This window comes from Sabethes cyaneus, chromosome 1 (genome assembly GCF_943734655.1).
Source record: "Sabethes cyaneus chromosome 1, idSabCyanKW18_F2, whole genome shotgun sequence".
Taxonomy (NCBI): domain Eukaryota; kingdom Metazoa; phylum Arthropoda; class Insecta; order Diptera; family Culicidae; genus Sabethes; species Sabethes cyaneus.
The window spans coordinates 151,109,169-151,181,257 of record NC_071353.1 but is presented as its reverse complement, the minus strand read 5'-3'; the positions used below and the strand labels follow the sequence as shown (position 1 = coordinate 151,181,257).

General features: G+C 40.0%; 1 protein-coding gene across 1 annotated transcript; it reads left to right on the top strand.

Annotated features, from left to right (window-relative positions):
- The first annotated feature begins 30,641 nt into the window (after positions 1–30,641).
- Positions 30,642–54,778, top strand: LOC128746447 (nose resistant to fluoxetine protein 6-like). The gene is made up of 7 exons (XM_053843495.1): positions 30,642–31,044; positions 40,031–40,710; positions 42,106–42,269; positions 42,333–42,698; positions 42,762–42,887; positions 42,945–43,293; positions 54,542–54,778. Exons 1-7 carry the CDS (start codon positions 30,642–30,644, stop codon positions 54,776–54,778), a joined length of 2,325 nt encoding a protein of 774 aa, XP_053699470.1.
- Positions 54,779–72,089: the final 17,311 nt, after the last annotated feature.

Genomic DNA, 72,089 nt, shown 5'->3' with positions numbered 1-72,089 from the left:
ATAGTGTATTTAGTTATCACCTCCCAGTTGGCCTCGAGGTATGATGCTGGTCTAATAAGCCAGCCGTCATATGTTCGAATTCCGACTGGGAGAGGCTGTTAGAGTCAACAGGATCGTAGCAACTGGCCCTGCAATTGTCCTGCACTCTAACAGCTGGCTGCAAAGTCTGTCGTATAAAAAAACAGAAGGTCAAGTTTCGATAACGGAATGTAGCACCTAGGCTTTGTAATGCTTTGCTATTTAGTTATCAGCTACGGTCGTTGCTTACGCTCGTCATTGCAACCCAGTAGTTGATACCTATCATCGCTCGCATTGGCCCGCACACTTACCCGCCTGTGTAAGCGAGGGTGTAAAATGAAGAAGAAAAGTAAAATCCGTATCCATACATCCTAGTGTGCCGCTCGTGCTCACGACCTATGTACAGCTCGTGAGCTATGGATTCGCGGGCGGGATGTGTAGAAAGTTAATATGAGGCTGTACACTCGCGAGTGTGCAGGTAGCAGAATGTATATCGGAGACGAATGAATCTAATGATTTAAAGTCTTCGTCAACAAATAAAAAACGAACGAACGCAGAATGTATGCACACAGTGCCAGCAGTTGTTTGGCGTAGGCTTGCGTCAGTGGAGTACGCTTTGGATGCTATGCTTTTCACACACGCTCGCCTGTGATTTTTAACCTTAACGAAAACAAATGTACAAGTGGCTGAAAGACAAAAGAATGGTGGCCTCTGATGAAAGGGGAGGTGGGAACCACGGAAATCCCCGTCACGGGTAGAAAACTATTTAAACTTCTCATTCGGTAGTTCCACTCCATGATACTATGAAACACATATGATTTCATTACTTTGTCTACCATTCCCTCTGTTTATTGGAAAGTCTACCGTTTTTAATGTCTAATCCATTATAAAGTTCAAGTCAACAAACATGAGGTTAAGTTTATACATTCTCTTTTAGATTTGGACCACTCACACAACTTATAACGGTTTAAATGCAATATAATTACAGTCACTTTTACTTATTTGTACCTCCCGCTCCCATTTTCAGCGACCACCCCGCTTTTGTCAACCCCCTGTAATGATTTACTTATGTCAAGAAACATGTACGCTAAGTTTAATCAAGAACAGTCAAGGCCTTCCGGAGTTATGGCGCAACTCGTTTACTTTTATATACTTAAATATGTTAAAACCACACATATTCAAAGTTGATTTATTTGAGATAGAAAAAAATCCACTCTCCAATTTTTTGATATTATGCACAAAAAATCACGATCTTTCAAACGCAATCAACCGATCTTAATTCTGCTTGCACCTTTCTGTGATACTAACATTTGAAAACGGCCTATTTTTATCATAAAATTTAATATAAGTGTAGAAACAAAGTAGATAGCCAATTTCTTTTTTCACCAAAAGTTGCGTCTTATTGAGCCTCAAAAGTCATCTGAGGAAGTGTTTTGCGAGAAATGCAAAATAAAAAAGTTTTGGAGAAAAATCGCAAAATAACAGGGTCACCCTAACTTGACTCAGGAAAATCGCCCTAATATGGAAACGGTTCGAGATAGAAGGATTTCGTCTTCTACAATATTACTCAAAATATTTCAAGCTATGAAATTGCTGCAGTAAATATCGCTCTATCTTGTTTCGTTTTGAAGATAATTTCTGGATCTTGGTTAATTTAAGGGTCACCCTAAAATAGCTCATGCCAAAAAAAGCGCCATCCTAAATCAAGATTTTGTTGCTAAGACGTAAATAGTCTAAAATTAACGACTACTGAGTAAACAATTTTTTCCACCTAATTTGGCTTTCTGGACCATAGTGCACTGTAGGCTTATACAAATTTGAAAAAAAGCTTATGTTACCCCCCCCCCCTTCAAAAATTTTCGAAATTTGAAGAGGCGAAAAAATAAAGTGCAATAATGTTGCATTCTTTAATGGCAAGCAGATTTTTACTCCTGCAGGAGAGAGTTTTTACAGCCAGCTGAACAGCGTGGTTGAGAAAATCCCGAAAGGGGATATCCAAATCCACATGGGCGACTTCAACGCGAAGATTGGCTCAAACAACGCGGACCTTGAGCGCGTCATGGGACGCCATGGCCTAGGAGAGATGAGCGAAAACGGGGAGCTGTTTACAGAATTCTGTGGTAATAACGACATGGTCATTGGTGGATCGCTCTTCCCCCATAGACCAGTACATAAAGTCACGTGGGTTTCCCGCGACGGCCGAACAGAAAACCAAATCGACCACATCTGCATCAGCCGGAAATGGAGAAGGAGCCTTCTTGATGTACGCAACAAACGCAGCGCTGACATTGCATCCGACCATCATCTTGTTATCGCTGAGATACGTCTGCGCGTCGCACGTGTCCAACGACGGGAGGAGAAAGTTGGGTGCCTTGAATCTCGAGCCTCGGAGTTGCCACCTGGTGGAACCGTCGAAGAGCAATGGACCGGCATCAAGAACGTGATGAAACCCTCGGCAAAGCGCGCAGCGGGCGGAGGGAGTGGATTTCGGATGAAACTTGGAAGAAGATCGACGAGCGGAGAGAGGCGAAAGCTGGCATTGAGCGAGCGCGGACCAGATCGGCTAAGACAGCTGCCCGTCAACGATACGCCGAACTGGAGAGGGCTGTTAAACGTGCTTGTAGGCGGGACAAGAGAGCCTGGGCTAACTCCCTAGCCGAACAAGGAGAAACCGCCGCCGCCAATGGTGATATCCGTTTGTTGTACGATATTTCTCGCCACCTTAGTGGTGCCGGGTTGAATACAAAGATGCCGCTAAAGGACAGAGCTGGTCAGCTACTGACTGACCGTACAGAACAGCTTAAGCGATGCACTGAACATTTTGAACAGCTCTTCCGTGTTTTAAATGTCAGAGACCAACAAAACCAGCAGCGTATGACGCCTACAGTTCGTCGAATAAATCGCGTGAACTCGGAGGCACCATCGCTGAATGAAACTGAAGCAGCCATCAAGAGTACGAAATTCAATAGAGCGCCAGGGATAGACTGTATTTCAGCCGAAATGCTCAAAGCTGACCCATCTTTGTCAGCCCAGATGATGCATCAGTTTTCAGCAATATATGAGAAACCGCAACATTTCCGGTGGACTGGATGCACGGCATATTGGTCAAAGTCCCTAAGAAATGAGACCTAACTGAATGCGGTAACTGGCGTGGCATCACGTTGCTCTGTATTACTCTCAAGCTACTCTGCAAGGTAATCCTCAACTGAATCCAGGACTAGATCGACGCTACTCTCCGCGACTCCGGGACTTTCAGGACTCTCTTCGTGGAAAAGGCGTTCGACCGACTCCACCACGAAAACATCTGGATCGCACTTAGGCGTAGAGGAGTTCCAAATAAGCTAGTCCATCTCATCGAGGCTCAGTACGAGGCGTTCTTGTGCAAGGTTTTGCACAACGGCGTCTTGTCCGATCCAATAAGGGTTACTGCTGGCGTGAGACAGGGCTGCATTTTATCATCGCTTCTGCTTCTCATCATTATGGATGAGATATTAGTTGGAGCAATTGACAGTAGACCAAATCGAGGATTGCCTTGGAATCCTCTAACGATGGAGCAGCTAAATGACCTCGAGCTAGCCGACGACATAGTCTTGCTCGCACAACGCCGAAACGATATGCAGAGCAAGTTAGATGACCTCTCCGAGAATACTGACAATTCCACCAACTTCACAGTAGCGGGATAACAAGTTGAGCAGATAGACGCCTTTCAATATCTTGGCAGCCAAACAACGCCCGATGGTGGTACCAAGACTGATATAGCCACACGGATCAGGAAGGCCAGGGGTGCCTTTGCAGGTCTTCGAAACATTTGGCGCTCAAACCAGATCACTCTACGTACGAAAACCCGAATCTTTCATTCAAACGTTAAATCCGTACTGCTGTATGCCGAAACGTGGTGCATCTTAGCAGTGACAACGCAAAAACTGCAGGTATTCATTAACCGGTGCCTGCGATATATTATTCGTGCCTGGTGGCCTGATAATTGAATATCCAATGAGGAACTCCATCGTCGGTGTCATCAACGGCCGATAGCCACAGAAATTCGTGAGCGTAGGTGGAAGTGGATCGGACACACCTTGAGGAAAGGAGCGAACGAGGTTTGCAGAGCAGCACTCGACTGGAATCCACAAGGACAGCGTAGAAGAGGCAGACCCAGAGGCTCATGGCGACGGAGCTTAGCCAACGACATCCGGGCTGTAGATGAGAACCTGTCCTGGCGACAGGTAGAAGCCATAGCGGGTAACCGTCAGCAGTGGAGATCTCTGATTTCATCCCTTTGTTTTGGACATGGACACATAAGTAAGTAAGTAAGTAAGTTGTTTATGTACTAATCTTTTAAACTATTGATTTTCAGTATTTCAATTAATTTGAGATACTGAATGCGCCTCCCATGTACCCTCGATGTAAGACGCTGGTCCAAAAAGTATAAGGGTCCATGCCTAATGGCACGGGCGCAGGCTTGAAGTAGGACTACGAATGTAGCGCAATTCGTCTCCCAATGCTAAAGCCGGTGATTTTTGTATGAATTTCAGATATAGATGCTCAACTTGCGCATAAAAGAATTGTGTTCTTACATGTGAGAAATTCATAATTTCAACTCATCAGTTAATTTATATGGTGGACCTGAAAGGTCCGTTCATTAATCTCTAATTCTCAAATTTCTGACTCGTAGTGTCCATTGTCAACTTTCGTCCTTCAGATGGGCTTAGTGATGTCCGTTAATCGTTCGATTAATTCAACTAATCGAATAACACAAGGAATATTCGAATAATTTTTAATCGAATAATGCCAGCACGAGTAGTTGAATTAATCGAATAGTTCAATCAGTACGTATAATCCCCGAATAATGCTCGGTAATCGTTCATAATCGTTCGATTAATCGAATTAGGCAAAGAAATATGCGAATATTTCTAATCGAAGACCACTAGACCTTTCCAGTTATGTGTGTATTGGTGCTTGAAAATGAGGCAAACAACAACAGTAAACAAAAGAGATGCATTCCTTTGTCACCAAGGTACAGAATGAGTTACGTCTTCCGCTGGCTTAAATACCAGCAAATTTTCAAAATATGTGCTTGAATTTGGAACAGGATGAAAAATTTGACCGAAATATGTGCTCTGTAGTGTGGCAAACGGAGAAACACAACTAGTAATCGCTATTTTTCGGTTTGTTCCTCCAGCATCAGCTGTTCCCCAAAATGAGGTAAACATCATGTATATACACGCGTATTTCGTGTTCGCTAGTGTGGGTGCTTGAGCTGTCAGAAAGCTCTCTAGCACGAATAGTTGAATTAATCGATTAGTGCAGACAAGGCTCACCGATTAATCGGTAATCGAATAATTGAAAATTTCGGACATCACTATTCCTACCAATTTAAACCCTTTGCTTCCGCGACCAAACTTTGGGTTTTCTAGGATATTTAATATTCTATTATAGCAGCTTATTGTCAATTGCAAGTAAAATTGTACCATCCAAAGTGCGATATCGCTCATAAAGTGCTATTTTGCATTAAATCGTTTCGATCTTCGGCGCACTTTATCGTTATCTGCCAAGCAATAAGTGCGCCGAAGAGACCGAAACGATTTAAGCTAAAATAGTACTTTTATGAGCGATTGCGCACTTATTGATTGGACAATTTTCCTTGTAATTGACAATAATAGATCGATGTTTCGAATCCAACGCGGTCGGCGTAATTTCCACTCCACTAAACAATAATCGGCTGCTGCCGAGTTTTACCACCTTTGCCGCGTCCGGATCCGGACAGGGAGATAAAGTCGTAACTCTCATTATTATTTGTAACCCAAACAACGCGAAAATGATGCCGTTCGCAAAATCAATTCAACTGCTTCATATACTTATTCAGTAGTTCTTAAAAGAACTGATTGTTTTCTAGCAGCTGTTAATAATACAAATCGAAGAAATTTACTGCTTGGCCGCAGCTTTTTTCGGACCGCATTCTCCGTTAGAATCGCTTTTGGCTTTGGAGTTTTCGAAGCCTTTGCTACGGTCTTTATTGACTTAGTAATCTTGCTTCTCGCTAGCAAGTTTGGTAGGCGAACGAACCGGAAGCGCCAGTTCTTTGTTTGGACCAGCTTTCTCTTGTTGAAAACTAACTTCAAAGCCTTTTTCACGAATGTGTCCAACTTTGAAACGTATACGCGATATACTTCTAGACGGCTTGCAACGAAGATCCGTTGACTCTTCGGTTTATTGGCGTCTCGCTTAGTGAATTTGGATGTCTTCGTTGCCTTATTCCGGGGAAGTAGCAACAGCTGAAGCTCAACGATTTTCGAGCGGATTCTATAGAGCGTAAATTAAATACAATCAAACTTTGATTCAAAGGGAATTTAATCCACAGCTCTTCTCCTATATATTTCTGTCATCCGTGTTAGGGAAGCATTGGCGTGGGAAGGCAAAAATAAGATTAAAGCAACGTCATGAGTTAGAAGACCGCATGGTGAGTCACTACATATTTATCGTTTTATAGATCAAATCAGAAGAAATTCTTCATGATTTAAAGAATCAGCGACATTTGGAAATTTAAGTAAAGAAATTTAGTATGCAGAAAATTTTCATCTCTTCATAAACAAATTCGTTCGTCCTAAAAAGGACGTGTTGTGGTAAATTATGTGGTTGAAAATCCGGCCAGCAGAATGGCTTGAATGTTTGAAACAACACCTCCCAGGGCAATGGTGACAATGGTTACCGGACAGAGCATTTTCCATTGATTCAAGCTGTTCCGCTCCCGCTCCCAAATATTCTAATATAGCAGATAACAGATCGATGCTCCGGTACCAACGCGTTCGGCGCACTTTACACCAAACAATGATCCGCTGCTGCTGCTGCTGCCGCTACGCTGCGTTTTACCAGTTTGCCGAGTCCAGTGAGGGAGATATAACCGCAACTCTCTGCTGTCTGCTCTAGTGCTCTGTACCGTACCGATGCCAATGCCAATGCGAAAATGATGCCGTTCGCCGGCTTACTTCTGATTATATACAAGAGCAAACGGCAGCAAGTTGTAACAAAGGCGGATCAACGTAGGGTAGAGAATCATAGACACGAAAGAAAGGCGGTACAACGTACAACGAAACCGTACATTGTTTGAACAAAACCGGTGTCCGGTGCTTCCTTAATGAAGAGCTACCAGTTTCTGCAGAGCAACCTAATATGAAGCACCGTCTTCATGCCACCGAAAACCAGTGGAAAGGCCGCAAAGCGCGATAGGAAAAAGAAGAAGAAGCCACGCCACTAGGAGAGCAACGCTATTTTCTTTCATTTATTGCCGACAGGGATGGCACGGCAACGGGCATGGCAGACGTGCACTCACAGTTGTGTGTGGTTGTGCCGGGTAAGTTTGCCAAGCGCGCCGTCTCGGAAGGTCAGGCTTCTGTAACTATACAACAATTAGCCCTTCTTAGGGCCTAATATATAAATGAAGATGCAATTCGATTTTCTCACTAAACGCTTAGTCTCGAATTACGAAGTGGTGCAGTTTTCTTTCGCCAGATAATGTGGCTTACTCGTTTCATGCTTTTAGAAAGAATCTTAAATTCGTATTATTTTGCATGTGTAGGTATATGAACAATTTTGTTCAGAAATACTCTTCGGAAGGTTTGTCTTAATACAGTTTAAACATGTAATTTCTGACGGGCTCATACTTCGAACGCTCATACTAAACTGCCAACATCACTTTAAAATGTGAGAAAAATCAATTTAACTGCTTCGTATACTTTTATTCAGTAGTTCTTAAAAGAACTGATTGTTTTCTACCAGATATTAGTAATAATGCAAATCAAGGAAATTTACATCTAGGCAACAGTTTTTTTCGGGCACCTTCTCCGCTGGAACGACTTCGTTTGACTGGGGCTTTCGGTGCCTTTGCTACGGTTTTCATTGGCTTAGTAGATTTTTGTTCGGGGGCACCCGCATATTTACTCCAGCAGTACAGCTTTAATCGGAGCCGCCTTTGCAGCAGTTAGCAAAGATATTGTTTTCGTCCGTTTTATCAACCTTGAACAAATCGGAAGCGCCTGTTCTTTTTGTTTGGACCAGCTTTTCGACAGCTAATTTCAAAACCTTTTTCACGAATGTGTCCAACCTTGGAACGTCACAATTGTGGCTAGCGGCGATTTACTTCTAACGGCTTGCAGCGAGGATCCATTGATTTTACTGGGTATTGATAGCAGCAAAAACCATATCGTTCGCTGGCGGACGAGTCGGTGGCTTCTTCGGTTTGTTGGCGTCTTGCTTGGTGAATTTGAATGTCTTCGATGCCTTATTCCGAGCAAGCAGCACCCACTGAAGCTCAACATTTTTCGAGCGGATTCTATAGAGCGTAAATTAAATACAAATAAAACCCATAGCTCATCTCGTATATATTTCTGTCATCTGTGCTAGGGAAGCATTGGCGTGGGAAGGCAAAAACATGAAAATAATGAAATAATGAATATAGTCTAATATTTTCTCAATTATTAAACGTCTGTTTGGGAAACATGGAATCTATTGTATTGTTATGGATTTTTTGAAAAATTTCCAATCGATTGATACCAATATCTCTAGAATCTGTTGACGGATAACTGAGTTATAGGCGTGCAAACCATAACCACTTTTCGTTACATGTTCCCTTTTCGTTTTTCTAAAGTGCACCCCAATATAGAAATCAAAGAAGTAGTCCTACTTCAAAAGTCAGTCATCGTATGCTTGAATCTCGGCTGGGAGAGGTTGTTTGAGTCGATAGGATCGCGAAGCTGCTGTCCGATTCCACACAACATTCGCAGTCCGCCGTAGTACGTCGAGAATTTGTCATCGTTAACTGACTGGTACCTTAGTACACTCGTGACATGTGACAACGATGTAAGCCGCGAAGTGAAACGTCGAGTTGCAGCCGCGAATCGGGCTTTCTACGGACTACGTAGCCAGCTGAAGTCCCGTAGTTTGCAAATTCGCACAAAACTGGCGGTTTACAAAACACTAACCTTCCCGGTGGCCCTTTACGGACACGAATCATGGACGCTAAAGGAAGCTGATCGGCGAGTGCTTGCGGTTTTTGAGTGTAGAATTCCGCGATCTATACTTGGTGGCAAAATGGAAAATGGAGTGTGGCGCAGACGCATGAATCACGAACTGTACCAAGTATACAAATTTGCTGATATAGTGAAGGTAGTGCGATGTGGCAGGCTGTGGTGTGCTGGACACATGGCCCGAGTGCCCGATGAAAGAGTAGCCAAAACTATTTTCAGCAGAGAACCAGGAAGAGGCCGTAGACTCCGAGGCAGACCCCGCACCCGGTGGGTGTGTGCTGTCGAAGACGATACACGTTCAGCTGGTGTTCTTGGGGATTGGAGAACGGCATCCCAGGACCGACGGTACTGGAGGACCATAATTCGTTCGGCGCTAGCTCAGTAACGGATCGTTGCATCTAAAGTAAGTAAGTATTAATAATAATTTCATATGGTAACTATGGCGACAACTAAACGAATACCGTCAAACGGAGTAACTTGCAACAGTTCTCAACTCTGAGTGCTAGTGAAAACTTATCTGTAGTACATTTGTGGACATTTAATTAATGCAAAGTTATTAGGTCTAGGATAGAGCAATTTCACATATTGAGAAAAAATATGCGATCAATATTGGCTGTTGTAGAATTTTTGAAGTAGGACTACTTCTTTGATTTCTATATTGGGGTGTACTTCAGAAAAACGAAAAGGGAACATGTAACGAAAAGTGGTTATGGTTTACACGCTTATAACTCAGTCATCCCTCAATAGATTCTAGAGATATTGGTATCAATCGATTGGAAATTTTTCAAAAAATCCATTTCTACATAGTTTATTACATGTTTCCCTAACAGACATGTAATAATTAAGAAAATATTAGACGAACATTCATTAATTCAATATTTTCATTTTTTCCCTCCCCACGTCAATGCTTCCCAAGCACAGATGACAGAAATATATACGAGATGAGCTATGGTTTAAGCTTCCTTTGATTGTATTTAGTTTACGCCTTGTAATAGAATCCGTTCGAAAATTGTTAGGCTTTAGCTGTTGCTGCTTGCTGCTTCTCCGGAATAAGGCATCGAAGACATCCAAATTCACTGAGCGAGACGCCAACAAACCGAAGAAGCCATCGACTCGTCCGCCAGCGAACGATATGGTTTTCGCTGCTATCAATGCCCTGAATAATCAACGGATCTTCGCTGCAAGCCGTCTTCAAGTAAATCGCCGCCAGCCACAATTGTGACGTTTCAAGCTTGGTCACATTCGTGAAAATGGTTTTGAAATTAGGTAGCTGTCGAAAAGGTCGAAAAGCTGGTCCAAACAAAGAGAGCAAGCGCTTCCGATTCGTTCAAGGTTGATAAAACGGACGATAACAAATTAAATTTGCTAACTGCTGTAAAGGCGGCTCCGATTAAAGCTGTACTACTGGAGTAAATATGCGGCTGCCCCCGAACAAAAATCTACTAAGCCAATGGAATCCACAGCAAAGGCACCGAAAGCCGCCAAAAGAAGTCGTTCCAGCGGAGAAGGTGGCCCGAAAAAAGCTGCTGCCCAGATGTAAATTTCCTTGATTTGAATTACTAGTATCTGGTAGAAAACAATCAGTTCTTTTAAGAACTGCTGAGTAAGTAGACGAAGCAGTTAAATTGATTTTTCTCACATTTTTCCTCAATTTAAAATGAACATGACAAATTGGAAGTTTATCAACTATGCGCGTACGAGCCGCCAGTCATGTTTAAACTGTATTACATGACAAAATCTTCTGAAAAGCAAACTGCGCCATTTCGTAATTCGAGGCGAAGCGTTTAGTGAGAAAATCGAATTGCATCTTCATGTATATATTTGGCCCTAAAAAGGGCTAATTGTTGGATAGTTACAGAAACCTGACCAGATACATTTACTATGAGTATTTGTACTTTGGTGACTGTTTCGGTACGTTCCGAGACGGCGCGCGCATGGCAAACTCACCCGGCAGCCAGCCACACTCACTATAACTTGATATTATGCTTGACTGAGCGCTAGTCAACAAAGAACAAACGAAAGAAAATAGCGTAGCTCTCCTAGCGGCGTGGCTTCTTCTTCTTCCTATCGCTTTTTGCGGCCTTTCCACTGGTTGTCGGTGCCATGACATGAAGACGATGCTTGATTTCCAGAAACTGGAAGCTTCAAACAACGTACAAAGTCACGCCTTATTTTCTTCTCTGCCATTCCCTTTTCTACGTGGATCAGCCTTTGTTACAAATTGCTGCCGTTTGCTCTGATATATAACCAACGGTAATCCGTGGAACCACATCATTTTCGCATGGGCATCGGTACCGAGAATAACGATCCAAAGCCAAAAAAAGTCGTTCCAAGGAGAATGCGGTCCGAAAAAAGATGCTGCCAAGCAGTAAATTTCTTCGATTTGTATTAATAATATCTGGTAGAAAACAATCAGTTCTTTTAAGAACTACTGAATAAGTATATGAAGCAGTTGAATTGATTTTTCTCATGAATGATATTCCTCATTTAAAAATGCACATGACAAGTTGGCAGTTTATTTATCCAAGCTTTAACACGTACAGTATTTAGATGTTTAAACGACATTACGACAAATATTGCGAACTCATGTTAAAAGCATCAGGTTATTGTAACAAATGAACAAACAGATGCAAGCATTCACAGTTTCATTTTGTTTTAATAAGTTGCCTTCTTTCCAGCAACTTTCCCACAACAGATCCATTATGGAGTCGAAAAGACCATTATAGTATAGCCAAATTATTAAATATAAAAGTTCCACACCAATTTCCAACAGTTTCAATAAAAGCGCTCGTTAATGAGCAGAAAAAGTTATTGAATAATTGTCCTGTACTATAACATACTTACTGAATACAACTGATCATATACCTACCTACATATGCAAAATTATGCCATTTCGTGATTCTTTCTGGAAAGCATGAAACGGAAAAGCCACATTACCTGGCAAAATTCTTTGAAAAGAAAACTGCGCCACTTCGTAATTCGAGGCAAAGCGTTTAGTGAGAAAATCGAATTGCATCTTCATTTATATATTAGGCCCTAAAAAGGGCTAATTGTATAGTTACAGAAGCCTGACAAGACACATTTACTATAGGCCGGTATACTTTGGTACCTTCCGAGACGGCGCGCTTGGCAAACTCACCCGGCACAACCACAAACAACTGTGAGTGCACGTCTGCCATGCCCGTTGCCGTGCCATCCCTGTCGGCAATAAATGAAAGAAAATAGCGTTGCTCTCCTAGTGGCGTGGCTTCTTCTTCTTTTTCCTATCGCGCTTTGCGGCCTTTCCACTGGTTTTCGGTGGCATGAAGACGATGCTTCATATTAGGTTGCTCTGCAGAAACGGGTAGCTCTTCATTAAGGAAGCACCGGACACCGGTTTTGTTCAAACAATGTACGGAGTACGGTTTCGTTGTACCGCCTTTCTTTCGTGTCTATGATTCTCTGCCCTACGTTGATCCGCCTTTGTTACAACTTGCTGCCGTTTGCTCTGGTATATAATCAGAAGTAAGTCGGCGAACGGCATCATTTTTGCATTGGCATTGGTACGGTGCAGAAGCAGAACAGACGGCAGAGAGTTGCGATTTCCCTCACTGGACTCGGCAAACTGGTAAAACGCAGCGCAGCGGCAGCAGCAGCAGCGGATCATTGTTCGGTGGAGAGTGCGTCGAACGCGTTGGTACAGGAGCATTGGTCTATTATCAGCTGTATGAGAATATTTGGTTGCGGGAGCGGAAGAGCTTGAATCAATGGAAAATGCTCTGTTCGGTAACCATTGTCACCATTACCCTGGGAGGTGTTGTTTCAAACATTCAAGCCATTCTGCTGGCCGGATTTTCAACCACATAATTTACCACAACCCGTCCTTTTTAGGACGAACGAATTTGTTTATGAAGAGATGAAAATTTTCTGTATACTAAATTTCTTTAATTAAATTTCCAAATATCGCTGATTCTTTAAATCATGAAGAATTTCTTCTGATTTGATCTATAAAACGTTAAATATGTGGTGACTCACCATGCGATCTTCTAACTCATGACGTTGCTTTAATTTTATTTTTGCCTTCCCACGCCAATGCTTCCCTAACACGGATGAAAGAAATATATAGGAGAAGAGCTATGGAATAAATTCCCTTTGAATCAAAGGGATCAAAGTTTGATTTTATTTAATTTACGCTCTATAGAATCCGCTCGAAAATCGTTGAGCTTCAGCTGTTGCTACTTCCCCGGAATAAGGCAACGAAGACATCCAAATTCACTAAGCGAGACGCCAATAAACCGAAGAGTCAACGGATCCTCGTTGCAAGCCGTCTAGAAGTATATCGCCGCCAGCTACAATTGTGACGTTTCAAGGTTGGACACATTCGTGAAAAAGGCTTTGAAGTTAGTTTTCAACAAGAGAAAGCTGGTCCAAACAAAGAACTGGCGCTTCCGGTTCCTTCGTCTACCAAACTTGCTAGCGAGAAGCAAGATTACTAAGTCAAAGAAGACCATAACAAAGGCACCGAAAACTCCAAAGCCAAAAGAAGTTGTTTTAACGGAGAATGCGGTTCGAAAAAAGCTGCTGCCAAGCAGTAAATTTCTTCGATTTGTATTATTAACAGCTGGTGGTATTAACTACTGAATAAGTATATGAAGCAGTTGAATTGATTTTGTGAACGGCATCATTTTCGCGTTGTTTAGGTTACAAATAATAATGAGAGTTACGATTTTATCTCCCTGTCCGGATCCGGACGCGGCAAAGGTGGTAAAACTCGGCAGCAGCCAATTATTGTTTGGTGTGGAGTGGAAATTACGCCGACCGTGTTGGATTCGAAACATCGATCTATTATTGTCAATTGCAAGGAAAATTGTCCAATCAATAAGTACGCAATCGTTCATAAAAGTGCTATTTTAGCTTAAATCGTTTCGGTCTCTTCGGCGCACTTATTGCTTGGCAGATAACGATAAAGTGCGCCGAAGATCGAAACGATTTAATGCAAAATAGAACTTTATGAGCGATATATCGCACTTTGGGTGGTACAATTTTACTTGCAATTGACAATAAGCTGCTATAATAGAATATTAAATTAGCTAGAAAACCCAAATTTTGGTCGCGGAAGCAGAAGGGTTTAAATGGGTGGGAATAGTGATGTCCGAAATTTTCAATTATTCGATTACCGATTAATCGGTTAGCCTTGTCTGCACTAATCGATTAATTAAACTATTCGATTAATTCAACTACTCGTGCTGGCATTATTCGATTAAAAATTATTCTAATATTCCTTGTGTTATTCGATTAGTTGAATTAATCGAACGATTAACGGACATCACTAAGCCCATCTGAAGGACGAAAGTTGACAATGGACACTACGAGTCAGAAATTTGAGAATTAGAGATTAACAAACGGACCTTTTCAGGTCCACCATAAAAATTAGCTGAAGAGTTGAAATTATGAATTTCTCACATGTAAGAACACAATTTTTTAATGCGCAACTTGAGCATCTATATATGAAATTCATACAAAAATCACCGGCTTTAGCATTGGGAGACGAATTGCGCTACATTCGTAGTCCTACTTCAAGCCTGCGCCCGTGCCACTAGGCATGGACCTTTGTACTTTTTAACTAATTTGTTACTAGTATACCCTTAAACGGGGTAACTTGCAACAAGCAATATTTTTCGGAAATTGAACGAATTTAAAGATTTGTATGAGTTTCTTTTGACTTGAATATGCAAATGATAATCCGACTTGCGATTTTTAATGCTTTTGCTATGAATCTATACCTATAAAGAAGGATTTCTGTCTGTCTGTCTGTCTGTCTGTCTGTCTGTCTGTCTGTCTGTCCGTATGTTCCTTATAGAATCGAAAACTACTGAACCAATCGGCATGAAAATATGCATGTAGAGGTTTTTTGGGGCCAGGAAAGGTTTTAGCGATGGTTAGAAACCCCTCCCCCCACTAAGAGGGGGGGCTCCCATACAAATGAAACACAAATTTCTGCATAACTCGACAACTAATCAAGCAAATAGAACAAAATTTGGCATGTGGGTGTTTTCGGTGACAAGAATTTATTCTATGGTAAATTGAGACCCCTCCCCTCTTTATAAGGGGAATTATAACTCCTCTCCTCTTTAAAAGGGGGGGCTTCCATACAAATTTCCTCATAACTCGAGAACTAATCAAGCAAATGGAACCAAATTTGGCATGTGAAGGTTTTCGAGGGCAAGAATATTTTCTATAGTAAATTAGCACCCCTCCCCACTTTAAGAGGGGGGGGGCTCCTGTACCAAAGAAACACAATTTTCCTCATAACTCGAGAAGTAATTAAGCAAATGGAACCAAATTTAGCATGTGGTTGTTTTTGGAGACAAAATTTTTTTCTATGATGAATTGGGACCCCTCCCCGTTTTAGGAGGGGGGGATCCTATACACATGAAATACAAATTTCCTCATAACTGAAGAACTAATCCAGCAAATGGAACAAAATTTGGCATGTGAAAGTTTTCGAGGGCAAGAATATTTTCTATGGTGAATAAGGACCCCTCCCCACTTTAAGAGGGGGGGCTCCTATACAAACGAAATACAAATTTCCTCATAACTCGAGAACTAATCAAGCAAATGGAACAAAATTTGGCATGTGGGTGTTTTTGGAGACAAAATTTTTTTCTATGATGAATTGGGACCCCTCTCCACTTTAGGAAGGGGGGCTCCTATACAAATGAAATGCAAATTTCCTCATAACTCGAGAATTAATCAAGCAAATGGAACCAAATTTGGCATGTGAAAGTTTTCTAGGGCATGAATATTTTCTATGGTGAATTAGAACCCCTCCCCACTTTAAGAGGGGGGGCTCCTATACAAACGAAATACAAATTTCCTCATAACTCGAGAACTAATCAAGCAAATGGAACCAAATTTGACACGTGGGTGTTTTTGGAGACAAAATTTTTTTCTATGATGAACTGGGACCCCTCCTCACTTTGGGAGGGGGGGCTCCTATACAAATGAAATACAAATTTCCTCATAACTCGAGAGCTAATCAAACAAATAGAACCAAATTTGGCATGTGAAAGTTTTCGAGGGCAAGAATATTTTCTATGGTGAATTAGGACCCCTCCCAACTTTAAGAGGGGGGGCTCCTATACAAACGAAATACAAATTTCCTCATAACTCGAGAACTAATCAAGCAAATGGAACCAAATTTGGCACGTGGGTGTTTTTGGAGACAAAAATTTTTTCTATGATGAATTGGGACCCCTACCCACTTTAGGAGGGGGGCTCCTATACAAATGAAATTCAAATTTCCTCATAACTCGAGAACTAATCAAGCAAATAGAACCAAGTTTGGCATGTGGAGGTTTCTGGTGGCAAAAATATTTTCTGTGGTGAATTAGGACCCCTCCCAACTTTAAGAGGGGGTGCTTCTACACAAATGAAATACAAATTTCCTCATAATTCGAGAACTAATCAAGCAAATGGAACCATATTTGGCATGTGGGTGTTTTTGGAGGCAACCATTTTTTCTATGATGAATTGGGACCCCTTACCTTTTTAAGAGGGGGGGCTCTCATACAAACGAAATACAAATTTCCTCATAACTCTAGAACTAATCAAGCAAATGGAACCAAATTTATCATGTGGGTGTTTTTGTAGGCAAGAATATTTTCTATGGATTTCCCCACTTTAAGAGAGAGGGGGCTCCTATACAAATGAAAAACAAATTTCCTCATAACTCGAGAACTAATCAAGCAAATGGAAACAAATTTGACATGTAAGTGGTTTTGGACGCAAGATTTTTTTCTATGGTGAATTGAGACCCCTCTCTTCTTTAGAAAGCGAGTTATGGGCTGTCTCCCCTTTAAGAGGGTGGGCTTCTATACAAATGAAATTCAAATTTCCTTATAACTTGAGAACTAATCAAGCAAATGGAACCAAATTTGGCATGTGGGAGATTTTGGAGTCTTGAATTTATTTTACGATAGTTAGAGACCTCTCACCCCTGTGGTAGGGGGATATGGACTCTCATACAAATAAAACAGAAATTTTTGCGAAACTCAAAAACTAATCGAACTCGAGAAATTCGAGACTCTTCCATAAAACATTAGTCAATACAAGACCACAAAAACTATCTATAGTAACACTAGATCATTCAGGACGAGACGGTTGCGAGTGTTGCCGGTGACCCGCCGTCGGAAGCGCCGCCCACTGGGGGGCTTGCAAAACTCGAGATTGTGACAAAGATCATCCGAGATTCATGATTTATGTACAACACAGGTTAATTTGTGGCAATACGAAGTTTGTCGGGTCAGCTAGTATACGCATAAATGTCCTATGTCACGTTGGTGAAAATAATTTATGAGCCCCGTAACGGAAGTTACAGAAATAACTTTTTATATTAGTCATGCAGATGATATTCCTTGTCTTGATCCGATAGAGCTGCCTTCTTTAAGGACTATTCACATATTACGTCACGCACCTAGGGAAGCGGGAGTTGTGTAACAACGCATTACACGTCGTATATATTAACTATGCATAATCGCGTCTCGAAGTAGAGCGGGAGAGTTAAAAATAATCTATATCTTGGTTACGTAATATATGAATGTTCATTACGTTATGAATGATCGTAATTAGTCACTGTCATATAGTTGGTCGATTCTCTCAGGGAGGATATTTTCTTTGTGGCCTCTTCTATGACCATTTTTAGTATATCCAGAGAAAAACTGGCATATTTCTGACTTCCCGAAAGTATCTTACACTCTTCAGGTATGCTTTAGTATTGCTTAAAGCAAAATCAAATGATAACTTGCCTCGTGAAGTTAACGGAACACAGCTTTTCATATCTACCAGCTGTTGCAAGTTATCCCGTTTGAGTATTTGTTTTACGATTAATGTGGTAACAAGCAGGATAAACAAAACTAGTCATCATAAATCAATTATTTTGTTTCCTTATTGTTCATTGTACTATAAAAAATTTATGTTAGACTTCTTTTACTGGAAGTGCTTGTGGGCGATACAAACGTTTTACAGACGAAAAATTGAATGAATTGACTTGATGAATTTGATGATGATGAATTTGACACCATCTTGTGGGATATTTTAAAAATCACCAAAACAGCAGAAAATCAGCATAACAGCATCTAAGGCTTCTTTGAACTGTTAACAACAATATTCAGTGACTGATATAGATTAAAAATTGAAGTAACAGATCAAAAAGTACAATAAATTGGATCGATATAGCGTTGTTGCATGTTATCCCGTTTGACGGTAGATAATTTGGAAAAATAATTTGTAGATAATTTGGAAAAATTGTTCAACTTTACGTGGAAATTCCAGGAGCTACTTGTTAAATACAATCTTCTAATAAACACTGTACAAAAGGCACATATCTTGTGATTCGAATGGTATGCGAACCATAAAAAGCCCGAGGAACCAAAGTTAAAAAAAATGTTTAGGGATTGACCTTAAAATAATCGAAAACGGTGAGAAACAATTTTGGCAGAATAAAATAATATAAACATGTGTCAAAAAGCCTTTCGACCACAATGAATAACGATCCCCTCTTATTAAGACATAAGATGAGATCATTATTCATTTTGACCGAAAGATCTTTTGACACATCGTCTAGAATGCTAAAAGAATATGGATATATGGAATCACTTGCGAATTCTTCCAAAAACCAAAGCAAGTACGCTCCTTAGTGGAACTAAAGATCGCTCAAAAACGATTCTTCATCATAAATGTCGGACTCAAATCAATATTCGCAAATTAATCGCGAAAAGTGCTTCTGACGACCACCAAAGTTCAAATAAAAATATATCCAAAATAAACCTGAAAATTGCACCAAACGCTTCCCCAAAAGCCTAGGTCATCAGAAATAATTGCTTGCTTATTAAACGTTCAACCGACAGCTTTCCTTTTAACCTTCCGTTAATCGTTGTATTTTGTAAAACACTCGGAGTATCTCAGAATCTCAGAATCCTGGTTATATAGAAAATTGCTGTCTTCAGCAAAGTTATAAATTTATTTTATAAATTTGCCACCAGACGGCGCTTAAATGCGCTGTAAATTGTACATCTTACATCTGTAAAAGTGTCTTTTAGTATGTCTAAACACCTCTGTTCAACACTTGTACAGTTGGTTTTAGAGAATTTTAACAGCACAGTAGAGCAAACCTCGGTTAAAATATATGTAAGCGCTGCAAAGTAGTTCCTTAATTACTCTAGTTAATAGAGTTTATGAACTCAGTAAACTGAAGGTGATTTTTCATGTAAAATTAACCGCTGAATCCGAAGATGAGTTCAGAAAAATTTGAAGAAGAATAGTTTTTGAGATATACGCAAAATATGAAGTTTCGCCCAAAGAAAAAAGTACATGTATAGAAAAGCAAATATCTCCGGTTGCAGTACATCAATTTTAAATCTCTTTTTTTTTTTCATATTAAAGGTGAGAAAATGTGCTATCGATCAGTTGAACTTTGCTTTTTATAGGAATAATAGTACTGTTGATAGTTGTGAATTTGTTAACAACAAAACAAAAAAGAACGCATTTTTTTGGAACAACTCCAACATTATCATAGATTTTAGATAAGATTACAGCATTTTAAAATTTTTATTTTCAACGGGTCTTAAGGCGGTTGAAAAACAAAGAAACCATCAAGGGGTTAACGATAACAATCGATTGAATATTGTAGAAGTTATGACCATTTTACTAAAACAGTAATCTAATTCCCGTCATACTAAGTAAAGCCATTCTAAGTTTCATCGTTTGTTGGATGGATTTAATGAATATTCAAAAAGTTCTTGTGCTGTTTTGACTTACCTTCCGATCCGTGAACTTTGAAATCACTGAAAATCGCATATTATTGAAATTACGCAACTGATTTTATTTCTTAAATTCGTCGTACCGTTTTAAAATCCGTCTATCAAAACTTTTCATCGTCCAAACTAAATATCACAACAATGTTTACGAAGCTAACGCGCATGTATTTGTGTAGGACGGCATGACAAAAGGTTATTCTGCAAAATTTCTGCAGGTCAGGCAAGTTTTCCTGGCTGTAAAATAACGACAATGCCTTGCGTGAGTTATTTTCATTTATGAATGACGGAAATTAAAACGAATAGTCGACATTTTCTTCTTCGTCGCACGAAAAAACGTAGAAAATTTGGCTGGTAGGACTTCTTTAATGCTAAAAAGCATTTAAATAGATCTCAGCTCACTTTGATTGATCGCGTATGATAGAAAATAAAATAAAATATTATGGAATAACTAGTTTTGCATTGTGTGTCATAAAAATGCTGATATTTTGTGTTGGATAGGACGGGAATAGGCAATTACGACGAAGCAGCAGCATACTCTATTTGCTCGAATTTTCGGTCAGTCAATCTAGGGTTAAGACAATCAGGTGAATGAGCACCAATGCATATACATATGCATATGTTTCTCGTTCCAGACATTCCAGATAACTTTTGTTTTTGAGTCACCAGATTTGCGGCAAAAATGGTTGGCAACGCTGATTGTAATTGTGGATGGAAGTGGAAAAACTCTACCTAGACAGGCAACAATTTTTTTCGAGGATCAAAACCTTGTCAGGTAGGCTTCTGTTTTTGACTTCGAATGCGGTAGAAAATCGTTGTTCATCAAACTGCTAGTGAACCAGTTGTAAGAAGGTACTAAAGAGATTAATCGTTCAAGTTTCTAAAGAAATTTCAAAAATTTGGAATTGAAAAAAAGTGGCTGAAGTTTTTCAGCGTTCAAAAAAACGTGAAATTCTAAGTGAAAAAGTGACAACAGCATGAGTTTTTACAAGCTGCACATCGACGATCTACCCAAGGAAACGTTGCAGGAAGTCTTCACTTTTCTACCGCACCTGAGCGAACGAAAAACGCTTTCTCTGGTTTGCCGACGTTGGGATCGGCTGGCTTTTGACTACCGCTACCTGGGTCATATCACCGTGACAGTGACCGTAACGAAAAGCACTGTTTCTTCACATAAAATTCTACGATACTACCGCAAGATTCGCCTATGGTGTTATATAGGAAATTTTAGCTGGGGTGAAGAGCAAACCGGAAAACTTTTGACCTGGTTTGAGAACCCCAGCTTATCGCTGGAAGAGTTTCGCTGTGGCGGATTCACAAGACGAGACTTTCTGACGCTAAAATTACTTTCCAAATGTGTGCGTGTTAGGAAGGCTCAATTCTACTTTTTCCCAGACGTGCCGGACCATAAATTACCGATTCTAGAGAGTTTGGAGGAAATCGTAATCGAAGATTCGTCAACGATTAACGTCGTTCACCTTGCTCCGAATCTACGCAGACTTGAATGCTCTGAATATCTGCATAATCTACCGATGGCAATTCCGAAATTGCCATTGGAGCATCTGCGAGTAATTATGGGAGGTCCTATTGCTGATATATTTAATCATTGTTCAAATGTAACAAAGATTACTTCTCTTGATCTGTCTTGGATCAATACTGATCGATTGAAGCAACTATGTAACTTCTGTCCATCGTTGATCAAGTTACGAATAAATGTTTCATGGAGTACTAGATCATTACAATGTTTGGCCAGCCTGACGCACCTTAAGGTAGATCATTTGAAGGTGTAATTTTGAATTTTTCATCACATTTTTTTTCATTGCAGTTTCTTATTTTGGATCACGGGTACTTGGATTTATATAAATTAAATAATGATATGTGTTTACCCAACGTTGAAGTGGTCGAATTCAGGCGATGGAACAATCTCCATTTCAGCAATTCTACGCGGCGTACATTTCCCAATGTGCACCACTTAAAATTGCAATGGCTCTTCCTCAATACAAGGATAACGACGAAGGTCAGCGACGGTTTTCCGCATCTTAGAACCCTCGACATTTCTTATTGCGGACGTGAAGGTATATTTGAACTGCTGGATGGGCTATTCAACTTGCGCGAACTTATTATGCGCGGTTTAAAACGGTCAGACCGGCACTTACCGCCGATGAACGGTCTACAGCAGTTGACGTTGAAAAAGGAAAGCGAATTGGAGGTGACCGACGCCGCGATGGCAACAAAATTTCCAAATTTACAATTCTTGAATTTATTTGACACTTCACGGTGCATCAACGCGGAAAAGCTGCCGCTGACATGTACGGTTAGGCGGTACCGGCGAGATCGTGGTGATGACTTATTCGACCTTATTCAATAAATGTTGAACCAAACTAGTTAGGAAAATATGGTTGTTTGTATTTCTTTCTTGTGAACTAAGTTAAGACGCCAGCCGTGTGGTTTGCTTACGGTCCGCTATCGATCCTACGCCAAATGAATTATGGCCCTACTGTCGGTCCTGGGCTACTGTTCTCCAAAAATCCTCTCCTCTGCTAAAAATAGGATTACGGAACGATTTTGTCCCTCCTACAACCAGTCTCAACACTATTTAGCTCGAAAAAAGGTTTTTTAAATTTCATTTTTAGCAAACTACAGTTTGTTTATTTTTAGTAGCATTTACTGAACTATATTGCATTACTACTACTGCTACTACATCTACACCTTCTCCATCCTCTTGTTTATTTTCATCTTCTCTCTAGCTTAACAGCAGCACTAATTTGACGTAACGCAGCGCAGTGTTACCAGAAATGCAACACCCCCGCCCGTAACATTCGGTACTTCTGGAAATCCGGAGCTACTGAATCTCCAACACCGCTAAGTTCACAACGCCACTTCTTTGAACCGTACGGTCTGCAGTTCTTACGTCCACCTGTCAAACTCTTCCATCTATTCCCTCGGTCACTGCCTCCACGATGCCACGCTTCCAGGTCTTCCTACTTTTACCGTCGACCACGAAAACTAGGTCGCCCTCTTTTAGCGGCTTCTGGTCGACGAATCACTTTGATCGGCTGTTGATGGTCGGCAGGTACTCCAAGGTCCATCATGCCCACATTTTGTCAGCGAGGTACTGTGATCGCTGATAGTCATTGCGTAGTGCGTCAGCAAGTTCTGTTTGCCCACCTTCCGCATTTGTATCGGCACAGGTCACTGTTCCCCTGAGAAAGTGATTCGGGGTCAGCGCCTCCGTTTCCACTGAATCTTGCGGTAGGTAGGTCAGCGGATGCATATTGATCATATCGGCCGCTTCCGCCAGAATTGTCGCCAGAATCTCATCCGTCAGTGCAGTTCCTTCCATCGTCCAGTGCTCGGATTGCAGTCTTCACCGATCGCACCATGCGTTCCCAGATACCGCCCATATGCGGCGTTGCGGCAGAATTCAAGTACCAGGCGGCAGAGGGACTGGCCATACTATCAGCACACTGTTGATTGATACTCGCCATCCGAATCATTTCGTTGTTTGCTCCCTGGAAACTGGTAGCATTTTTGGAATAGATATGACTTGGCGCCCGAATTTGTTACGGAAACGAGTAATGGCCATCCGGCAAGACTTCGCCGTTCGTTAGACTGTGCACAACTTCAAGGTGCACTGCTTTCACGGCTAGACAAGTGAATACGGCCTCCCAACGCTTCTCCTTTCGACGTCCGACTGCTACTTCCACCGGGCCCAGATAATCGATGCCTACGGTGTTGAAAGGCCGTCGATTCGGCGTAATCCGATCAAGGGCAAGGGAGACATCTTCGGCAATCTTGGAAGGCACTTATGCACTTTGCACCATATGCATTTATCAGCTACCTTCTGGATCGCTAGACGTAGATTTGAATTTGAAACCGTCTCCGAGTTTGCGTGCCCAAACTCCTCAAGGTAGTGTTGCATCAGTCGCTCGTGCGATCGCGATAGGATGATCGGGTACTTTTTGTCGAAGGGGAGTTCCTCGGAATTCGCAGCAGCAGCAGCAGCAGCAGCAGCAGTAGTAGTATAAGTCACGTTTGTCAACTTGAAAATATATCCGTGAGTAGAAAAGTTTAAGATTTACTGACAGATCATTCTGAACGATTGGGTTTATAGCGACCGTAATAAAATATCCTATAGAATATTTGTTACATTTTAAGCAATTTCGTTGGTTTGCAGCATGTGCGCATTTAATTTCATCGTGCATATCGATAAAATCGATAAAATCAGCGCGCCACTGAAATTTGGCAATTTTCGAAAACCGGTTGTTTTAACAAATTGAAAATAATCATGTAGTCAATCTCAATTTCTAGCAAAATCATTTTAGTTGCTTCCTCTGACACGAAAACCGATCGATAATAACTTTCTTTCTGCAAAACACTTTGCTTTGGTGAACTGTTGTTTGCGAGCTAAAATAAAATACTAGAATATGGCAACATGGCTTCGCATAAAAAATGATTTTGGTGTTGAACTTTGGTATTCTTCATAATAGCAGCAAAAAAACTGTTTGGTCAGGGTGTTACCGTTTCAATAGCTCTATAAAACTCACAGATTTATTGCTGTTTGACAAGCAACCGCGATAAGAACAATTTTGATTGGTGCGCCATTTTGTATTGCTACGCCACACTTATGGTAAGATTATAAGAGACGTGGTGCAGCCAACAAGTTTTAACGTGGTAATGAAGCAACCACAATAAATTTGCTTTATGAACAGTTTTATTATGGTTTTCTAGCTAGCTACAAGTGTGTTTGGACTCGATTTTTTTGGTATTGCGTAATACCACAATAAAACTAGAGGTAATGATTAATACCGCAATAAAACCTTTATAAAATTCAAGTAAAACCAGGTGGCTTTAGAATTGTTACTTGGGATCCTCTGTATTTAGAGCACAAGCACAAAAACGAACTAACTTCTCTTTCTGCCTTTCAGGAAAACAATATATAAACGTTTTATCATAGACTCATTCTAGACATTCTTTATACATTAAGGGATACGAGCGCGCGATTCAAGGCATGCTATGATCGTTTGAGCAATGTAAAGTTTGGTACACGTAAATGCTAAGTGGTTGCATTTACGTGTACCAAACTTTACATTACCCAAACGATCATAGTATGCCTTGGTATGGATTTTAATCGCGCGCTCGTAGCCCTTAATGCATAAAGAATGTAAGAATTTTTTTAAAGAAAGTAAAGAATTATTTTTAATAAACTTATTGAGTGTGTAGCGTAACTGTATGGTGGGCCGGCCGGCTGATGCAGGATCTGGTACTATCGATTTAGGTAGCGTTCAAGCTGGTGGTGCCTGGTGAATTTACTTCGTGCTTCTCGTCGAGGTGCAGCTATCTCTCAGAAGTCAGTAGCCAGCTTCGCGGCGTTGCTGCTCCCCGTTCAGGTGGGCGACAAACCGACAGTGGGCCAACTTCTTGGCCTAGCTTGGGTATCTTTGCGCTACTACCGGTGGTACTCGGCTCGGTTGAAGTGGACTGCGGCTTACCAGCCACGCGGTTGACATTCGGCTGCCAATAATGGGTCTTGGAGGTTGGGGAAAGAGGAACAACACGGAACTTTCTATAACTTTTCTGCCTTCAATTTTCCTTTTAAGCCAATAATACCTGATTACATTAACTTTTATCATTCGTTTAACAATTAACTTTTCTTCACTCGTATCTTACTTTTAGCTTCTATAACCTATCTTCCCTTTTTTCAGTATCTACTTATCAAATCTCTGTAGTTTTTGGTGGTTCAGCGACAAATGGCATTACTTTTCAGGCTTCTATCATTTCTAACCCCAATAGCTGTCCCTTTCAACCTCCTTTCATCTTCTGACATCCCTCCTTCCAGCACCCATTCCAGTCAGGTGTTTCCGCTTTCCCAGATCCAGCAATTTTCGTGTTTTGTGTGTCTGTAGGGACAAGCGACTTTTGTCATTTTTTCTGGCACACTTCCCCAACACCGTTGTTGGTTCATTTTCAAATTGGACATTTTACATTTTACATTGCCGTAAAGAACCGTCAACCTGTTGGGACGAGGAGACTTTTTCCTTTTTTTCTAAAAAGAAAGTAATCCAAATCATAATAAATAGATGGTGTATTTAGCCGTCGTCCCTGCCTGTGAAGCAAGGCGATCCCGAAGAAAATGTGTCCATGGCGCAATCATGGCGGCTGCTAGGTACAACTTTCTAAAGGGTACAGCTCGGTTTTGACATTCAATGCAGGTGCGGTTACTATGGAAACCACCTCGATTGTTTGCTATTGCTGGTTGAATGGAAAATTTTTGTTGAATTTGTGGAATTTTGTTGAACGAAAGCGCAGTGTTGCGGGTCTTCTTTGCCGAAATATTGTCACTTTGACCCAATGCAAAGCTTATTTCAGTAAATGATAGCCACAGAAGCACAAAAATTCGGTTCCCTCCAACTAAATTCCTCGCCGGCTGATCTGCGAAATCTAAACAATGTTTCCTTACAACTTTATAACTTTACAACTTTTGCTTTGACGTCATTTTGATCAAATACGTAGCTTTCGAGATGTGATTTTTCAAAAAAAAATCAGAGGGGTTGGGTACAAGACACGACCGCGTGTTCAACGTAGGACTACGCAAAGTTAATGTAAAGGTTCTGTTTAGAATGGGCAATTGTGTATGTTGCTAGTTTTGCCTAACATTGCTTCTGTCCCCACCTGCACATTTCTGATAGTTACACGGAAACATTAATCAGACGAAATCAGACATAATGATAATCCTGATTATTAAATTTCTTGCACACTGTGAATTAATGTTATGTATGGTATAATCATAAATGAGATTCTTTTTCTTACATATCAACCACATCTTACATATCACATCACATCGGAAATTTTATAATTAAAATTTATTTGACTTTGATCACCATCAAGATGACTAAACTTTTATAAAATAGAAACTGTATGGTAACATCCCTACAAAGATTTAACCATAATGAAAGATTCCTGATTCATATAAAACAACTCTGAGGATTTCAAAATAATTACAATAACTTTTAATATTTTTTTGAAACGATGGTTCTACAATTGATGAAGGGCATTGGACAAAAGGTAGGAGTCAAAATGACTACTTGTCAAGCATAGCTACCAATACCCCCCCCCCTTCCTTTCCGCTCTTCCCCCTCCTTCACCAAAAAAATTTTCATTTCTTTCCCCTACCGTCCCTTCATCAATTGTAGAACCATCGTTTCAAAAAAATATTAAATATATGTATGACCTCATTCCAAGGTCAAGACTAAAATCTTGAGATTAGTCTAATAACTTTTAATTATCTCATGTGCCTCCGCAAGCAGGATCTGTTATGATTGTAGACATTAAGTAATAGAGAAAGGAATACCTGCGAATGACCGAAACACAAATGGCCGAATCACGAATGGCCGAAACACAAATGGCCGATATAACAAATGGCCGAATCACGAACGGCCGAATCACGAATTGCCGAACGTCATATTCGGCCGAAAATAATCACGGTACCTGCACAAATGTCGGGTTTATGCTGTCCTTACTCGCTGCCGCTCGTTCGGACTTAACTAAGGGATAATCCCTCGACTAGTCAGTACCCCTAGGAAAATGCATGCACCTAAATAGTAGTGGTTTCTGCGGGGGGCTGATTTTGAATAAATCAGCCCATCTATTTCTCTCCGCGAATTTGAAACAACCCCCTGAAAAACCTTTAAAACATTCCTCTCTCTATTACCTTTTGTTCCACTCGCAGCTCTGTGATGATCCGCGTCATCAGGTGAAGGAAGAAAGGAAGGTAGGTGAAGGAGAAAAGTTTTTCGTAAAATTCTGTACCTTAGTTTCAGAAAAACAAGACTTACTCTGCGTCTTATTTTTTATTTTGGTAGATAGAGTATAGATGATTGAAGATTCTTTGTTCCCCTAAGCGCGAATTATTTACGTTTATTATAGGGTGCGAGGCGAGGTGATCGTGTCAGTAGCAAATGTTTCCCCGCGAGTGTGCGCCGGTGACCCGCCATCGGGACTGCCCCCCCCCCCCGCAGGTAATCCGATGAAAAAATGTATTTAAAATGTGTTAGGTCTTACAAAATGAGCAATAAAAATTTTGTTCATTTAGGCATTCCGGGAAAATTCGACATTTCGTGATTCGGTCTTTCGTGATTCGGTCATTCGTGATTCAGCCTCTCGAGATTCAGCCTCTCGCCATTCGGCCTCTCGCGATTCGGCCTTTCGTGATTCGGCCTTCTGTGACTGTTGTTAGAATTCGGCCATTTGGATTTCGGCCATTCGGTACCAGCCCTAGAGAAATACGTATAAACAAGATAAACAGTAACGTTCAGGCAATAAAAGAAACAACTAATGTCTGATGACTGATCCTACATTACATCTTTTCAGTCTTTATAAGACTCACCTGTAACGTTAGGCGACACGCTGGCCTCTACGTGCGCCGGAGCGGTCACCTCGTGCAACACTTCAACGTTGGAGTGACCAGCTGTTTCGTGCGATGCACCAACTAATAACTTCAGGATGGATTGAATCACTACGATTTCCGTTTTCTCTCAAACGGTAGAGATTACAGCGCTCTGCCACCGTCAACGCTGGCGTCTTAGTCGTAACAGTCAATAATGCCTTCTCACGGACTCGCTTGCGGTATTTTCGCATGTATTTTGCTTGGAGCAATTGAGATATTGTGAAATCAGATGCATAAAATCACTCACTTCTCACTTAAATTGATTATATGTTATTAATAACAATTTCATATGGTAACTATGGCGACAACTGAACCAATACTGTGGTGAATTTGGAAAAATTGTTCAACTTTACGTGGAAATTCCAGGAGTTACTTGCAATATACAATCTTTTAATAAAAACTATATAAAAGGCACTTCGAATGGTATGCGAACCATAAAAACCTATTCAGAATTGGCTGAGCTATAAGCGTTCAAAATCTATCACTTTTCCGTGTCACGGTCATATTTGCTTTTCTCGCATGCCACCCTATTAAAGTAAGTCGTAGTCCTACGTCAAAAATTGAATGTAAATGTGTCAGAAATTCACTAAATATTATTATTCAACGATTGCAACCATTTTATGTTTAAAAGGACCGCCAAGAGCGTTCGGTGCGAGTAAGTAAGTTTTTGGCAGCCGCGGTCAGACGTAGTCCTACGACAATAAAAATATTGTTCGAAACATTCTATAACCGCAAACGTTTTTTCATGAACACACTGAGGGTATCACTTTTACATTATATAAAGCATGTTTGCATCAAACTGAGAGATATTTAAACATATTTTTGGAAGTGAAATATTTTTGTTGCCAAAATCGTACCATGCCAAATTCGAAATCTCACTGTATTAAGCATTCAAAACCTGGCCACTTCTCGTGAAAGATTTTTTAGAATGACCCGTATCTCAACTACCTTCTTGAAAGACGTAGTCCTACATCAAAATATATATATTAACCTACTGGATCGATTTTCAGCATCGATCCCAAACAGCCTCTGGATATCCCTGGCAGCAGATCGAGGTGGGCAATTGCTGTCGCTCATTCAAGTGCCCATTCAACATCACATCAGGTGAGCACATCTCTTCAAATTGATTCTTCCACCAAACACACCCCCAATCTACACAATTATTCCACGTGGATTTGCAAGCCATGACTGATCGCTCAACATGCTTTGAACGATTTTGATCAGCGTTAAAGGTGTTATTGTTATTGACCAATATCAAAACAACCAGCCTACTTACGCATGCAGCATACTATAGACGTTAGATTTATGCTGCCAGGCCGGGCAGAATGTCAATTCTTTCTTTGTCAGAGGTGTGTCCCGACGAATGAAATTGCCTAATTATAACAATAATACTACTCTTGCTATAGCGAATGTATTGATTGCTGCCATGTTTGTGTATGGCATGTGGGAGCCAAATGATTTATGTCACTAACTTCACAATTTAGGGGGCGTTATTGCAAAATGAAATATTTTAGGCGACTTTTTAGATTTTATGGCTAGCAAAACTGAAAGTTTAAACCACAAAATAAATAAATTCATACGATCACGCTTTGGATTTCGTGGGATGTTTTACGACTATTGTTTTTGATGTGCAATATTTGACTCATCTTCTGTGCATCCGGTTCGGGTGTTGTTTTGTACTTTGTCTTTAAATACTTTTCCCCCACACTGATAGGCAGTACGAAATGCACTTTCAAGAAAGCTTCACTCTTCTCGTTGCATTTACTCTACTTAATTTCTTCTATGTTTTGATAACAAATGCATCATCCCGACCACACACAGCTAGCTGTGCAAAAATTTCACGCAATGCTCATTCCGTTGTTGTAGCAACAACCGTTTTTATGCGTGTAAACAAAACACAGCGAAATGAGGCGACGCACATGGTTCACATCGCTTACTGCGACACGCAACCTGTCCGAGTAGATAGGTATATCGCACATGCTAATCACGCACCTTTAACGTTTTAAACGTTCTGCCGTCGTCGACGTCGTCGTCGCGCGGGAGCTTGAACGATTCGCGCGCATTCTGCAGTCCGGTTTGGCGCTGTCACCCGACGCGCAAGCGATCGCTTGCGATCAGCAACACTGTGCGGTCAGTTTCTGTCAGAACGCGGATCAGATCGGACGGATGCAGGCAAGCGGCTGTGTGCCCGCCCCGTCGTACGTAGTAGGCTGTTGCAACAACCAACTTGCTTCAACATTTTTTTTTTGTTTTGCGCGAATGCCAACTGAGCTGTGCTGTGCTGTGATTGTGCAAATATTTGTGTTTAGCAAATTAAATGGATATTTCTATGCAGCTTTAGTTTAGTGGGATTCCAGCCGAGACATGAAATTGAAAGTAGCCGTAAGTGGGTTTCTAGTCATTACACTTGCTCTGACGTCGTCGCCGTCGAGCGTCGGTGCCAGTGCCAATGAAGTGGATCCGAAGGATTCGCTGCCGGTGCAGCGGATACCGAGTGCTCCCGAACGGACGAAACGGTTGATCGTTGATAGTGAGAATAGCAGCAGCAACAACAACAACAACAACAACAACCACAGTGAGAGTGATTTCGATGAAGTTGAGAGAACGAACGGTGCTAGCGGTGGCGGCGGTGCGTTTAGTAGAATCGATCGTGCACTGCTGAGCGCCTTGAAGGATGCGATCGGTACTTTGAATGGAACGGCCTGCCGGCGGGATCTGAACCGTACGCTGGATGCCGTCCGACGGGGGAAGGCTTGGGCCATAGCAAGTAAGTGTGACCGAGATGATAAGGATTGGATTCCCTCTTACCGTGATCAAGAGGGGAACGCTTGATGAGTTAATGTTGGGTATGTGTACAACTTACAGGCAGAAATGAAGAACGAGTTGTTCCAAACGAGCACAAAAAATGCTAATGATTTATGTTATTCAAAAGCAGCCCGAGCCGAGCACACACGAGCGTGTTTGATTGCGTTCCGATAGATAAGATCAATCACGTTTATGAATTACAAGCGGCTGTTAATCGTACGGTAAAGGTTCAACAAGAAGAAGGGAGTGCCTGCAGAGTATTTGATGGCTGACCAGTTTGACCTTCGAACGATGTGAGGAGGGAGGGCGATCCTCGCCCGATTTAGTCGAACAACTCTTTGGGTGTCTTTTTGTGAGATGTTGGAAAATATTTGACTAAGATCTTTGTCTACGCTGGACGTATACCAGAACCTTGCTTCTAAAAGTATTATGGATACAAACAAACGATACCTTTAGTTGTTAATTGCTCTTCCAACCAAAAAAAACAACCACCCGAGGTAAATCAACGATGCATTTAAAAACCGCCGAAAAATACTTCTAGTCTTGCAGTTTCACAAACACCGAAAGTTAGTAGCGAAACGTGTGAATGGCCAACCGCATTCAAATTCACGACGAGATTATCGGTTTCATTGTCTAATCTAAAAGGTTGTCAAAAAGTGACAAAGCTGCATCGTCTAAACAGGCTTCCTGCATATATTTTAATTGTACTGGTAATAATCGGCTTTTCAAGCTGGAGTTTGTGGCAAATTTAATTGCTATTTAATGCGTTCTAATCTTGGAGAATGAACAACAAACAAAAACAAAAAACTAAATCTTTAAAAATAATTTGCAATGGCCTTATTATTAAGGCCGAAAACAAAAACAAAGCTGTATCGAAATGCTTTAACCGCATTAGTAAATTTTACGTTCGAATGGTTGTACCTTTTTATCCCTCCAATAGACTTTTTTTCAAGCTTTCAAGCAAGCTTTTAAAGGTAGACCAACTGTTTTACCACACAAACGTTAGTTTAATTTTGAATCAATTGTTGCATATCATTTGGAAGCTAATAGAACCAATAGAAACTATTCTAAATCGATTGCGCTATCAACGCTTTAGGGCACATCATTCATTCCGTCACGTAAAGATGCACAAAGAGGCACGTAACCTACGTCATACTAGAACGAGCAGAAGATCAGCAATTACCAACGAGTTGTTCAACTTCCCTAATGGACGTGTAATTCAGCTTTTACGCAAATCAGATCTTTGATCTTGAATTCCTTCGGAACAAAAAAGACTCCTTCCTCGATAAAACACAAACGTGAGTTCGGTAATTGAACAGAAATTGCAGTTCCATTAGCACGTCACCACCGACACTGTTCAACGCCAGTTGTTTCCAGTTGATTACGTTGGTTGGTTAATTATCGCGTATTGCTCAAGACGGGTAGAAAAAAAAAGTTTACTGACAGTCGAGTGAAGCTACCACAAATTGTTACTGTTTTAAAACTATTTAAAGCTTTGTTTTACTGTTTAACAACTGTTTTTCATGTGTCCATGTGTTGGGAAGCTTTAGTTCCACCATCCGTCGGGTGTGTAGGATGATAAACTGTTGGTTCTAGAGAACTTGGAGGAACTTTTGATCGAAGGTTCGTCAGGGATAAACATTATTCACCTTGCTCCGATTCTACGTAGGCTGGAATGCCGTGAAGACCTTTCTCATCTACCCACGACAATCCAGAAATTGCCATTGAAGCATCTGCGATTGGATTCTAACGATGAAAGTTGAATCTATTTGAGTATTGTTCAATCCTTTTTTCACTTCCTTTTTAAAAGCCTCAACTTTTTCCTTTTTCCCACTTTTCCATCACGGTATTTCTGTTCTATCAATCAATTTTCTTTTTGTCGGGGTTTTTCCTTTCTCGTTTTCCCAGTTGACGGTTGACCTCCTTTCTTAATTATTTTTTTTAATCTATTACTTCAACTGACAAAGTCTTGTTGAAATAAATTCAAGACAAAAACCGATTTAAGTTGACAACGTCAGAGTCGTAAATTCGCATGAATACCTGTTCACTTTCATAATTGGGGTTTCTCGTGAGCTAATAAAATTTATACAATACATACATTCACAATTTTCACGAGCTCATAATTTTTATAATCCGTAATGGATGTCTGTTTATCTCCTGTTTATTCTGCTCTGTATTCTGTCCTGTTTCCTGTTTTTCATTTTTCTTTCTTTTATTGCCTATAGGTCACGTTACTTTTCTCTTTGGCGGGAAGAGTAAATGTTTAATATGATAAATCAAAAATAAGATGAACTGAAAATCTTGATCTTAAACTAATAATATCTACTAAGGGAGGGTGAGAGTCGAACTCAGAGCTGTGAGTTTCAGTTTTCCGCTGGTTTGCTTTACCTACCTTTTTCGTCTTTGCTGTCACGATTTTCCTCGTTTTGTTTCCCGTTTTACCTAAAGCAAAGCCTAGGTGCTACATTCCGTTATCGAAACTTGACCTTCTGTTATTATACGACAGACTTCGCAGCCAGCTGTTAGAATACAGGACAATTGCAGGGCCAGGTGCTACGATCCGATTGATTCCAACAGCCTCTCCCAGCGAAGATTCGAACATACGACAACTAGCTTATTAGGCCGTTATTAGGCGTTTTACCTTATCCTCATTAGTTTTCCTTGTTCTACACACTCTTCCATTGTTTATTCTCGTTTTCCCCTCTATTACTAATTTTGGCTCGTTTTTGCACTTTCTCTGCTCTGTTTTTCCAGTTTTCCCCCTTTTCTCCCGATTTTTGCTTTTCCTCGGTTCAATTTTCTGATTCGTTTTTTTTACAGTTTTTCTCTCTGTTTCGGCTCGTTTTTCGCTACCGTTTTTCTTTCGGTGCCGCTTTTTAATTTTCTTTTGCTTACTTGTGCTCCGGTTTCAACCATGGTTTTCTTTCCCGTTTTCCATTTGCCGTACTACTGTGTACTGGAAATAGTTTACATAAAAAGCATGTGTTCTTCCAGTTTTCCTTTTTTTTGTCCCAGTTTTGAAAATTTCAACCCCAGTTTTTCTACTTTCATGTCTCGTTTTTCTTCTTTTTCTCTGTTCTGTTCCACTTTTGTTGCTTTTGTACGTTTCCATTCCGTTTCACGTTTCATTTTTACTGACTCGTCTTCCCTCTTTTTGTCCGGTCCGCTGTTTTGTCCACTTTTAGTTTCGATATTTCTCATTTTCTGACTCGTTCCGATACCATTTTTCCTTATGGTCTAACTTTCTTTTTTGTTTCTCCCCTCCCATTTTTCCCCATCCTTTTGCTGTTCCATTTTTCTTCATGGTTTATTCCGTTTGTTATCATTTTTGTTTCCTGTTCCGGTTTTTTTCATTTTCTGTTTTGTCTGTTTTCAATTCTTAGTTTTTCTTTGTTTCACTCGTCCTCGCTTATTTGACTTTTGCCCCTATTGTACCTAGTCTGACCCATTTTTGGGCTATTCTGACCTATTTTTGGGATTTTCCCTCTGTTTCATTTCACGTCCACTCTAGTTTTTTACTTTGTCCCGTAGACTACTTTTCTCCCGCATTTCTTTGTTTTTACGGCCCGTTTTTCGTTAGTTCCGTATTAATTTTTTACGTTTTTCCCATTTTTTCTTTTTTACCGTTTTTCGCGTGCAATTGTCTCCTACGTTTCCGTCCAACTACCATTCCGTCTCACCTCTCTTATCGACCCGTCGTTAATCTTTTTACTTTTTGAGAAATTTTAATTCTAACATTTCTTGTTTTCTGACCCGTTTTTTCTCTAACCCTATTTTGTTTTGACGTAGAACTACGTTCTACGGCAAGGTTGGGATAGGGTGTCATTCCGAAAAATCAAAAAATGCAAGCGACACTAAATTATGAGATTTTGAACGCTAATAGCTGTTCTAATTTTGAATGAATTTTCATGATTTATATACCGATCGACTCATAATAAATGTAGCAATTACGTGATTTCTATTATAACTTTCTTTTTCAATTATTAATTAGAGAAAATTAACGAAAAGTTTCAAGATCAAATATCCCCATTCATTTTTTTGCCTTGCGCCATAGGCGGGGGCGACTGTCAAATACACCATCTATTTACTGTGATTTCAATTACTTTATTTTTAGAGAAAAAAGTGACAAAGCCCTCTCGTCCCAACAGGTCGAAGATTCTTTGCGACGTTTAAACCTATGCCAATTTGATATCTGTGCTTGGAAAGTACGCCAGAGTGCAAAACCGCCCCTCTTCTTCAACGGATGTTATCGTTTGAACATTTAACCTAGTCCAATTTGATGTCCTGAAAGTAAACAATTTTGTTAAAGTATAAAACCACCCCTTTCTTTCAACCGAGTTTATCTTTAGACATTGAATCTATTCCAAATTGATGTCCTGAAAGTGAAACGTCATAGAAAAGTGAGCGGTAATCCTTTCCTTTTGCCAGATTGTATTCACATAGGTACTGCAAGAATTTGTTCGGAACTGTTGTCTTACAAAGAAATACGGCTAAAGGGATATTTGTGCATGTGACGCGAGGAAAATCAGCGACTCTCTTATCCAAGAATAGTTTTGAACGTTTCATTTGCTGCTTTGCGTCAGTTAGTGATTTAGTGGCCTGCAATTCTTTACATAGTTTCAATAGTCAAGTATTACATTTACATTAATTCAAAATATCGCTCTCGTCAACCGCTTGATGAACAGAGTGGCAAATGGAAATGAAAATAGTGGTGCTGCTACTGAGAATACACCACAAGTTTATCGATCTCTTCATCACGTTGAGTCTCTAACTCCCGCACTTGCAAGAATAATACGCAGGAACTTTAAAAACGTTAAATTGGGTTTTAAGTGCGCGAAAACAAATTCAGTTTTATTTTCAAAATTAAAAGATCCGACTCCAAAACTTTTTAAGCGCAATGTAATCTATCGCATACCTTGTATAGACTGCGACAGTGCATACATTGGGTTAACAACACAACAACTCAAACAACGTTTGTCTGGTCATCGTTCACTTATGAAACGATATCAAGAGTTTAATGCGTCGGGCAGTGCGGAGAGTAACAAAAAAGATGAGTTCAAAAAGACGGCGCTGATGGTACACATGATAGATAATGATCATAATTTTGATCTGTCTAAAGTAACGATTTTAAATCAAGACAATCGAGTTCTAGCACTGCAAATACTTGAAATGTGCCATATATTTACGGACCAACTTACAATAAATTTTAGAACTGATACGAATAATTTAAATGTGGCATATTCGGGTATTTTGCATTCACTTGCTCAGTAATTGTCTAATTTTTACTCTCTTTCTCTCCGTCTCTCAAATTAAATACAGAAGCTTCGTTTACAGCAGCATATTAGAAAGTTCATATTGGAATAATTGATCTGGTTGTGATGTGCGTAGACGGTTATAGTGTAAGTTGGAATTTTAAGTTAGCCAATACAATAGTTAGTTTGTAAAAAATCCGTTTCCGTTTCCTATTTTGTTATGCTTTCAGTATAGAGGGTTAAACAAAATTAACATTTTCATGTTTAAACACTTGACTAAGAAAACATTTATAAACGTTGTAAGTAATTATGTGTAATGATGAAGATTGTTTAAATAATTGTAATGTTTTATAACAATAGTTGCTCCGATGATGAAGGCATAGTTCTTCGAAACGTCAGCTGAACGTAAAATAAAGTTTTCGTAAGAAACTCGAGACCGAAAAGCCACATCTTTTTAATATTAATTCAAAATTCAAAAATAACGGACAAGACAAGGCAGGAGGGACCCGTAGTGAGACCAATATTTATTTGACCGTCAACTCAGTATAAGGCAGTAAAGTACAAAACATTTACAAACAACTTTAACTTACTAATATAGTAGCTTTCAATAATAAAAAATGTACGATGTAAGAAAATCATCGACTTGCAAAAATTGGGATTTCTCAACCTGAAGCACAGCCTAGCCATTTTAACATAACAATTTCTAATTTACTCAACCTGCAGCTAGTCTCAGTAAACCTTACATATGCTGCATTTAGCATGTAAAACGAAGAATCAAATTATTATATGCCTGGATACATACTACTATCGCTATAAAGAGACTTACTTAGTCCTGCGTCATCTAACCGGTCGTGTCTTGTACACAACCACTCTGATTTTTTTCTCTATTATTCTCTATTCTTTTCGTTTTATCGCAGGTCTCTCTTCGTCCCGTTTCTTGTAGTTTATTCTTTTCTATTTTCATCTATTTTTCCTGATTTGTTCTGATTTTCTTAATTGCCTGTCTTCCTTTTACTGGTAACTATCCCTCGATTAAGCGATTAATTGCTGCGCAGCCTTCTTCGGTTTCCTCTTCATATAATGTTTTTCCTTGTTTCATTTCCCCTTTTCCTTCCTCTATTCTCACCGTCCTTTTTCTCTGTTCCTCAATCATTTCGCTTTCCCCTTCCCTTATTGTCTTGTTTTCCTTTTTTCTCTCCTCCGGTTTTCATTTTATTCCGTTTTTTCCATGTTCTTCATTTTCTGTTTCCGTTTTTATTATTTACTGTCCCGTTTTTCTTTAGTTTTTCCCCTCTTTTGGTCTGTCAATTTTTGCTCTATTGCAGTTCGTAGAAAACGCGTCTTTTCTTTCAGCTTCCCGGTTTTTTCCCGTTTTTCTCTTTTTGTACCGTTTTCTCCTTTTCTATCCTGGTTTTATTGTTTGTTTCCCGTTATTATCATTTTGTCTCCCTAATTTTTCTTTCCAATTATGTTTTACCTGGTTTGCCTCCTTCTTTGTTCTTTGTTTTCTTTTTTTGTTTTCCTCGTTTCACCTTCCCTGTTTTTTATTTTTTTACTCTTTAACTCTACTCTTTTTCCCTTTTGCTGTCCAGTTTGCTTCATTTTTTGTTTTATTTTTCACCTTACCGTGTACATTTTCTCTTTTACTGTGCCGTTTTTCACTTATTTTATTTTGTCTTTCTTCTCATTCTCTCCTATTCTCTTCTGGTCACAACATATGCATTTTTTCTCATCTAATGCACCCTTCTTTGTGCCACAGGCTTCCCAGTGAACATTTTTGTTTAAGAGCGGTTTAATCAACTATTGTACAGCGAAGACCCACGGAACAAGTACTTGATAAGCTATTAAACAACAAAATTGTTCCTTGGGTTGGTTTTTCTCTCGTTTTGACTCGTTTCTAGAGCCTCTCTCTCTCTCGCTCTCTCTCACACACACACTCTCTCTCGTTTTTCTTTCCTAAGATTCACTGGATTTTTCCTTTTTCTGTTTCGTTTTTCTTCAATTTGTTCCCTTTTCTCTTATCTATGTCTTCTTTCTGACATAGTTTATTTCATTTATGACCCGTTTCTTTCATTTATTTATCTCTAATTTGTGTTGAGTTTTTTTTCTTTTCCTATGTGCTGTTCCGTTTCTTTTTGTTTTCCCGTTTGTCCTTGTATTCCTAAATTTTCATTCTGTTTTACTTCTTATTTTGCACCGTCTTCCCTCTTTTTGCCTTTTGGAAAATTTTGCTTCAGATATTTCTCGTTTTCTTACGTTTTTCCGCTCACCCTGTTCTGGTTTCCCACTGCCTCTATAGACTTTTCTCCTGTTTTTGTCTCGTTTTGTCACCTTTTTCTCGTTCCATTTTTTGTCGTTTTTTGCTCCCGTCTCCCCTTTTTCTCTCCCGTTTTCCTTTATTTGCCCACAGAATATTATTTTATTTAACTTCATGTAAATATTTCTTTAACTTGACCTATGTACGTTTAATGTTAATGATGTTTACTTACAAAAGTTGATATAGTCTGATCTAATTTGTTAATCAATGTTTTTCTGCAGTATCCAACTATTATTTAATTTGAAATAATAATCATAATCACACACTAACAGGTGTAAACAAAAGTTCTGTGTTCAATTTTCCACAGATCAGTTCTTAATGGAGCCCCCTGGCAGCGCTGCACGCGATCGCTTATGCTATTCCATTGTTTTTGCTACGATAATGGGTGAAGCGGATCGTTTGTTCCAGAACTTTTCTTTCCCGTGGGTTCCGGGAAAGGTCGGTCACTCGTGCTGATCGTCGCAAATGAGCAAGCATTTATTTAACAGCAACTCTGCTGAACCACGCCACGAGCCGACTGTGTTTCATCACCTTTTGTGGCAGGCAGACGGAAAAATACCTCGGGTTTTGGCAAGTTGCACAAAATTAGAGGGGCTGGGCCTGAACTCATGTGGCGAAATTTTGCATGACTCATGATTTTAGATTGAAAGTCAAAAAAAAAAAGATAATAAAGCACACGTGCGGGTAGGTAAATTGCTCTCCTCAGTCGTGGTGCTGATTTTGTTTATGCGTTTTTAGGACATTTATTCGTGAAGCGTCGCGCGGCGCGGCGCGGCGCAGCAGGCACAGGCATCGCGATCGCAGTAAGCTTTCGTCGCTTTCGCATATGTTTGTAAACTAATGCACCTAAACTGTCACAAGGTTATGCTAGCTCGACCGGTTTTGTGTACATAACCATTAAAGTTTTCTGCTTGTAGCATTCTCAATTATATTGCGAGTTTAACGCAATTGATCAGTTGGTTCGGTTACGACTGCCAACAATTATCTTTAATTAAGCATGAGAAACGCTGATATGGTCGCACATTTTCGGATTTTCCGAATACAATCGTTCTTAATTTTGTTTTGCTAATTTGGGACGCAAATTGGGAAGGTATCATTTTTGCCCATCATGCTCACAAAGAAAATATAAGAAAATGACAGTAAAACTTTGCCGTACGGAGTGCACGATTTATATACAAACTCTATCCCAATTCCCAACCAAGAAACTGATTGTTTTGAACCCCCAATAACGTGGTTTTAGCTCCGAACAGTTAACCTTAACCTGAAAATCCTGTAAACTCAAAAGATAAGCATTTTTAATTTTAAAATTTGCAACGACAGGCTAAATACTGTAAAAGCTAATTAACTTTTTATTCTCCACATTTCTTCCCCCCGGACAGTGCTGGACTCATCGGCTAAATCCACGTTCGGCATCGAGTATGGCAACGTGTATCAATTCGGTCACTTCGATCAGTGCATGGGCATCAACCGGAACCGGTTCAAGTCGAACGGCGGCAACAACGACGACAATGGCTCCGGTGGCATACTTTCGCAGTACTGTCTGGCCGACGTACACGCCGAAGGATACCGGCTGCGGACGGTGGTGTCGCGCAAACCGACGCCCAACAACTACACCCTGGTTCACTGGGGTTGGTGCTTTCCCGCGACCTGTTCGGAGGCGGAAATCGAACAGCTGTTGCGTCAAACCACCGGCTACCGGGAGGTCGCGATTTCGCCGAAGAGCTGCCACCGACGGGAGTCGGTGGTGATATCGACGGCTGACATGGCGTTCGTTTCGGTTATTCTTCTCTTCGTACTGATGGTGCTCGGCAGTACGGTGTACCACTGGAAGTCCAGCTGTCTGTGTCGTGGCGCGGACAAGGAAACCATTTGCGGACAGGTACTGAAGTCGTTTTCGGTGGTGGAGAATCTAAGGAAACTCGTTCAGGACAGTAAGGACGATCATGGGTTGGGTTGTATCAACGGAATTAAGGCCCTCTCGATGGTGTTCATTTTGGGTGGACATTCGCTGTTGTTCTTCGTAGGCGGAGCGATGTATAATCCGGGATTTTTCGGAGAGGTGAGTAAACAATAATTCTGTGATTCTTACAATAATATGTGTTTTGCCACAAACGACAAGCAAAACAATCAGGACTGATTTAATGGGTCTACTTCACGGTAGAAAACAACAGAAGATCTCGAAAAACAAACGTAGCATGTCTTTCGCGCGAACTTACTTCAGCTGAAGCGCCGAACAAACATTAAATCTAATAAAAATGTCACGCCAAGCGAGGTCTTTAGACACTCATAAATACTAGTAATTCGAATCTCCATTTTGTGTATTTCCTAGTCAATGACTGCAGTGTTGCCAATCTAGCAATTGTTTGGTGAAATTCATACAGCATCAATTCAGTAGAGACAAACAAGTTCGCAAGAAATAGTGATTTATTTGCTATTAAAAAGATAAATTCCGGTTCCAATTCATCTGCCATAGATCTGAGCATTGTGGCTGAAGTAGCTCGTCCGGTACGCCTCAATAACCAACCGAATGTTGCGCTGGCCGATTCCTCCGGCCACGACATACCCGCGGCCCTGGTTGGAGCTTTGACCTACCACAACCTGAACGTAGCTGACCACCGCACCAACTCCGGATTGCGGATAGGTCAGCGTTAGAGCGACATCCTGTAGGGTACTCCAGGATTGGCTGTTCTGATTGGTCGTTACCAGCCGGTCACCGGCAACCCGTCCTCCGATGGTGTAGAAAATCTGCTGCCGCGATGAGCTGCGCGAAACTTCCATCGGTACCAGCTCCAGGTCAGGGTTGGCCGCCTTGAAGGCGGCGATATCTTCTACGATCTCAATCCTGGATTCGATGCCAGATGCCGATTGGGGCTGCTGGTCGACGCCTTCGGAAGGCATGGAAGCGAGCACCATTGCCAGAATGGCAACTCCGAACGTGATGAATGTGGTCATTTTGTTAAGAATACTTTGGTGCGTTCGTTTGAAGCGGTTTGTTAAAACTGATAAATCTACTGAACGGTAGGAATATTTATATCACGCGGATCGGATCACAATCTGTCAAGTGGCTGCCGTTATCAGCAGAGGGTGATGTGATTTTGTTATCACACATCTTTTAGAAAGTGTGTCTCGGTCAAAACGATTCCTGGGAATCGGAAGCGCTTCAATAAGTGGACAGGAAACTAATTCAACCGCCTACACTCAATTGAATTTTCGGTAAACAATCTTTATCTTTGAGTCATTGTCTTTATGTCTTTGAGTACTCTGGATTACAAGGATTGTATCACGTGGATGTGCTACCTTATCGAAAGATGCCATACATTGTATTCTATCGAGCTTAAACTGGTCCGATTGTCATCAGAAGATGAATCACGGAGTGTTGGGTTATGAAATTTTCGTACTAATCAATCTTTGTCGATAAAAAAATATTAAATGTTAATTTGAAATCCTTTTCCAGCAAGCAAAACTCCTCCGCAATGCGTTCCTGTTGAACTCCCCGCTTCTGGTGGACACCTTCCTGCTGCTGAGTGGATTCCTATTCGCCCGGTTGCTGCTAATCGAGCTGGATAAACGTCGAGGAAAAGTCAATTTCCTACTGCTCTACATCTTCCGCTACATTCGGTAACCTCCTTTCACCCACCCAAAGCCAAAAATCAAAAAATTAAATAATAACTCATATCGTAGCCTAACACCAGCCTACGCGGCCATTATCGCCCTGTACGCCACCTGGCTGCCCCGGCTCGGCAGTGGTCCCCTGTGGGACCGACGAATGGAGCTGGAGCAAACGCGCTGTCAGGCTAGCTGGTGGCGGAATCTGCTCTACGTCAACAACTACGTCGGCACCGAGCAGCTGTGTATGTTCCAATCCTGGTACCTGGCGGCGGACACGCAGCTCTTCATACTGGCACCGTTGCTACTGTATCCGATGTGGCGACTGCGTCGCCAGGCCGCCCTAACCCTGGTCGGAACGGTGGCCCTGCTTTCCGTTGTAATTCCCTTCTGCGTTACCTACTTTGGCCAGCTGGATCCGTCGCTGATGTACTACACAGAGTGAGTGGTTTAAACATGAAAACAATTCAATTCAGTAATCTAAATTTTTTTTTGTTTACATAGTGAACTGGTCGACGTCCAAACAAACGCCTACTACGTGAATGCTTATGTCAAAACTCATATGCGGGCGACGGCCTACATTTTCGGAATAATTGCCGGCTATCTTGTCCACCTGATGCAGGAGAAAAAGTAAGTTCGACAAGTTTTTAAACCTTAATTGAGTACAACTTTGGCCTATATTTTCAGCATCACAATTGGCCGGTACAAGGTGGCACTGCTGTGGCTGGGATCATCCGCAATCGGAACGGCATCGATGTTCGGTGTGTCGATTTTCTACAATGCCACCGGAACGGAGAACTATCTGTACAATGCCCTGTATGCGGCACTGCACCGCTTCGGATGGAGTCTTTCGAACGGCTGGCTTGTGCTGGCCTGTGTGACCGGCCACGCGGGGCCGCTGAAAAAGTTCCTTTCCTCGCCGGTACTGGTTCCGATCAGTCGGCTAACCTACTGTGCCTATCTTACCAATGGGCTGGTGGAGCTGTACATCAGTGCTTCCCAGCGGACAGCGCGGCATTCGAGCGTCGTTGGATTGGTGAGTAGTCGCTCCATGTTATAACATTTATATTTTGGGAATTTTGGGGATTAGTTAGTTCTTTAATATCGTTTACAACTTAGACCATAGCGTATTTACTAAATTTTCCGATACCTCAAACTGTGATCCTGGCAAGAATTTATAATCGAATTCCACGTATGCCTCGTCATCCATTCTGCTTTCCATCGATCTGAATTCGAAGAGATCCGACGAGAAATCGTACATCTGAAGACTAATAGAGTCGATTCAAGGAGGTTAGACTGTCCTGTATGTTATTCAACATTGCTATTGAAGGTGCGATCCGGCGACTTACTAAGATCGTTTCGGTATCTTCGGCGCACTTATTGTTTGGAAGATAACGAAAATGTGCGCCGAAGATACCGAAACGACTTAGTGCAAAATAGCACTTTTATGAGCGATATCGCACAATTTTCCTTGCAATTGACAATAAATTCGAAGTGATACCACTGAAGAGTTTCTGTGCCGAACGAATTTTGAAATAATCATAGGTATAGAAAACACAGTGGAATAAACCCTAACTATGCATTTTTTTAGGTCGCACTTGCCCCGGTGTACCTTATTTTTGATCTTAATTTTCTTAATTACTGACTTTACAAGAAAATTTCCGAATATCCCGGTTAGTCTCATACAACCGCTGCTTACATACTGGGAATCGTTTCGTAATTAGCATTGTTTGCTTTCGTGTCTCGCTCGTTGCAGTTGTCCGACAGCGGCCATTTGGCCATTTTGAATTCATTTGAGCACACTTAGCAATGGTGCGCTTTTACTGAAATCTTATAAACGTGCATTTTAATCGTGAAACCGGTTACCTAGGAAAATCACACGTTATTTCTATTATATGATTATCAAATATCAAAAGCTTGATAGCTTTGATACTTACTGTCAGAATTTTTAAGCAAGTTTTATGATCGAAGGATGCCAAAAGGTATCTCGTGCAGTCAATGTTTTTGATGAATTGCCAAATAGACACGGTAGTCTCAGGACAGCTTTCGTGCATAGCAACAAATGTCAATCGGTATTTAATAACTGACTCACTGACTGATAGCACATAACTTTCGGTGCGGTAAACTGATTTCTCATAGCTTTTTCTTATATCGGTATGTCGGATCTCCACTACTTGTTTCGCAATGGCCACGTGACCAAAAACGTCCTCAAATCGTACGCGAGCTTGAATGATAGTGATCGCATCACCTACATCGATGGATCCAGATCAATTCCTTTCTACTAGCAACAACTCCTTCCTGTGACACTTGTGGATGATGCAGAGGATTCCTCGGTCTCTAGTAGCTGCAAGTGTCGGACTCCCAAGCATCATTCTGATGGTTCTTTGTGCAATCTCAGCTGAAATCACGGGCGGTCAAACTATGCTATGCTATGCTATCAATGCGTCAAAACCCAAATATATAGCAGGAAGAGGCCCCAGAGAGATCTACGCTCGCCTCCCACGAGTAGTGACTATTGACGCCGATGAACTGAAAGTGGATGATGAGTTCATATATTTGGCATCTCTGGTCACCGCCGACAACAATATAAGTAAGGAGATTCCCTTCGCAAGATGCTTCGAACAAGAAGCATACGTCACTGCACAAAACTAACGATGTACAAAATGCTAATCAGACCGGTAGTCCTCTATGGACTTGAAACAGTAACTTTGCTACGTGCACATGACGTACTGGAACGAAAGGTGTTGCAACTTGTTTTTGGCGGAGTACAAACGTGAAACGGAGAGCGGCGTAGGTGGATGAACCACTAGTTGCAGGCACTACTTGAAGAAAATTGGGATACTACGGATGCCGGACGATTGTGCAGGGAAATCTGTTTTTTCGAGAGTTCCTCCGGTACCAGGAATAAAGAGGCCCAACGGGCTAGATGGCTTGACCATGGCCCAACGAATTGGTAAGAGCAGTTGTCAGCGTTTCTTGGACATATTTGCTAACCTCCTCTGGTAGGCGATGTTTACAAGCGGCTTTGTTCGTCTTCAGTTACCCGATTTCTCGTTTGACTTCTTGTAGATCAGGTACATTACCATTTTCCACGGACGTTCCTAGGTTAACTTCCATCACGCTGTTTCTTGCAAGACTGAAAATTTTCTTAAGATTTTTTTGAAAAATATACGAAAACCGATTTAATCTACAGAAGCTGAACAATTCAAACTACGCAAGCTGGCGCTTCAAGGTGAAATTCCTCATGGTGCGGGAAAACTTGTAGTGTTACGTGGAAACAGGCTGTAAACCGACTACGGAAGCCGAAGCTGCTATTTGGATCGCTGAAGATGCCTAGGCTAGACTATCGGTTTGCTGATTCGTCCGTCAAAGACCGCGAAAGTAGCCTGCAAAGCGCTCCAGAATCATCATCAGAAGGCGAGCCTCACGTCAAACGTCTTGTTGTTGAAGCGGATCCGCAACAAACATTATTCGGAAGGAGAGGACACGTTTTCACCTTGAAGGGACTGCTCAGCAGCCTAACGAATGCCGGATGAGGACCTAACCCTGGAACTTGCCAAGCGAAAACTCCTGGACGAAGCCATGGAACGACATGGTTCCGGGACGGATGCGGTGATGAAAATCGGACAGGGTAGGAAGACATCGCTGGCCTGCCACTACTGCAAGAAAGTGGGCCACATGCAAAGAGATTGCCGATAGTTTGCCCGGAACAACGAAAAGGATCGAATCGTTTCGTTTGCATTTCTGACCAACCGGCACGAAGATCGAGGCGCGGACAACCCGTGGATCGCAGATTCAAGAACGAGTAGCCACACCATTGCAAGCCGAGAATTTTTCACGAAGCTCTACGAAATCGTGAGCAAGATGCTCTACACATCTATGTCGGCGATGAACATTTTGTCTGTTTCGTTGTTGGTGCAGAAAAATGCAACTGTTATTTTCGACATTCCACGGTTGCCGGGTGCTTTGTGGCAACCAAACGGCAGCCATAGCAACGCTCAAACAAGGCCTCTACTACCAGGAGCAACCGAAAGAGGTCACCATGCAGGCAGGCGAGCGCCACAAGAAGGGCTGCAAAGCATGAGTGGCACCAGAAATGCAGCCACCAGGCCCTGAACGTGAATTTCCCGAATAGAGCGGGACAATTTAGTCAACTCGACCCCTCTTAGACAAAAAAAAGAATTTCGAGCAAACCTTGAGGTGTGATATTTTATAAATTTGCCATGAAACAACTGAAGAATGGCCCGGTTCTGGAAAGAAGAAAAACAGGGCTTTCAAATGGAGTAAAAAATTTGTTGGCGGCCATCTTGGATTTGGTCGCCATATTGGATTTTATGAAAAAATCGCTGTTTTCACCATGAGCCCACCTACCGATTTTCATTTTAAGACCACCATTGGAAAGCTGAGAAAAAATTCTAGAAGAAACATTCATAAAATTTCCCACAAGATGGTGTCAAATTCATCGTCAATTTTTCGTCTGTAAAACGTTTGTGTCGCCCACAAGCACTTCAAATAAAAGAAGCCTACAATACATTTTTTATAGCAAAATGAACAATAAGGAAACAAAATAATTGATTTATGATGACTAGTTTTGTTTATCTTACTTGTTACCACATTATTTGTAAAACAAGTACTTAAATGGGGTAACTTGCAACAGCTGGTAGATATAAAAAGCTGTGTTCCGTTAACTTCACGAGTCAAGTAATCATTTAAATTTGCATCAAGCAATATTAAAGCACACCTGAGCAGTGTAAGATACGTTTGGTAAGTCGTAAATATGTCAGTTTTTCTCTGGATATAGTGAAAATGGTCACAAAGGAAAATATCCTCACTGAGAGAAATCGACCAGCAATATGATAGTGTCTAATTACGATCACTCGTAACGTAATGAAGATTCATATATAACGTAACCAAGATATCGATGATTTTTAACTCCCCCGCGCCCCTTCGTGCCGCGATTTTGCATAGCGGATTTACGACGTGTAATGCGTTGTTACACAACCACCGCTCCCCTAAACACATTACGTAATATGTGAATGATCCTTAAAGAAGGCAGCTCTATCGGATCCAAACACGGGATATCAACTGCACGATTAGAATAAAAAGTTTACACAGTTCGTAATTCGTAACAGTTCGTAACTTCCGTTATGGGGCTCATGAATTATTTTCACCAACGTGTCCCAGGACATTTATGCGTATATTCGTAGCAAAAGCATTAAAAATCGCAAGTCGGATTATCATTTGCATATTCAAGTCAAAAGAAACTCATACAAATCATTAGATTCGTTCAATTTTCAAAAAATATTGCTTGTTGAAAGTTACCCCGTTTAAGGGATTACTCGTATCAAATTGGTTAAAAAAAATTTACAACAGCCAATATTGATATTGATTTGACCCGACCCACGCACCTTCCAGCATTGGACAAAAGGTAGGAGTCACAACGACAACTTGTTAAGCGTAGCTACCTCGGACAGGACGTGACACGTTGTAACGCAAAAGTGCCAATTTGCTGTCAAAAAAGAACCAGCTTCCTGATTGGCTGATTTCATGCGTGCAACTGTAGAAACAAAAATTCACCAGGCAAGCGCAAAAGTGTTGCTGGAAACTACAGTAAACACTGAAACCATCAAGTTTTTCACGTTATTAGGATTTTAACAGTTTGTTTATCATGGCGTGTTAGCATAAAACAAACTAAACTCAAATGAAAGTGTAATTCGGCCCAATTGAATCTGTTTTTGTGTAATTAGTGATCAACTAGGACAAGTGTGGCCTCTATCATAAACTGCAGCTGCATTCTTGAAAACACTTTTCGTTGCCGTAGTAAATTTTAAAAGGGAATCGCCAAAACAATAATCAAGAATAATAAGAAGTCACATGTCATGTCCAGTCCTAGGTAGCTACCAATAACCACCCCCCCCCCCCCCCCCTCACCTTTCCACTCTGTCCCCTCCATTCAAAAAACTTTTCATTACTTTTCCCTACCTTCCCTTCAATAATTGTAGAATCATCGTTTCAAAAAATATCACTATCGATCGCATATTTTTTCTCAATATGTGAAATTGTTCTATCCTAGACCTAATAACTTTGAATTAATTAAATGTCCTCAAATGTGCTACAGATAAGTTTTTACTTGCACTCATAGTTGAGAATTGTTGCAAGTTACCCTGTTTGGCGGTAGGGGAATGTCCCCAGTTATGAAACAGGTTTTGTTTTTTGGTCATAGCATTTGATGGGATCGTCCAATTTCAAATCTTTTTGAAGCATTGCACTATGGTCGAAAAAGCCAAAATTCCAGACAAAAATCAATATCTCGAAAACCATTGGCTCTACATATTTTATGTATTCAGAAGATTTTGTTTAGAAAAAAGTACCTATCTTTTGGTATAATTAGTCATTAGGGTAGCCCACTTTTACTCGTTATAAAAATTTTAACTTTTTTGTCTTGCGATATAGAGCAATACTTTCTACTACAAAGTTGTAAATAATTTATTTTGCAGAAACTTTGCTGAAGAAACCAAATTTGTATCTCATCTTTGTATCTCTATACAACGAATTTTCTAGATTAAGTCAGGGTGGATCTTGAAAAAGCAGTTTTTTTGCTCTAACTTTTTTATTTGAAAACCAATTTGAAAACTTTGTTAGGATGACTTTTAGAACGTAAAATGATGCATTTTTTAAAACTTCTAGATAGTTGCTAACTATTGTCTGAAGGAAGATATAGAAGTTTTCGATTCAAAATATTATAGTTTTCCACGGCGTCTCACACTTCCGTTGGCACATATTTTCGAAAACGGAATGAATGGTCTAAAAGTACGTATCTGGATCTACAAAATCCATGTAATGGCATTTTTCCAGACTTCTCCTATTCTGAGAAAAACGCATTTGAAAAGTAAGTATTTTTCCATATTCAGCCCGCTGTGGCCCAAAGGTTCACCAATATCTACGATCCGCAGGGCCTGGGGAAAAGTTGGGTTCGAATTCTGTTATAATTGACTCCCATTATGGCTTGTTTTGTTCCATGGACCCGTAAACGTTGCTTCAAGGGCCATCCCTTACCTGTTTTTTCGCTCTGCAGACACTATAAGCACGTTTGTTTCATTACTTTCTTCTACCGTCCCCTCCATCTATTGTAAAAAAACTATCGTTATGAAAAACAGTAGTTATAAAAAAAGAGTATTTCTACATCTCTGGACTGAAGTGTTGCGCTTGCGTAGTTTTGTTTAAGGCGGAATTAGTCGTCATCGATTCTGCCAATTTCAAAAGCAGTATTTTTGTTTGAAACAAAAAATCTGTTCATGTGTTTTGTTCTGTTCTGTTCAATATATTCGGTGTGCAGATTGGCAAAAAGAACGCAGGATTTACATTTTTGTAAACAGAATCCCGCTTTTGGGCCCAAAAACTGCTTCTGGAATTGGGCTTTCCGACGAAAAGTTAATGACTGCTAGTTTCCCGTTAAGCGTGTAGATCTATCGCGTATGTTTTCTTATTTAAAAACCTTCTGATCTTTTTAGAAAGAAAACTAACATAAATTCGAGGTATTCTAAAATGTTTTCAAGGTTTTTGGAATTTGCTATAATTTTTTTTAATATTTTGTATAGACAAGTATTTCCATTTTGCTTGCCGCCTTGCAGACTGATTCTAGCAGAATAAGCTCACAGTTGCTTACTTCTACGGCTTGATAACGAGAGATTTTACGCATTCTCTCAGCACTCAACTCGGCCAAATGTTTTTAGGATGACCTATCAATACAAAAAAAATCGGGCTGCATTTTGTCCACAGCATAAAATAAAATTAATTTTTGTATCTCGATGAGACTTGTTTAATGAGAATGCGGTATCAATCGATGAAGTAGTCGGGACATCATAATCATTCGATATTATTGCAATATTTTCAAAACTTTATCCAGGAATTAGTAATGGTGCATTGAAATATTCCTCATTGTACTTAAAAACTTATGTTGAGCTTTGTTAATACTTCAAATAATTCTTCTTGAAGAAAAAGGCATGTATCCCTTAAAATTTAACAATTTTTTTTCGATTCCACCGGCATGTCCTTCTTTACGACACTGTATGCTTTGAAAACTTCATCACATACTTTTCGGATTTTTTCGACGGAGTTTCCTTGCGTATTTTTTCACAAAGAAAACAATTCGCGTTTGTTCATTCCTTTAAAAGTACCCCCAATATTATTCTTTAATAAAAAGGTTTTAAAGCGTCGTTTTCTAACTTACCTGTGATATTTATAACGGTAGTTTTTTTCTACAATAGATGGAGGGGACGGTAGAAGAAAGTAATGAAACAAACGTGCTTATAGTGTCTGCAGAGCGAAAAAAACAGGTAAGGGATGGCCCTTGAAGCAACGTTTACGGGTCCATGGAACAAAACAAGCCATAATGGGAGTCAATTATAACAGAATTCGAACCCAACTTTTCCCCAGGCCCTGCGGATCGTAGATATTGGTGAACCTTTGGGCCACAGCGGGCTGAATATGGAAAAATACTTACTTTTCAAATGCGTTTTTCTCAGAATAGGAGAAGTCTGGAAAAATGCCATTACATGGATTTTGTAGATCCAGATACGTACTTTTAGACCATTCATTCCGTTTTCGAAAATATGTGCCAACGGAAGTGTGAGACGCCGTGGAAAACTATAATATTTTGAATCGAAAACTTCTATATCTTCCTTCAGACAATAGTTAGCAACTATCTAGAAGTTTTAAAAAATGCATCATTTTACGTTCTAAAAGTCATCCTAACAAAGTTTTCAAATTGGTTTTCAAATAAAAAAGTTAGAGCAAAAAAACTGCTTTTTCAAGATCCACCCTGACTTAATCTAGAAAATTCGTTGTATAGAGATACAAAGATGAGATACAAATTTGGTTTCTTCAGCAAAGTTTCTGCAAAATAAATTATTTACAACTTTGTAGTAGAAAGTATTGCTCTATATCGCAAGACAAAAAAGTTAAAATTTTTATAACGAGTAAAAGTGGACCACCCTAATGACTAGTTATACTAAAAGATAGGTACTTTTTTCTAAACAAAATCTTCTGAATACATAAAATATGTAGAGCCAATGGTTTTCGAGATATTGATTTTTGTCTGGAATTTTGGCTTTTTCGACATTGGAAAGTTTTAATATATATCTATCTTTTTGCCAAAGCAAGTATATGGTTTTTGTTTAAAACACAAAAGTTATAGCAAAATTTCAAAACTTGGTTTTTTGTGGCTAAAAGAAAAGTGTCCCCGGTTGTGAAACACCTCGGGAAATTATTAGCAAAGAAAAGAAAATATAGAAATATCGTAGGAAAATTAAAAATAAAATCATTTATTCATGGAAAATACTAAAAATATAAATTAATCAATTAATCAATTTCTTTGTTTAATCATTTAAATCTGAATCGCAATGAATGCATGTAAAAAAGCAAGCAATCATATTAGCGCATTTCAAATGCACCGGCCTGTTACATGTGTTATAAGGAATTGATTTTTTGCTAAACCTAAATGAATCCTGCTGCCATAAAAACTCCCCAAGAAACATTTATCCGCTGAATAAACATTTTAGCAGCCACAATTATTCAGCCATAGCTGAATATCCAACGAATAAAATTTATATAAACAACTGTACAATACTTATTCAGCTGAAATTGGAGAACTTATACAACCTATTTTATTCGACTCGGTAAAACCATTGTTAAGCAGTTATATCGCCTTTGTGCGCCTTGTTTCCAGCTTTGCGCAAATTGGTTATTTAAAAAGGCGTAAAAGCCTCTATTAAGCTACATTACAGCTTCAAAGCAGCTATTAACAAGCCCGAAGCTTGACTTAGATGTTTAAGAGCTGAAAAAAGGTTTTTATTTCTAATACTAAACCATAGTTCAGCCACAGGTTAAATAAATTCAGCTAAAAAACGTTTGATCAGCCTGGAATTGTTACTTGGGTGACTGCTTTCAAAGCTGTAATGGAGTTTAAGAGAGGCTTTTGCGTGTTTTTAAATAACCAATTTGCGCAATTCTGTCAATTCTATTTTTAGAACGAGAAATAGTTTTGCAATGGGTTTTCAGTCGCTTAATCAACGTCTTATCAACCTTTATGCAGCCAATGTTTTAAATTTTGAATAAATTGAATTCGTATATGCAAGCTAATTAAAATTGCATGTCGTCATCTCTCGGGAATTGAACCGCCATCTTCTGATCCATAAGCACTCATCGTATGATCCGCTCCATCTGCATCTGCAGAACAGACAGTGAATATATCTTTACACTTGAAGCAGTCGATAATGTCGATAACTGACAAATATTTTTGGTGCCAGTCGAATTGCGAAACTCTATGATCTGACAGTATGTGTGCTGTGAACCGAATGAAAGCTTGGTATTAGTTTGTAAAGCCACTCGAACACCCTTTAGCAGCTTTAAAGCAGTTTGAAAGCTGTGAGCCTAATGAAAGCGTCTACTGGTTTATAAAGCCACTTTAACACCTTTAAGCAACCGTAAAACGGCTCTATGTTTACGGCTGTTTAGAATCGGATTGTTTAGCAGAAAAATCCGCTATTAAGCTTGTTTATCAGCTTTGGAGGAAAGCTGGTTTGGAAAAACTTAAAGTAGCTTAAACTTCGCTTGGTCAAACACCATTTGAGTGCTTACTTTATGCAGCTTGGATCGCCTTAAACCAACTCGCAAACAGCAATTGCTCATGCTGTTCCCGAAAGATGACGACATGCATTTTTAATTAGCTTGCAAATACGAATTCAAGTTATTCGAAATTTAAAATATAGCTGCTTATGACGCCAAAGCAAAATAAATATGACGCGTTCTATTTTTAAAATTTAAAAATAGATTATTTTTGGCTGCCTAAAGGTTGATGAGACGTTGATTAAGCGACTGAAAGAGCATTGCAAAACTATTTCTCGTTCTAAAAATAGAATTGACAGAATTGCGCAAATTGGTTATTTAAAAAACGCAAAAGCCTCTATTAAGCTTCATTGCAGCTTTGAAAGCAGCTACCCAAGTAACAATTTCAGGCTGATCAAACGATTTTATAGCTGAATTTATCTACCTGTGGCTGAACTATGGTTTAGTATTAGAAATAAAGATCTTTTTTCAGCTCTTAAATATGTAAATTTGGGGATTTTATCAAGCTTCGGGCTTGTTAATAGCTGCTTTCGAAGCTACAGAGCGGTTTTTGCGCGTTTTAAATAACCAATTTACGCAAAGCTGGAAACAAGGCGCATAGAGGTTATATAAAGGGCGATATAATTGCTTAACAAGTGTTTTTTCTACCTCAAGCGAAATAGGTTGTATAAATTCTTCAATTTCGGCTGAATAAGTATAGTAGAATTGTTTACATAAATTTTATTCGATTCAGCTATGGCTGAATAATAATGGATGCTAAAATACTTAATCAGCGCATAAATGTTTCGTGGGAGGGCTGTTTATTAAGATGACAAATTCATTATTCAGCTAGTATAGCACAATTACTGAGAATATTGACGGGTTGTGGCGAGGTTGAAGATGCGCCTAATCTGCTTGTGACACTATTATGTGAAGCAGCTGATTCACAGCGCATTTGTTGGTTGCTTAATCACTTATACAATACAGAGGTCTTTGCTTAAATTTATTCAGCGTCTACCACCTGTATTCAGAGTTAAATCAGCTGTGACCAAATCAGTAGCATTTTAATTCAGCTTCGGTGTTTGTTGGGTCATATTGTTCCAACTGAAGTAATGTACGATCATTTAAGTATAAAATATTTGATTTCCTAGATGTTTCACAACCGGGGAACTCGACTGTTTTATGAACCGGGGCGGTGGCCATATTGCAAAAAAAATATATTATAATTCTTGAGTCAATTATTTCACCTAAAATTTGCCTGTGTGATGAAATAGAGGCCCAAAACTTAGCTTATATGCCTTTACCTGAGCTTTTTTATTCCATTTGGTTCACAAAATAATCAATTGCAAAACATGCGAAAAAACTTTTTTGGGTGTTTTTTGAAACACTTTTCCTACAAAGCATAGTAAATGTTGAAATTTGACCGTTGTTTGCTCAAAAGCTATATTACTATGAAACTAGACGTTGGTAGTAACTTGACTGCACTAGGATAATAAAAACGTTCAAAATTATGGGTGTTTCATAACCGGGGCCGTTTTACAACAGGGGACAATCCCCTAAATGTATCAGAATCACTTTTTTTTTTCTTTCGCAAAGGCTCTGTCAGAAAACTTGCCTACCTAATTGTACGTGTACCTTCTAACTAAAGTACAATTACTCTCTCTATCTCTTTCTTTCAGACGGCAGTCACCCTATCGCACGTGATTCTCACCTTCCTGGCGGCACTCGGGCTGTGTTTGATGTTCGAATCACCGATCCACGGGATCGAGAAAATCCTGCTCCGCAGGAGACGGCGACCGGCCAGCGGAGGCAGTGCGGTGCAGCACCAACACCATCGGCATGGCACGGGCTGTACAACCGGCAGCGACAGCAGCACGGGCAACACGCACAGCACTTCGGACGATTCCAGCGCTTGACCACCCCTCGTGGCTGGGCCACGCCACGTGGGCGTGCGTGAAAAAAAAAACGAACAGCACGCGGTACCTTAAGTAGGCTTAAGTAAGCTTTCTGTTTTATGTTTAAAGTTTTAATTCGTTCGACTATTGATTGATTGGTTTGCGCCGTCGGTAGATGCGGCCTGGCCTGTGGCCTATGGCCACAGGCTAATATAGAGTCAATTTACTTACCAACACAACACTTATGTAAACGGTGGCGGTGGCGGCGATGCAGTCTTGTGTTGTTGGCAACCGTCACTTTGCGTTGGTCTTTTGATAACTTCCTGCACGTCGTCGATTTCATCGTGCCCTACTTCCTCTTCGATTTCTTCTTTACCTTCCTCCCTAACCTGGGGAGTCAAGATAATACTAATTTTCGAATGGTACCATGCGGTGAGCCGCAGGTAGTCCTACCTCACAGGCGCAAAACAGAAGACAGAAAGAGATGGAGCATTAAAGTGGACGCCGACAAACGCTTCTGAAGGATGCAAACTACCTAGACAGGTAGGTCGAGAAGGCTTCTGTTTTTTGACTTCGAATGCGGTAGAAAATCGTTAGTCAATAAACTGACAGTTTTGCAGTGAGCTAGTTCTAAGGAGGTTAATCGTTCAAGTTTCGGCATAAATTTCAAAGATTCGGAATTGTAAAAAAGCGGGTAAAGTTTGTCAACGTTCTGAGAAACAATCGTGAAATTCTAAGTGAAAAAGAATATTAAAAATCAACGGCAGAGAGAGAGAGAAAGTGGTAGTTTTCGTCGGAGTCTGGAGGAACTGATCGACCGACAACAGCATGAGTTTCCGCAAGCTGCACATCGACGATCTACCGGACGAAACGTTGCAGGAAGTCTTCACCTTTCTACCGCACCTGAAGGAACGGAAGCCGCTTGCCCTGGTGTGCCGACGCTGGGATCGGCTGGCTTTTGACTACCGCTATCTGGGCCGTATCGTACTGGATGTGATGGTGTGGAGCCCAAAGCAAGGAGATTTCGACAACAATAACAAAATTTCACGAAACTACCGCAAGATTAGGGTAATGTGTCTGAGCAGTACTCGTTTCGATGAGGAGCAAACCGAAAAACTATTGACATGGTTTGAGAAGCCCAGTCTATCGCTGGAAGAATTTGAGTGCGTCCAATTATCACCGGATTTTCTTACCCTTAAACTTCTTTCCGAATGTCTGCGCGTTAAAAAGGCCGAGTTAGACTTTTGCGCAATCGTACCGGATGATAGATTACCGGTTCTGGCGAAGTTGGAGGGACTCGTAATCAAAGACCCGTCAAAGGATCACGTCATTCACCCTGATACGAAACAACGTATGTTTGCATGCCGAGCTAACATCCTTCATAATCTACCCATGGCAATTCCGGAATTGCCATTATTGGAACATCTGCGAGTAGAAGTTGCAAGCCCATCCACCGGTCTGTTTCAATATTGTTCAAAGCCAACAAAGATTACATCTCTTGATTTGCCTGCCGGTCAAATTGATCAAACACACTTGGAACAACTATGTAAGTTCTGCCCATCGTTGATCAAGTTACGAATAGCTGTCTCATCGACTGTTACATCGTTACAGTGTTTGGCTAGCCTGACGCATCTTAAGGTAGATCATTTGAAACTGTTATTTTGAACTTTTCATCACAGTTTGTTTTTTCGCTTCAGGTTCTTTCTTTGGACGTCCCGTATTATGGAGCCTGTCTATTCAACGATCAGGTGTGTTTGTCCAGCGCTGAAATATTCGAATTCAAGCCCGAGGGGAAAGTGCTTTTCAACAATCGTAAGTTTCCGAATGTTCACCACTTAAAAGTGCGCTACTACAGATACAGTGGTGGAACCGTTAGGATTCGCGACAGTTTTCCGCATCTTAGAACCCTAGACCTTCTCGGCACTAAGAAGAGTATATTCGAACTGCTGGAAGGGTTATCCAATCTGCGCGAACTTATTGTGCACGATTTAGATCTGTCAGACAGTCACCTGCCGCCGTTGAACAGTCTGCAGCAGTTAACGTTGAAAAATGCCACCAAATTAGAGGTGACCGACGCGATGGCTACCAATTTGCCAAATTTGCGCTTCCTGAATCTGTTTAACACTTCACGATGCACCAACCCGGAAAAGCTGCCGGCGACGTGTACGGTTCGGCGGTACCTTCGAGATTGTCGTAAAGACATATTCGACGTTGTTTAATAAATAAATTAGTTATTAATCCCCTGGAATTAAATGAAATAAAAACTTATCCAAATTAATTCTACTATGTATATTTCATTCACAACTGATACGTATTTCGCCTACGACTTGCAGGCTTCCTCAGTGTCTGTGCTAAGTCGTGCGTTTTGACTAATATCTTATGCAAGTGTTTGTAAACTAAGAAGAATGAAGTAAAAACTGAAAAAGCCTAGTAGAATTATGTGAATGATGTAAATCTGGGATCTGGCAAAGAAGAGAGAGCGATTTTTTTTTTAACCAGAAGTTGTTTCGCCTGAGTGTGAGTGTCTCTATATGACTGCGTTTTGGCAGATATTTGAAAAGCCAAGAGTAACCGCTTCCAGGGTCTTTGTTTAGTAAAGTGGAGGAGCATCTCTTCTTGTAAATCTCTAAACTCTCCGTAACATCCAGCTTCCACGCAGAGCAGTTGTTTATTACTTTTGCATTGTCAATGGTGAGCGGATGGTTGTCGTTGAAGATATGCTCCATTCGAGTACCTACCGTCAAGAGTGTAACACGTCTTTTCGAAAAGTGAATAAGAAAATCTTCCTTAGTTAAATATTCGGTTCTCTAGAAAGTAGTATCGTTATCCACGTGATTTATTACAAGTGATTCAAAAGTAAAAGTCCATATTGTGAAGGTGAAAATATCATTTATTCGACCCAAGGGGCGATAAAAGACATAAGCAAAAGTGAGGTTAAGTCCGCCATATATTGAAAAAACTACAAGGTATACAGCCCTAAGGGTTGTACGAAAGGGTGACGTAGGACTGTGTCATATAATACTCATTACATTGATAACATGTTTTAATCGATGAAGTATAACTTCATGTCTGATCATTAGATCAAAGACTAATGCAAACTGCATTTATGGCATATGCATATTTGAGTATCTGTAAGTATCATTGTTTGAGTGTTTATTTGTAAAAGAAGAGCGAAATATTCTGATTTAATTCTTCATTGAATCAATGGCGGTTTTGAAAAAAACCGATTGAAATTGTTTGGTGGCCCTGAAAAGAACTATGTTTGAGCTGATAGCACTTCTTAAAAATCAGTACTATAATTACTGTTGCCAATATATAGATGGATGTCGCTATTCGGTCCTTTAGACTCTAGGATGATGGTTGCCCGCTAATACAGGAGTGATAGGAAATACCAAATCACTGTAAAGTAGAAATGGATTAGTTTTATCAAAATACTGACCGTCCATCAGTGCGATCGTGCGATAAATGAGCAGACGGCGAACCTAGTGTGCGATTTTATAGTCACTGGCACTGCCGTTGCTACTTGTAAGCTAGTGTAGGTGTGGGAGAAACCAGCTCGGCTGCTGCTGCTGCTCAAATAATTATCCGAATGGAACGTTAACCATTTAGAAAGTGTAGACAAATCTTTCCATTCTTCAATTACTATAGTTCTTATAAGAACTGTTTAAGACCACAACGGCCTACTGCTGAATTTGCTGCCCGTCAGTCGATCCGTTTCCATTTGCCTTCAGTGTTGGTTTGCGATAATTGTCATTGAAGTTACCGCCAAAATGCCATCGGGTTTGCCTCGAATTGCCATTAATTGCCGCAAAAGTCCTTGGATGTGCCTCCAATTGCCGGTGTTGCCGCCAAAATGCCATCGTTTTCACCTCCAATTGCTATCGGTGTTGCCTCCGATCGCTGGTGTTGCCGCCAAATGCCGTTGCTTTCGCCACCAATAGCCGTCGATGATAAATACTGACCGTCCGTCAATACGATCGTGCGATAAATGAGCAGGCGGCGAACCTAGTGTGCTATTTTATAGTCACTGGCACTGCCGCTGCTGCTTGTAAGCTAGTGTAGGTGGTGGAGGAAACCATATCGGCTGCTGCTGCTTAAATGATTGTCCGACACTGATTGAGCAAGCTATCGAACAATTTCGCATGTCTGCGATGGGGATAATGCAAAATCTAACGTAAAGTGCATCGTGTGGGATTCACGTTGGCCATTGCCCGCTGATTCCGCTTGTCTCCGGGGTCGGTGTTGCCGTCAATAGCCATCGATGTTGCCAATTGGATTGGAAAAGGGGTGTGACTTACAAAATGGTCTCACAGGTTATCATTTGGATCCAAATCCTTTGGTGTATCCAATTGTCGTCCGTGCCTGTGAAGCTTGGCGATCACAAGGGAAATGTATGGAAAAATTCGACCTTGAAACTTTACACACATTTTAACTATTTAGCGTATAAAAAATTATTATTAGTATGTTACTATAAAATTGCTGGACATTTTATCTATCCAACGACATATTAACTGTTATGTTTCGTTCAGTAGTATAGTGGCTATTAGCGTTTGAAATATTTCATTCAAACGTTGCACTTCTATTTTTCGTTTTTACAAAGTGCTACCCAGTCGCAGTATAGTAAACAAAGACGTAGTCCTACGTCAAAATATCACGTGCTTTCAGATATTCAAAGAAGTAAAAAGCCGTAGCATGTTAGCATGGTAAAAAATCGTATCAAAATGTTGTCATCGATACTCAATCACCGATTCAACTCACACAACCATCACCTTTTATATGCTCACTCAGAGAGACCAAGCGTGTTCTGATAGCAGTTTGAATCATTTGTTGCACACGAAACAAATTGAATATGAGCTGAAATGATTGCGATCATGCCTACTCTGTTTTTTTCACTCTCTGACCCTAACGAAGTGAACCAGACGTTTGCCACTGAGCGAATCTGATCCGATTTTATTTTGCTTTTCATGTTCTCAATCGTTCATGAACCGAAAATGATTGCAATCATCATTTGAATCAGCTTTCATTTTGCTCCAATAAGTTATGTAACTTCTGAATAAGTTACAAAGTGTTTGAATATTTGAAACATATGGAGAATAATAACAATATATTTTAATAGCAGAAGTGTGAATACCATTGAGTTAAAACTGAACGATCAGTGAGCGTAAGTGAACCAAGTTCAAGACGATTCCCATTGTTTACGTTCGTCTTGCGATTGTGTCGGTTCTGTCTGATTCAATCAGTATTTTTTCATATCCCTTCTGAATCATTTCTCTTTCGAGACTGGTTCGTGCACATCTAACAGCGAGAGCGATTCAGTATAGTTCTGGATCACTGCTGAGCTGAGCGTTAGCGGTAGTAATCTTTTTACCTTTGACAACTTATGATCGTAAATCAGCGATGCTCACCTGAGTGAATGACTTTTTCCATCCTTGGTTAACAGTTTTATCTAAGATACACAGTTAACGTTTAAAATGTTGGTGCAAAAATTACAAATTCCGTTTGAGCAGGCCAATAAAGTGCAATTGCTAAAGAAATTCGTAACAATCCATAGCATTCTAACAAGCCTACGCTGTTATCCACCTGCTACCATGCCCACTGCAAGCGTTACTAAGGCGGTAAACCCCTGTAAGGTGCTGAAAGCTCACAGGTAAGGCGACAGTTCCACAAATGGGAAATCTTCCTCCTGAAAGGACGACTCCATTCGTGTTCCCGTTCACCAATACGGGGATCGATTATTTTGGTCCTTTGTGTGTGAAGGTTGGCCGACGTGTGGAAAAAAGGTGAGTGGTGTTATTCACCTGCTTGACTTCCAGGGCCGTACTCTTGGAAGTTGTCCCATCGCTTGACACCAGCTGCTGTATAATGGCTATCCGTTGCTTCATGACTATTCGGGGTTTACCGCAGTGTATCATGATCGATAACGGGACTAACTTCACTGGTGCGGATCAGGAACTGAAGAAGCTGATAAGAATTCTGGACCAGCCGCAGATTGAGGATTATTTAAGCGTACGAGGTGTGGAGTGGAAATTCATTCCACCTGGGGCTCCCCATTTTGGAGGTTGATGGGAGCGTTTGGTTCGCTCCGTAAAGTGTGCTCTTTGTGCAATGCTTCGAGAAAGTCATCCAACGGATTTAGTGCTGCGAACTGCTGATGATGAATATCATCAACGATCAACCGCTGACACATGTCCCAGATGATCCCCTAGAACCTGAACCGTTATCGCCAAATATGTTGCTACTAGGTAGAAATGACTCCATCCAGTTTGACCACGAGTTTGATGAGCAAGAGCTGAATTGTCGCGCAGCTTACAAGCATTCTAAAATTCATGCCGACCGTTTTTGGCATAGATGGGTGACTGAGTATCGCCCCGAGTTAATTAGGAGTCGCAAATGGCCTGACAATAGGAAGTACCATGAATACTGTGTCGGCGATCTGGTAATGTTGGTGGACGAGTCTTTGCACCGTGGAAACTGGCCAAAGGGGTTAATTGAAAAAGTATATTATGGACCAGATAAAAAGGTGAGAACAGTTTTCGTGAAAACAGCAAAATCAACATATACAAGACCAGTAAGTAAAGTTGTGCTGCAAGCCAGCAGTTCGGTTCCTAGTTTGGATAATGTTGGCGACACTGGTACGTAAAATGTAAACGTCCCCATGCCGGCGCCGAAATAACAGGTTTCCTTGGCAATGGAAATTGTTTGGTGATCGCAGTTGGCGAAATGAAAATTTTCCACACTCTCGAACAATCTGAAGCCTGGACAAGAAGCAGTTTTCTCAAGCTCGTGAATTTTTTTAAGTTTTTTCTTTCAACATTCTTTCTAAATTGTTCAAATTATTTCGGTAAGAAGTAGTGTGCTGTTAATTTCAAGTTGTGGCCTTGAAGTTCCCCCTTTGCGACCATGCAAAGGCTATACTTACAATTTTGCATGTCATTAACCCTATAACTCAAAATCTGCAGAATTACAAATGGGTGATAGATGAGAAAAACGTTGCATTGGTGGAAAAGATGCACAGTGGCACTCATCAGTATGTGGAAAGTGCTCTTCCGGGTTCGCTGAAGGACGGTCAGTAAAGAATCAAATATTCACGCTGCGGCAGATCCTACAAAAAGTCCATGAATACAGAATTCAACGCACAATTATTTCATTGATTTCAAAGTTGCGTATGATACCATCGACCGTAAAATCGTGACCATTCTAACCTCGCAGGGGACTTTATCAACGTGATGGTCCCTCATATGGGCTGTTCAACAAGCCGCTACAGGATGTTATAAACGGAACAGCACACAGGCACAATCTTCAGCAAATTTAGTTAGTTCGTCTGCTTTGCCGATGAATATCCATGTCAGTGGAACAACATTGGTGGTGGTGGCTGAACAAACTAGAACTCAAAGTAGCGAAGATTGGGTCGAAGAAAAATGCGTCCAAACCAAAGTACCGTGAACCGAGGTGTTCTCGTTTATTTTCTTTACTCTGCGTACACGTCTGCGATTCGATGAACGGGACGGATTTTTTCGACAAACTTTCTCGAAGTGATTCTTTTCAGAGCATAGTTTGCATTTTTTACCGTAGGCTGGACATGAACCTTTCGTAAATGCATGCCAGTCACCACAGAATTTACACAAACGGGCCTTCGATGATGATGCTTTTATTTTGTTTACCTCCGACAGCGTATCTACTGAAAGTGTTTGTACGTGCTTTGTCGTAATCTCTTCCACCCGACATAAATCAACCCAGCAAACATTTTGGTCTGTATAACTTAATTCTAAATGAGATAAACGTCAGCATATAAGGTCTATCAAATCATATATCATGCGCAGAAACGGCATATACATGCAAAAGTGGAGGCGATATACATGATTTAGTTCTTCAGAATAATTGAAATGCCGACAAAACAAAACAGTTTATACGACTGAGCCGATTGACTGGATTGCATTTCGACACAGTTCCGATAATATTTCTACTCTACTCTTCGCCTTTCCCCATGTGGTAAATGGCAAGTGTCAAAAATTGCATACAGAGCAGGCTATTTATAGCCAAATATTCGCCCTGAAAGTTAATGAGACAAAAAAGTAAAAGCTTTGCTGAAAGCTTTTTTCAGAAGCTTCCAGATATTACCGACCTGTCACAATATTTAACTTTTTTCGTCTATATCATTTAAAACAAGTTGTACTCACCTGGTTTAGAACCAAGAATCACCCGTACCGCGGTATTTGTTCATTACCTTTAAGCTACTGGTACATCAGTACCTCAATAATATTTTTGCACATCTTAAACCGACGTCATCGTACATGTAAGCAATGAGATCTTATCTGATGCATTGAACATGTAAGAACGGATTTGATTCATTCTCATCCGACATACGAGTTTGTGTCAATTGTGACTGAATTACAGTGTCGTAAATAAGTTTGCATTTGATCGGTAATATCATTAAAATTAAATTAAAATGCTGACTTTATGGAATGATATGCAATACCTTTGTTAGCATTCCGTGGTACAGATTGTTCTAAATATACATTAGAATACGTTATCTGCATATTCATATTTGATTGCATGGAGATAATATTATTAAAGCTCAAGTACAAAAATGTTGTCTGTTATTTCAGAAGCTCTTAAAAAGAAATTAAAAGTTATTTAAAATAGAATGCTGAACATTTAGATGCTATAGAACAGCTCAAAATTGCTTACAACAATAAGCATAAAACATTATTTTTTACTTTACCAGTTTAATACTGAATGAATTTTTCCAATTCCACTTAACATTTGCATTTCGTCTGAAAAGCCATAAGATGCACTGATATTAAGGCATTTAGATTAGCGGAATGGATCATAATCTAGACTTGCCCAGTTCTGAGAAATACTCTCCTTGGTAAATTTTAAGATTTCCGTTCATTTACTTACCTATCAGAGAAATACCTAAAAAATTATGAGTTTCTATTTTTAACATTTTTAATTTTTAAAACGTTACGTTACGTGGTTTTAATACGCCAAAAAACAATCAAATTCCTCAAAGAGTGCTTTTTCAAAAAGATCTTTTATTGTCTTGTCAGTATGTCTTAATCATTATATGCTTGCTGCTTAATATTTAGGCGGGCTTATTTGAATTATTAACATTTTTAAAATAGTTAAAAAAGTAATTGTAAAAGTTTTTCAAACCAGATTAGTTTTTTGAATATTCCGCCACAATAAAAATAAGTTCAATTTTAACAAAAGAATTAAATAGATATTTAAATTTAAAATTTAAGCGAAGAAACCGTTAATTTTTTGGTTGACAAATCTGCATTAAGAACGTATTTGAACAAATTTGAATGTGTTTTGATGCAAATCATATTTTAATGCACCTAGAATCTCATGATTATCACTGCTTGTATATAAATCTAAAACGATGTCATATAAGACGTTTTGCAAAACATAATCCGATATAAACTGTAATTAAATACGATTATATCTTCATGATAGCCATTGTTGGTAACTAAATCTAAGAAATCGTCATATTCGATATTCGCTAAGCATAACCCGATTATCTTTCGACCTCTTTCCGATTTTTACTATTGATTCGTATATCAATCATCGTGTGCATTACATACGATGAAATTTACACAATGTGCTTACAACATGTGTACATTTATACGAGTCCGATGTGATATACATTTATATAAGATTAAATCTCGACATGAATATACGATATCTGGTTTGCTGGGAATTGCCTTTGCTTCTGTAAGATCGTTCTTCGTAAGCATTTTCGATCGTAGATGTGGTCACTTATTGGAGGTAGCCAGCTTGTATCATATCATATCGTTTTCCAGAAGTCCAAGCCGGGCAGGCTTTGCCAGGGACTTCAAACGAGTCACGTAATTTCCAATACTCTCCTCTGCAGTCTGACTGGCCGTGAAAAAATTGAATCTATCCACGACAGGGGCTTGCGATGGGTGCCATGTTTTTGTTGCCAACATCTCAGCACATCTCGACAAGGTTGGCAGCAAATCTACCTGTCAGACGGGCGCTATTTCTTGCATTTCTTGAAATAGCGCCCTTCGTTAAGTCGACTGTCAAACACCGTTCGTTAAGATAGGGATAGCACCCCGCTGATCCACGATGATGTTTCTGGTGCGAGTTACTTTGCGCTTTATAACTGCCAGCACGGTAGCCGGCGATACTCTATCTGCTGCTGTTATACCGATATTGCAGAATTTCTTTAGTGCTTCCGTGCCAACAATTGTTAGCAGGAAGCTCACTTTTTTGGCATTTTCCTCTGGTGGCCAGTTGTCCATGCCAATCGCACTGGCATAATTTTCCCAGTTGTCCTTGAAAAACGAGAAATTCTCGTCCATGTCGAGACAAAATGACGGAGAAAGCGGTACATTTTGAGGAGCTACCGCTACCGCTTAAGGCTCGCGCTGCTGATGAAGTAGCTTCTCGAAGATTTTAGTTTTGGTGTTCCAATAGCTTGGTCAGCTCTTCCATTGTGAGCTATTAGGGTAGATGATACATTAGTTGCGCCACTAAGCACAATATAACTTCATTTTGCTTGTTTATTGAGGTATATGCTTCAATTAATGCTTGTGGGATACAAATTTATCAAATACTAGGTATTTGTCACAAGGCAAGACAATTGCTTTCGTTGTACGAGAAGCTTTATAAAGAAAAAATGAATTTTCCGATTCAATTATATTGTACCAACAGTTGCGCTAATGTTTCCTTAATTAAGTTTGATGTTCCTTTAATTGTGTTATTCCATATACATTGCTAGGTTGCTAAGTGAAAAAACATCGTAGCAAAACTATAGATGAGCGCCTATAGTTGTGCGCTCCAACTGCGCGTTAGATTTTTGGAAAATTGGCATTTTAGCAAATAATGCTTTAATTTTAAATGGTGTAGTCTAACTACCAATACTACTAAAAGCCTGTTTTATGTAATGAATGTAATTGTTTTATCTAAAATGCTACGGTGACGAAAATATGCATTAATAATGAATAGTAGCGCAACTATTGGTACTACCACAACTATTGGATCAACTACCCTACGCGAAGAAAGTTTAAATCGCTTTCTTTAAATTAGATTTAACGTAGGATAAGGAACGAGTTAGGCAGTGTCACCTTTAATCAGTTGAACATAAATGAGCCGAAAATGCACTGTTTTATTCATAGTTTTAAAATCTTTTGATAGGATCATCTTCACAAATCACTTAACCACACATTTGATTCACACAAAAAGACTCTAAAAGTCAACCCCTCAATTGTCACATACCATATTATTCACTATCTTTTTTTCTATTATCTAAGGCTTTGTCACTAGCCGAAAGTTTTATTATTTTCTAACAAAACTGAAAACAAATTCTGAATTGACGGAACCTGTTCCCCAGTAGCAGCAGCTGCAGCAAAACTGATAAACTATCGTGTTGCCAAGACACTGTTTCGGTTCTGGAAATAAGAATTTTAAGTTTGAAATTAACTGAAACCTTCGATGGTGAAAACGTGGTTCAATACTTTCAAGAGAAATGTATGTTCATAATTAATTTTTCTTTATTAAAAACAACACAAAAGACAGCTTTTTCAATAATTTTCGAAGATTTTCTCAGTGATTTAATAAAGCAACGATGTGTTTCAATGTTATTTGCTTTGATAACACTGTTCTAAGCGGATCGTTTGTACTGCTATGTTTACCTCTTTTGTTCTCCCACCATCCTTATGAACAGCGAGTGAGACGTCAAACTCGCAGTTTCCCATAAGTACACTAGAGAATAAAAGAGACGACGAATACCGTTTGCCGAACGGTGCGGTGAGTGTATGCCCCGATAAACAATTTAGACAGATGGCATTTTACGCATCTATGCCGATACGCCATGCCGATTACGCATCAGATGCCGATTAGTAGGTCGCGGATAGGAACGCGAACTTACTGAATAGGGGGAAAAGTTCCAGGGATTTTTTAACGGGACGTAAAAAAATTCAGATTTCAGGATTGCTGAAAACAGCACCTTGCGGGTGAAAATGGGTTCGGTGTGTTCAAAATTAGTTCCACCGCTCCAACTTTTAAAGCGAAAAATCAAAAGTTTAGCTCAACAATAGTGTCTTCCAATGGTAACAGCTTGAAGAACTAAAGATAGCAAGAAGATTGGTATGCTGATATCCCCCACTTAGTCAACCCATCGCTTGTAATAAGGTAAAACAATCAGTGACCCGCTTAGACTGCTTAAAACCAGTTCTTTACCCTAATTTCGGTTGTATAATGCCCGACACTTTCAAACGTTTTTTTTATATTCGAACTCTATACTGCGAACACTTCTGACACCATGTTTCGTATATTGTTCAGAGCAAAGAGAGGGATGCTTCTGTTTGATCCAAAGAGCTTTATTTAACTGAACCTCAGTCTAGTTATATGGTGAATATGGTGAATACAAATATTATATGAAGTGTGAATAAAAGGGTGTTGCAAAAATGAATACATGACTAAAACTAATATAACATCACAAGGTCACTTTAAGAACCTCTAAAGTGAGAAAAATTTCATTTTTTAGTTAAATTTTATATTTAATTGAGAAAATCTCTTCTAACTTTTGCAGAACCATCATAAATGTGTACATATTCAGAAAGCTTATTCTTTAAGCTTCTCAAAAATTTATAAAAAACTTAAAATTGTTTGGAAAATGATTGAGTTATTCATAATAGTATGTGGACATGTAGCCAAAAACATATTTTTTTGCAATAACTTGAAATTTTGGGGGACTTAGAAAGATGTCAAATGTGTTTTTATGATGCACTAGGTATGACTAACAACGTACACTAGGTCACTTGCAAAGTATAAGTTTTTCATATCAATTCAAGTGAACAGTTTGGGCAAAATCATTGTAATATCTTACCAAATAGCTTTTCGGGTGGTAAATTAAAGTCTTCCGTGTCTCAAGTTAAGTTTCGCGAGTGATCTGACGAAAATTAAATGAAAAAATTAATGAAAAATCGACGGCGAAAGAGTGAAAATAAAGTGATTAATTTTAATTGGGCAGAAATCACAGTATTTAGTGTAATTTATGCGCCCAAAAGTAATCGAACCAGTAGATTGCAATGTTTAGTGCTTCAAGCTGCAAGATCTTATTACGACTAGCAGGTTAGTTGAACTAATTTTATTTGTTTTGTGATGGTCGAAAACATAACGAAAAGGCAACAAAAGAACGACGAAAGACGATGAACAGATACCGAAAAAACAACAGAGAAGTGACAATGTCAAAAACGACGAAAAGACTAAAAATAGGTGTATAAAGGCGATGAAGAGACGATTAAACGGCAGCCAAACAACGACAAGAAATGTAAAAAAATCGAAGGACAGTAAAAAATAACAACAAATCGCTAGGAATAGACAAAAAGGTCATGTTAAGAATTGAAAGACGGAAAAACATAGATGGAAGGCGAATGTTGAAAGGTCAATAACGAAAGTTGAGAGTAAACGTCCTCAACTGATTTAAGTCAAATCCCAGATGTACCTGAAATGGTTTAATCAAATACAATCCAGCACAATACCTACAAAACGAATGTCGGATATCGCTTCTCAATTGATTTTGAAACGAACGTTTCAAAACGGCTTTCTTCGGTGATAAAACTATAGATTTTCCTCAGCAAAGTGTGGGCCTGGGCAACGCTGACGAGAAGTTCACTGTTTCAAGGTACTAAAAGTGTAATTCCTATTTTTTTTAAACCATTTTCAAACAATCAAGTAAAAAAGTCCCAATCTTTGGAGACCTCCTGTTCAATAGTGTTCGTAGTAGATTAATTGAGGAAGAAAACGGTCACCGAAAGGTGCTTCTGAAGGCCATAAACTGTGGCAAGTGGCAAGTGGATTAGGACTGTGGATGCTCTACCTAGATAGGTAAACTTTTTTCGGTTGTTAAAACATAGGTAGTGCCGGGCGGTAAACATGCTTTGTCAGGTAGGTTTCTATTTTTGACCTCGAATGGGGTATAAAACCCCTAAACTGCTAGCTGTTCGATGAGCCAGTTCTCAGGAGCTACTTAGGAGCTACTAATCGTTCAAGTTTCGGCAGAAATTTCAAAGATTTAAAATTGGAAAAAAGTCGGGTAAAGCGAAATTCTAAGTGAAAACGAATACTAAAAATCAATAGCAGAAAGAGAGCGGTGGTTTTCGTCGAGTTTGAAGGAACTGATCGACAACCGACAACAGCATGAGTTTTAGCAAGCTGCATATCAACAATCTACCGGACGAAACGTTGGACGAAGTCTTCACCTTTCTACCGCACCTGAAGGAACGAAAAACGCTTTCCTTGGTGTGCCGACGCTGGAATCAGCTGGCTTTTGACTACCGCTATTTGGGCCTTATCGAGCTGAGAGTGAATGTGACGAAACGTGCTGTTTCTTTACATAAAATTCAACGATACTACCGCAACATTCGCCTAAGATGTTATGTAAGTTTGAATGAAGAGCAAATCGAAACCCTACTGACACGGTTTGAGAAACCCAGCCTTTCGCTGGAAAGATTTAATGGCGAATTATTTTCACGAGACTTTCTGACGCTAAAACTGCTCTCCAAATGTCTGCGCGTTAAAAAGGTCGAATTTTGCATTTATTCAACCGTACCGGATGACAAACTACCGGTTCTAGAGAACTTGGACCAACGCGCAATCAACGCTTCGTCAAATCTACCCATGATAATTCCGAAATTGCCGTTATTGGAAACGCTGCGAGTAACTGTTTTACTCCCATCCATTGATCTATTTCATTACTGTTCAAATATAACAGAGATTACATCTCTTGATTTGTTTGCCGGTGACATTAATGAAAACCGCTTGGAACAACTATGTAAGTTCTTTCCATCGTTGATCAAATTACGAATATGGGTCTCATCGACTGTTACAACATTACGATGTCTGGCTAGCCTGACGCATCTTAAGGTTCTTTCTGTGGATTGCCGGAATAATGGCTTCTGCATGTTAAACAATGATGTGTGTTTATCCAACATTGAAATAGTCGAATTAACCATGTGGAAGAACATGCATTTCGACAATTCTCTACAACGTATGTTTCCGAACGTTCGCCACTTGAAATTGAATTTCTGCGATTTCGTTACAAGAACTGCAGAGCTATACGACGGTTTCCCGCAACTTAGAACTCTAGAGATCGTCTACGGTAGTAGGAAAATATTTAACCTGCTCGAAGGGTTATCCAATCTGCGCGAACTTATCCTATATACCCTGGCAGACAGTCACTTACCGCCGATGAACAGTCTGCAGCAGTTGACGTTGAAAAATATCACCAAATTAAAGGTGACCGACGCAATGGCTACCAATTTGCCAAATTTGCGATTCTTGAACTTATTTCACGCTGCACAATGCACCAATCCGGAAAAGCTGCCGGCGACCTGTACGGTTCGACGGCGCCTTCGAGATTGTCGTAAAGACATATTCGACGTTATTTAATAAATAAGTTAGTTATTAATCCCTTGGAATTAAATAAAATAAAACCTTATCCTTATCCAATCCAATGATTTCTACTATGTATGTTTTATTCGCAACAGATACGTATTTCGCCTACGACTTGCAGGCTTCCTCAGTGTCTGTGTTAAGTCGTGCGTTTTGACTAATATCTTATGCAAGTGTTTGAAAACTAAGAAGAATGAAGTAAAAACTGAAAAAGCCTAGTAGAATTATGTGAATGATGTAAATCTGGGATCTGGCAAAGAAGAGAGAGCGAAGTTTTTTAACCAGAAGTTGTTTCGCCTGAGTGTCGAGTGTGTCTCTGTATGACTGCGTTTTGGCAGATATTTGAAAAGCCAAGAGTAACCGCTTCCAGGGTCTTTGTTTAGTAAAGTGGAGGAGCATCTCTTCTTGTAAATCTCTAAACTCTCCGTAACATCCATCTTCCACGCAGAGCAGTTGTTTATTACTTTTGCGTTGTCAATGGTGAGCGGATGGTTGTCGTTGATCTAAAATGGTGTGTCAGATGGTTCCCGTTGCAAATTTTGAATGCTGTTTTTTTTGACGTAGGACTACGTCTTACTTTAATAGAGTGGCATGCTACGAAAGCAAACATATTCGTGTCACGAAAAAGTGATAGATTTTGAACGCTTGTAGTTCAGCCATTTCTGAATATATTTTTATGGTTCGCATACCATTCGAATCACAAAAGATGTGCCTTTCGTATAGCTTTCATCAAAAGATTGAGCTTTCCAAGTAACTCCTGGAATTTTCACGTAAAGTTGAACAACTTTTGTAAATTCACTAAAGTTTTCAGCACATCATTTCATTATTAGTTTTCGTTGCTAAGTTGCTACGGGCAACACCCTCTAGCCACGTCGTTGATAAAACGGAAGAAATTATAAAAACGGAAGGACATTGAAAATTTGTTTGAATAAAGCCAAGACTACTTGATAGCATCATATGTTTCTATGCAGCATCTTGTACGTAAATTGCACCATTAGAATGGCACCAACAGTTAGTGACAAATTGACCAAGAAAGGTAAGGCAAATGAATAAGTCACGCCGTAAGGAGAGCTAGAGCAACGTTTTCAATAGACGATCAGCAGCATGAACTATTTAATCAATGATATCTTCAAATACACTGCCACTAGGTTTGCCGGTATGGCTCACTACCAGAAGTGCTTCAAGATTACCTCTCGCGGGCTTTAGATCTCTATTAGTTGGCTGCCATCTAATGAATTGGGTAAGCTGGTTGTCTCTGACGCTACCAAGGTTGTTACCAAGTACACTTACTCTAAACTAATGTTTTAAAATAAGCTCTATGAATCATCATCTGCCTTTTCAAGGGCAATACGGGACTACAAATTATTTCATTTCTTTGCTTAGCAAAATAGTTTTTAGGCAGGATCCTTCCTTATTAAAGTCCAAGTCCAAAACCCGATGAGATTAATTTTTTGTAAGGCTCTAGTACTTATTATAAGCTGGGTAATTATCAAAAATCTGTTAAATGACCTGAATTTATTAAGGAATCACAATGGATGAACAGTATCGCAGGTTTTTTGTGATCTGCACCAGTATTTTATTGCATCAATTCTACGTAGTCTTACGTTAAATAAGCAGTTGAGTCTTGGAAACAACCTTCTACTTTTTTTTATTCTATACTAGCTGACCCGACAAACTTCGTATTGCCACAAATTAAACTGTGTTGTACATAAATCCTGAATCTCGGATGACCTTTATCACAATCTCGAGTTTTGCAAGTTTCTGAGGAGTTCATGGGTGGTTTAATATACAAATTTTCCTCACAGTAACGTAGAAAACAACTCCCCCCATTGCTTAACCTGATAAAATAAAGCGGATAGCATTAAAATATTCGCCATGATTTTATAACATTTCGCCGAATACCATT

Coding starts and splice junctions, on each gene's coding strand:
- LOC128746447 (XM_053843495.1), top strand. CDS start 30,642: ATGAAATTGAAAGTAGCCGTAAGTGGGTTTCTAGTCATTACACTTGCT. Junction 42,888..42,944: donor CACCTGATGCAGGAGAAAAA/GTAAGTTCGACA, acceptor CTATATTTTCAG/CATCACAATTGGCCGGTACA. Junction 43,294..54,541: donor ATTCGAGCGTCGTTGGATTG/GTGAGTAGTCGC, acceptor TCTTTCTTTCAG/ACGGCAGTCACCCTATCGCA.